At 35.0% G+C, this 72,089-nt stretch overlaps 1 long non-coding RNA gene across 1 annotated transcript; it reads left to right on the top strand.

The window, feature by feature from the left end:
• The first annotated feature begins 35,205 nt into the window (after positions 1-35,205).
• On the top strand, positions 35,206-39,690 carry LOC138697102 (uncharacterized). The gene is made up of 2 exons (XR_011331517.1): positions 35,206-35,336; positions 39,170-39,690. It is a non-coding gene; the product is annotated as an uncharacterized lncRNA (long non-coding RNA).
• The last annotated feature ends 32,399 nt before the right edge of the window (positions 39,691-72,089 follow it).

Genomic DNA, 72,089 nt, shown 5'->3' with positions numbered 1-72,089 from the left:
TACAAGATGCGGCAGATGAATCGGACGTTTTTTAAATGGAAATAACTCAGTAGTTATGTCTCTTAGAACAAATCTATTACTGCAAAAGAAGCTGGTCATGTATGTCATTTTGTTGACATACATTTGGATTGTCTTGAAAATTATGTCCTTCAAATGGTGTCCATCTCTCTCTATTCAATCTTCAAATTTTTCTCCTGAAGTTCTGTGTCGCTCTTTCCAAAATTTCGCCATCAATGTTGACAATTTCCTGGGCAATGACAATTTTCAGGTCATCAGTTATTTGGAGCCTGTTTACGTACATTTTGGATATCAGGTAACCCCACAGAAAGTAGTCGCAGGTCGGGCGAGCAGGGAGGCCAGAGAATGTCGCCACGCCGAGAAATGATGTGCCCTGGAAACATGCGGCGCAGAACTGTCATTAAATTTTCTGCCGTGTGAGTGGTGGTACCATCTTGCTGAAACCATGTAATTTGTAGACGCCTACGCATTTCTGGTTAAAGAAATGTCCTCAGCATTTCGACGTAGCGTTCAGAAGAAGGATGTGGCAGTGAAAGAGAATTAATATTGTGGATGGAACATTGACTACCATATAAATAGGTATCCACTATCACGAAATTAAGTAGACTGTCACGAAGAAACTACATGTCACATATTTTCATCTTAGTTTAATTATGTCTTCATTACATTCATTAATTTTGGAATCAGATTTTATTATAATAAAATAGTATGTATGTAATCAAACAAATTAAAACAGTAAGAACTCGTTGCTTGTCGGAACTGCAAGTGAGCAGAGATGAGGCTACAGGATCCGTGAAGCAATTAAGGCAACATCTTCGACTCCGTGAATTTAAAACCTGGTGTGCATAACCCCCAGAAAGGAAAAGGAGTTGTATTGTTTGAAGAAGTACCTGCAGCCAACTCGTGGATCATCAAGCATGAAGGATTATCAAGTTCTGAGTGGAGAGAAATCCTAAAAATGATTGCGATGGTGGCACCAGTACGTTCTCTCCCTGGTCGCTCTACAGGCACAACTCACTGTAGACACTGCAGTGAGTATGAAACTTTACCACATGTGCTTGGGAGTTGCCCACAGGGAGAAGTACTCAGAATGAAACGTCACAACATCATACGTTCTATGATCGCAGATGCACTTCGATCCAAAAATCTAGACGTTCACGAGGAAGTTCATTGTATTGCTGATGGCGGGAGCAATCGTAGGATCGATATCATAGCTATAAATAGGAATAAACAGACAGCCGAAATAATTGATCCTACGATCAGATTTGAAATCTCAGCCACTCAACCATCTGAAGTGAACGAAGAGAAAAAGAAAATCTACGAGCGCACGATTCAGTACCTATCAGCGAAATACAACAGAGGCACCATCCCGAAAGCCTTTGTAAAGTGGAGGGAAAACTACAAGCTGAAGAGAGATCTTCAAGATGCCATCGTCACCACCATAATAAAATTTTCTGTAGCGATATTTCGTCAGCATCTTTATGGCGTATATTCAATTTAAGTTATACTTGGTTCTATTTTTTTTTCTTATGTCTTAATCACTTCTGTCTGAAACCTGTTTGTACAATTTTTCATTTTAAATTTTATTGTGAGCTATTCTGTGTCGCAGGGAAAACCCAAAATATTGGGTCAGACCAATAAATTAAATTATTAACCATGCGTAATTTTATCCACAAAAAATCCTTGTTATCACGAAATTGGGTAGATTTACCCTAAATCTAACTTTTATCATTTCTCATTCGTTATTTGTTCTATTTTCCGTGTTTGCTTAATTTTCAGTACGATTTTTCTACTTGTGTATTCCTCTACATATCTTTCTTTTGCGTCTTTAATATCATTTATTTTCGTTTACTAATAACTTCTTATTCTTTTTATACCGCAGCTAACAACTGTTATGCATGTCTTATTTATAAAATATGTAAATATTTGCAGACTTTCGAGGTGTTATTAGAAAACGAATTTTGAAAATATAAACAAATTTCTTTATTCGAGAAAAATTGGACTAACGAAGCATTAGATAAACCGATGTTATGTTTATATCATCCTTCTTACTATTTTCTATGTCGTCGCTATTAAACATTACATATTCTTTCTTTATCTTGCATTATTTTCCTTAATTTTACTCTACGATTCCTTTTTAATTTAAATTTAATACCCATGTTGGATCCGATAATCTGTGTTGATTTATCAAATATTTTTCACAAAAGACTGTCATAAACTTATCTGATCTTGATATAATAGAACAATATTTCTATTTTATTTCATGATAAACGTTTTCGGTTTTTTTAAAAAACCGTCATCAGATCATCATTAACCCTTAAATTGAACAGTTGTTACATTATAAACATTGAAAGACAATGGGCAACATAAAAGCAAATCATGTAGAAAATGTAAAATCATACAAAGGAATGAATATCATAAAACATTAAATGCATATACAAATTTAAAATTGTTAAAATATTAAAATCAAGTAGTAGGTCCAATATGAAAATTATAAGCTCATGCTGCTTATTCCATATAATTTTCAAATTGGACCTATTGCTTGATTTTAATATTTTAACAATTTTAAACTAATATACACCTTTAATGTTTTATGATACTCATTCCTTTGTTTGATTTTACACTTTCAACATGATTTGCTTTTATGTAACCCATTGTCATTCAAAATTTATAATTTAACAACTGTTCAATTTAAGGGTTAATGATGATCTGATGATGATTTTTTAAAAAACGGACAAAGTTTATCATGAAAAAGTAAAAATATTGTGCTATTATATCAAAATCAGATAAATTTATGACGGTCTTTTGTGAAAAACATTTGACAAATTTACGATTCCTTCTTTCTTCCAGAATTTTCCGTTTATTTGATCATCCGTTACACACCGATACACAAAATGAATGTCTTCGTTATTTTGAAACACCCTGTAGCGATCCATAAAGTGAACGTCGCCGTGAAGATGATGCAATCTGCAAAGAAGCAAGGCTTCTTGTTCTTATCTCTACTGCTTCAATTATAAATTTATTGTTTATTTTACGATTATTGCGTCCGTGTCTTTATGCGCATAATTCAATAGCCATACAGAAGTACAGACTGACTGACTCGAATGCAAAGCAAGTCTTATCTTTATCAAGCAGTCGCTCTTACGGAAGAATGAGTTCAATAAACGAAAAAGAAAATCCAAATACAACAAAGTTGCAATGCTCAGGGGAAGATGGGGCACTTAGATACAAGTTGCCGTAACGGAAGATCAGATAAAATGTGTACTCTGGCGATAGGGGGTTTAATCATTTTATAACGTATACTCCAAATAATTATTTTATGTGAATCTAACTACTGTACTATTTGAACTTCAAAGAATTTTAAAGATAGTTATATGGCGGGAAGTTTATGAACTGGCGGAAAGAAAATAATTTAGAGGGAGTGGTTTATTAAGGTTTGCATATCTCGGAAAATTTAACTAAATTAAGAAATCCGCGGAAGAATCTTCTTAAGAATAGTTCCTCACGGCATAAGATTGTCTGGACTCAGAAATACGAGACTGGACTCTGATAAATGAAATATTCAGATATATAATTATGGAAGAAGGGGGAAACGCGAATAAATTCTTTGGCCGGGAGGAAAAAGGTCTGATGTAAAAATTTTATGCTTTTCAGGAGAGCAGTAGAACGATTGAAATTGGTGTCAATTATAGAGTTCTTATAATTAAGAGGTTTTTCCTGGATATTATTTGTTTATAAAAATAAGTATTGTTGCTCATTTAACAATATTCTTGATTATTTCCAAAAATAGCCGCACTTAAGCCCTTTTAAAACTACAACCCAAACTGAGAAGAAGGGCCTATTTAAAGATAAGATCTTTTTCATGTCAAAATAAATGGGAAATGTAAATTATTAGGAATGCAAAATAACAATATAGGATTGTTTACCTGCTGCTTAAAGTTTTGAAAGAAAAGGAAATCAGTATGTGATAAACTAGTTAAAATACAAGTTAGGCCTTTTTAATAGGGAAGCATGGAAAGTAAACATGTGATGTTTGTGAGGAATAAAGTATTAAATATTCTTAAATCCTTTATTCTGTGTGTGCTCGATTCAAAAAGTACTTAGGACGTTTGGTGACGCTCTATAAATCCAGTCTGGAGTCTTATTTGACTTTATCCGTTTTACCAGATTGTAGAGAATTGTTTCCGCTTTCAGAATATATAAAAATCTCATTTTCACAAAAAATTGACTTAAGACCTTTTTCCTCCCGGCCACAGAATTACGTATTTTGAGCCATGACAAAAAAATTAACAATGGCCGACTTCAGTTAACTGATTCTTAAAATTTTCCTGCGAGTTTTTAAGTAGTTCGTACACGTCGCTTAGTGATTTAATAGTTATAGCTCTTGCCATTTGATTCGTAGTACACAGATTCAAATTGGGCCATCGATTCTCAAGTGTGATAAAATCCTTGCATTATCTTCCTTTGACAAGAAGTTGAAAGTGACATTCCCGTTTCCCAAAGAAGAAAACATGAATATGATTAAAAGAAGGAGATGCAAGAGGAAAAAGAAAACAGAAGAAGAATGAAGAGAAATAAAAGATGTGGGGAAGATGAAGGTAATAAGTGAAACAGGAAAATATAGTAAAAGAAAGTGCATGAGAAGAGCAGGAGGAAGAAGAAATAAAGAAAAAAATTAGAAAAGAATGAGGAGAAAAAGAGAGAGATGTAATGGGAAGAGAAAGAGGAAAAGGAGAGAAAAACAGGAGATAAAGTAAAAATAGTAACAAGAAAAGAGAAAAAGAAGAAGTGACACAAATGCTCCTATAGAAATTGCGGGACAAAGAAGTGGAGAAACAAAAGGCTAAGAGATGAAAAGAACAAGACTAGAAGTACAAGCAGAAAGAGGAAATTTAAGAACAAGATGAAAAGAAGAGAACGCGGTGAAAAAGATATGGAACAAGTGGATAACAAGGAAAAGATGTTGAAAAATAAATAAGGGAAATAAAAGGAGAAAAACTGTGAAACAATTGAGAAAACAGGAGCATAAAAAGGAAAAAATGGAGGAGATAAAGGTCGTAAAGAAAGAACAGTCTTTAAAAACGAAGATAATGAAGGATGTGAAGAATAGGTATAACAGAAGAATAAAGGGGAGGAAATGGAGGAAGTAAAGGAAGTAAAGGAAGAAAAGAACAAAAAATGCAAAAAAAAAATAGGACCTAAGGAAAAAGAGGTAGACCATAAGGATAAAGAGGGGGAAATGGAGGAGATAAAGGTAAGTAAAGCAACAGAAGAATAAGAAGCAGAAGATAGAGAATATGAAAAGGGAGGAAATAGGTAAAATAAGTAAAATAAGAGAAAATATAGAATTTGAAAAGAAGAGAGGATGAACAGAAGTATACAAACGAGGAAATATTGGATGTGAAAGAAGTAAATAAACAGAGAAATAAAGAGTAGAAGATACAGGATGTAAAAATTGGAAAGAGCTGGAAAATGCAAAGGAGTAAATACTGTAGAAGTGAAGAAAATAAGAAGAAACGATATTTAACTGAAGTAAATTAAATACAGAGTGTCCTAGGTTCATGTATACACTCTTTGAAATACTATTTCACAGCAATGAAATGAGATAGAAATAGGATTTTTGCGGTTTATGATTCAGAAAGCAGTGGAAAGCATGGAATCATGTTCATCTGTTATAAACTAACATGGCGGTCCAATTATCGTTCGATGAACGGAAGTGGATACTGAAATGTTATTGGAAAGTGAAGACTGTTATTGAGGTTCAACGACGTTGCAGGGTTGAATTTGGAACATAACCTCCAACAAGGTTAACTATCACAAGAATTCGAGACAAGTTTGAAGTCGACGGAACGGTGCAAGATGTGTTGAAAGGGCGATGCGGAAGAAAGAGAAGTTCCACCGGTAACGAGAGTGTTGATGCAGTCATGCAGGCTTTTGCACAATCCTCAAAGAAATCAATGAGACAATGTTCTCGTGAGTTTGGTATAAGCAAATCCAGTGTTCATATAATTTTGCGAGTTCAAAAATGGAAGCCTTACATTCCGAGACTTGTCTACGCACTAAACGAGGACGACCCAGAGATGAATAGGACGAAGAGGAAGTGCTGCGGAGTTCCCGCCTCGATCTCCAAGTTTAACTCCTCCAAACTTCCACCTATGGGGAGCCTATAGGACACGTGTACGCCAAAAAACCACAAACACTGGACAAACTGAAATTTCATATTGAACATGCTTGTAATGATATTCCATTAGCAACAATCCAGTTGGTATGTCGCCTGTTGGATGTCGTTGTTGGTAGTGTACTGTGGTGGAAAGGGGCCATTTTGAACATGTACGGTCTTAAGGAATACGAAACAGCAAAAATCGTATTTCAGTCTCATCTTGTTGCTGAGAAATAGTGTTTCAAAATGTGTATACATCAATTTGGGACACTCTGTATATCAGAAGAGGGAGAGCAGGAGGATAAAGGAGAGAACATAGAGGTTAAAGGAATAAAACAGAGGAGATAGAGGCTGTGAAAAAGGAAAAATATAGGATAGGAAAGAATACAGATGATGAAAGAAGTAAAGAAATAGGGTAACAACAGGAGAAAATAGAGGACGTGTAAGAGAGGAATAACTGTAGGATAAAAGGGAGGAAAAAGAGGTGAAAGCAGTAAAGTAATATTAATAATAATAAAAATAATAATAATAATAATAATAATAATAATAATTTTATTTAACCTGGCAGAGTTAAGCCCGTAAGGCCTTCTCTTACACTCAACGAGGATTAAAACTTGTTTACGTAGTTGAACAACAACTGGATTGGAATTATGTAATTATACATACTGATACGATTTAGGTACATAATAAGGTCAAAAGAGATAGTTACATAAAAATTTACCTCGTAAAATGAAAATAAACATAGTGGAATACATATTAATGTTTTAGAATCAAATAAGAATCAAACAAAACCAGAAGCCGATAATTCAATAAAAAAAGTACACAATAAAAATAAAAATAAACACATTGGAATACATATTAGTATTAGATTACAAGTAAGTAGGATCCACATAATTAAACCAGAAACTGACAATTGTTTAAAAAGTACACAATAATATAAGAGACTAATAATAATAAAGGAAAACACAGTAGATACATGTTGGTGTTAAGTGATAAATAAACACAATTTACATGATTACATACTAAAAATAAGAAACAAAAAATAAAATTAAATACAGTGGAATACAGTACATTAAATATTTGAAAAGCGTTAGGTCTGGCAACTCATCATAAGATATTTTTCTAATTTACATTTAAAAGAAATTAAAGTTCGGCAGCCCTTAACTTCAGGCGGCAGAGAATTCCAGTGACGAGAAGCAGCAACAGTGAAAGATGAAGAATAAAGAGATGATGTGTGGAGTGGTATTTCTAGCGTGTTATATTGTGACCGAGTATTTAAGTTATGATAACGAGAAAGATTGTGGTATCGGACAAATAAGTAAGAGGGAGCAGAGGTGTGCAAAATTCGGTAAAAGAGAGAAAGGGAATGTAACTTTCTCCTCTCATTTAACCTGAGCCATGATAATTTATCGAAAGAAGGCGAAATGTGATCGCAGTAGCGGACATTACAAATGAAGCGAACACACGCATTATGAACACGTTGCAGGTTATGGGATAAATCTGCCCTGAGATCACTGAATAAAGCGTCACAATAATCGAAATGAGGCATAATAAGAGTCTGTACAAGTGTCTGCTTTAATTTAGCTGGATAGTGGTACAACCTTTTTAATGAGTGAAGAGTGGAAAATACGGACAATGGAAAGCAGAAGATAGATGATATAAAAGGGAAAGAAATATAGGATATGAAAGGACAGGATGAACAGGATGTTAAAGTAAAATAAGAATATTAAAAGGAAGAGAAGGGTCAGAAGCAGATAGAAAATAAGGAAGGAGGAGTGAGAAGAACGGGAGGGTGGTAACTGAGGAGAGTAGAGGGGAACAAAACAAAACAAGTGGAGAAACAAGGAAGACGAAGGAACACAGAAAAGATATAACAATACCAATGAGACTATGCAAAAAAACAGCATCAAAAGGGAAAATATAAACATGTAGGCCTAAGAGAGCAGAAGAGATCAGACGAGATAGTAGGAGGAAAAATTTGTGAAAGTAATCGAGGAGTTGGAAGAAAAAAATTAGAATGCAGGAGAAAATCAGGAGGAGAAAAGGGTACAGTGAAAGAAGTGGGAAAAGAATATGTAAATCAGTGGTCGTCAGCACTCGCTGAAATGGGTAGAGTGCATGGAGGGTAAAGAACTCTATTCAGTCGTGCACAAGGGATAGAGACAGCATACCCGTCAGCAGCGACGATTGCTCGCTAGGGCTGTATCTTGTCCGCGGGTAAGGGACGCTAGTCCGAGCGTGCAGAGTTTTGATGACCGCTGATGTAGATTAATGGTGGTACACAGGTGATTCCAGGAATCCTATCAACATCTATTTATGCAGAATAAACTCATTTGTGCTAGTTAGAATATGAAGCCTTCTGTGCGGTGCAAAAACGACACTGCTGTATTTATGATAACTGTAAATGAAATGTCATACAGAAAACAACTCAACTGTTTCTCAATATCCGAAAGAATTCAAAACTTGTAAAAAAGCAATTCATTTGAGTAAAAGTACAATTTTGCGAGCTTTATGTTCCGTAGGCGGCTTGGTAGGACGCATAATTTATCTGCAACCGATTACAAATCCTGCGACTACCACCCCAGAGAGAGTGTGTGTGTATGTGTGTATGTATGTGTTTGTGTGTAAGAAAGATTGAACGCAGCGATCGAGACAAGAGCAGGGCCATCTATTAGCTAATGAATATTTATTACATCTTGTACAGTAATCAATCCCAGCTTGTACCCTTCAGGGAAATTGTAGCAAGAAAGGAAAGTCAACGACCCTAGAAAAATCTCTCTTGCACATTTCCTCTATCTATAAGACATCACTCAAAGTCGGGAGAGACAAAGCTCTGGGGATGCATAACCAGATTGCCATTCCATCGTGTACAAACAACTGAGCCAAACGTTCTGCACGATCTTTAGCACAGTGACGTTAAAAGACAGGCCGATGCTACAGTTATGTGTAACTGAGAGGAAGAAATTATAGTAGAACCCCGATTATCCGTCACTCTATTAACCGATTGGTGGATTATCCGTCTATCTTGCTCTCGCGTTTTTCTGCAGAAATATATGAAGTATGTTACTGTACATTGTATTAGCACATTACTTTTTCTAGAGAGTGTTATTACAAGACTTTTTCCTTACACAGTATGGTCTACTGTTCGAGTTGTCGAACATAAAATGTCTTCTACAGGTGTCAAAAGAAATATTGTTGTTCTAAGTATCGAAAAAAAATCTAAATAATTGAGTGATTTGGAAAAAAAGAAACTGTGGCTCATCTCGTATCAGAATACGAGATTGGAGTGTATAAAGTATGTAAATCTATAACACGAGACATTCACCACTCATATATTTCCACAAACAGCCATTAGAAAAAGTTTCCTTGGCCCTTAAAAACTGGTTGTTGACAACCAGATTTAAATTAGTGATCTTCTGATTCACTACCTAGCATGTTCAATACAAGAGTATGGAGGAAATTACGAAAGTGTAAATATTATTCACTAAATTTAAGAAAATCTTTCATGGTGCGGGATTATTCGATTTTTTCGATTAACCGTTCAGCCTGCCCCCTTCATTACCACGGATAATAGAGCTTCTACTGTATTCAAATCAGAGTTCTGCTTTTCCTACTCATTCGTGAAGTGTTGTAATGTCGAATGTTCTGCGAAAAGTATTGGATAATAGTCAAAACGTAGGTTAGTATGTTTCTCTTTTCATGGGAAATATTAAGGCCCAGTTGTACAAACAATTATCCTCATATTGGGACATAAAATTGATCTTCTATAAAATTATACGTAACTGCTAAGTTTTGATTGAACGAACACTAATTTTAAGTTATCTCGTCTTGACTTTTAAGTTAAATTAACATAACTGATGAACCTTCTCAAATTAATACTATTAACTGAAGTTTACAGATAGGCTAATATTTTCTGAAGTAAAAGAAGAGAAAAGCTTCTCCTTATGAGTGAAATGGTGAGTGAAGTTTATTTTGTTTCTGTCTAGAGAGACTTTTGTTTGTTTTTAAGTTCCGATTGTGGTGAAATTTTGTTATACACACTTGTATTATTTTTTTTCTAAACTATAATGTATGTTCATTCATTCCAAGAGGCACATGCGGACATGGAGGCGTAGTTTCATGTATACTTTGACTTCGGCACTAAAATGAGGTGGTTTGGTCGGCACCACGCTCCGAACATCTTTTTAACTACAAAAAAAACCGTCACTGAATTTTTGAGGAGGCTAAAGCCTGGTCCAAAATAAATCGTTCTCGTTCTAGTTTTCGTTCCTGGTTTATTCAGAACCAGCATTAAGTGAAACTCGGTGACGTTCTGGAAGTTTGGTCACGAGAAAATCTTCCCCTCCCGGGATAATATTTTTTCTAGGTTAAGGTAAATAAAACGTAATGTATTTATTTCTAAATTTTTAATTATTCTGATATATTACCTGATAATCATGCAGCGCATATTAGTTCTTAAACGTACAGCGGATCGAGTAGTTTCTTCTGGTAGCTACATCTATTACGTCACGTGGATGCATAAGCAAGATCGAATTGGAAGCAGGTACTCTCGGGGTCATAAAATAATAATGATGTAATGTAATGTATTATAAATATGCCCCTGTAACGTCATATGACGTAGGAAGAACATTCTCTTAGTTTAAACAAATTTTATGTTATATTCGTAAAAGATTTGCATTTCATGACGTTACCAGACATAAATTCCAGTATTATAATGTCCATACGTCAAAATGGGCATGGAATAATGTCCACGTTGAAAATGTCTATGTTAAATCGTCCAGAGTCAAAATGTCCATAGTTCTATAATGTCCACTTCACTCTAATGTTTAGATTCAAAATGTCCATAGTAGTATAATGTCCACTTCACTCTGATGTCCAGAGTCATAATGTCCATAGCTCTATAATGTACACTATATCCACTGTTCATGATAGTTATAGTAACCTATGTAAAAATTTTCATATGCTAAACTAATCAGAACTGAGTTTTTTAAAGACGGAACGAAATCCTCAGTTAGTGCCATCACAGAAGGTAAGCCACTTTTTCTTTTCGTGCATACCTGTACCAACATCATGACTTTAATAGAGATTGGACAAAAATATATTGGCGATACAGGAACATGAACCTTCCAAGCCTGAAAGGCATGCAGCACACAAACAACGCGGTAGAAGGCTCACAATCTTCTTCAACGCGTGATGACTGTACATCCATCCACTTGGCGATTTATATGGTGCCTAAAGCGCGAAGAAAATTGAATTTGGACACAAATATTGCAAGCAAGAGTGAGGCATACACAAATTCAAGAGCCGGGAATGAAACGTATTTGACGAATCAAAGACAAATTCTCCAGATTGTGAGAAACTACAACAGGTACAAAGAAAAAGGAGAAATTCTCTTAAATCTTAAAAGAATTAGTTACCAACTTAAAAGTGGGGCTCCGGTTCTCGATGATTAATAACTTATTTGTACGAGTTATGGAATAAAATTTATTGTGTTCTATTGAAGCAGAATTTTGCTTTGAACTTGGACATTATGGACGTTTGACACTATGGGCATTTTGACCTAACGGACGTTTTATCATATGGCCTTTCTGTTGTATGGACATTTAGTACATGGACATTTTCACCGTACGGACATTTTGACAATATGGACATTTTGGCCATGGACGTTCTGTAGTATGGACTATATACGGTGGAAGCTTTCATAACCTCAGAATATACGTTTTGGTTCATTGAAACGGGATAGGTTCTGATAAACGAATTATTTTATACCGGTATATTGTGTAAAATGTAAATATTGATAATTTGTATAATGATCTTTGTTATTATTATTTTGTCCCTGTAACGTCGTGTGACGTAGGAAAAACGTTTTCTCAGCTTAAATTTGTCCTGGCAGCTGTAGTAAAAGATATGAATTTCATAATCTCAATATATATTTTTGTTCACCGAAACAGAGTTGATTTCGTTAAAGGAATTAATTGTATATATTACATATAGAGTATTTACAGTTAATGTATATCATGTTTACTATTATGTTCTATAATAATGTATATTGTATATACTAGTTCAGTATTATTATCGATCTAATTATATTTCCTGTCATATGTAGCACTAATATTTTGTACAGAGCTAGTTTCGCAATGTTAGTGTGTTTATATGGTCAAAAAATAACTGGACAGACCATTTCAATTTAGTAGCAATCCCATTTACAGTTGTCATGCTCTATTATTATTATTATTATTATTATTATTATTATTATTATTTACCAAAGCTAGGCTATACCTTTTGTAGCGTCCTGACGTGAGCATCTAGGGTCAGAGTTTGAACTCTATAACTCCAGGATGCACTAACCGATAACTATCCTAACTTGTTTGGGAACGAAAATGCGCTACCTGCTGACAATATTGAATTTCGCCGTGCTCCTCGTGTTTTTCACGAGCGAGGAAATTCATTCATTGAACTCCATGAGAAATAATTACAATCAGGTTTCGGTCACCCAAATTTGTAGTGAAAGAACTTTAACAAAGGCTACGTTCTCTGTTTACAGCCACAAAACAAAATGAAATCATGCTCTGAATCCAATATTCATGATCCCCCACACACCTATTGAGACGCATATTCAAGGGGAAGTGATGATTATGTTTTCCCCCGCATTCACGAAACAGTTCAAATCACTATTATAGGCTATATAATTTTATTTAAAGGATTCCGTATATAGTAATCTATTGTTCTGGACTGATGTGCACAAAATATAATTATTTCCAGTACCGTATTTATAGCGTAAAGGAAAAATGGTTTTATGAACAAAATGGAGAGAAAATACTAAAAAAATATCGCGCAAAGATGAAACAACAAAGATAACAGACTGATAAGTAACTTCGGATTTTAGGTAAAAACATATTTTAATCCTTAAAAGATAAGTTCATAAAAACTTACAAGTACACGTTTCATACAAAACTATGCCTAAAATTGCTATTTTAATAGCACCTAAAATTTCCTATTGTTACGACAGAGCCTATTTTGATCTATTAAGTATGTTTTATCTTTAAAAAAGGTCTGCACACTTCAACACCAAATTACCTTTCGTCTCGTTTCTCTTATCTATACTCTAACCACGACGTAAATACCAGATCACTTATCTGTGGCGCGTTAAGTATACCTCTTCATAGAACATCTCGTTATTCATCATCTTTTACAGTATCCACCTCGCGACAATGGAATTCCCTGTCACAAAGTATTAGGGGCTGCAAGACAATAAACACTTTTAAAAACAGCTTAAAAGATAACCTTCTTAGCATTTCACTCCAATCATACTGACTTAAACTATCACTGACTACATTGTTACTCCTTCCTTTAGACATGCATCCTGATAGTGCTATATTTTCAAAATTGTCTCATAATAATCTCTTTCTATTATCTAACATTATTTGAAATATTTAACATACTATGTATTTTAGCTTAATTCTACTACATAGTTTGTATTTCAGTGTTTAATTAACAGTTCATAATATTTTGTTGTTTAATTCGTAAATAACTCTTGTATACATGTAGCTCTTATCTAAATCAAATTGTTGAATTCTTTGTAAGTTCATACATATGTATATATACTTTTTGCTGGTTGAGTGGAAGAGAAGGCCTTACGGCCTTAAATCTGCCAGCTAAAATAAATCATTATTATTATTATTATTATTATTATTATTATTATTATTATTATTATTATTATTATAAAACACCCATTCGTATTTCGAAAATTTACATTTTAAGTTCGAAATGTGTTTCTGGTTCTGTTGGAAATAAAATACGGGATAAACTACAGCAAGTTCTGCAGAGAAATGTAGGGCTGAAGGACCTGCGTACTGCTTCAGATATTTTAGCAGGGAAGAAGACGGATTTACAATGTAACATTCCTGTCCAACTAGTGTCAAAATTGAAATACGCTCCTGTTACTTCAGTGGGTGTGGAGCGTTCATTTTCAGCATACAAATTTGTGTTGAGTGACAGACGGCATTACTTTTTAGTTGAAAATTAAGAAAAAAATATCAGTAAACTATTGTGAAGCTAATTATAGACATAAACGGACAAGGCCTGGTAAAAATTGATATTTGACTTGTTTGTGTACTGAATTTATGTCTAAAACATGTTTTTCCCATTTAATTGTTTAGTTTGTAGTATAAAGGTTGGTAATATTGTGATAATATTATGGTAGTTCTTTGTGAGAATTTTTACAATTTTACTGAGCGAGAGGAAGATCCTTTTTATGCGTCAACGTATTAAGGGAATGTTCGGGGCTCATCAAGCTACTCGCATACGGAAGGGATCTGGCTCTATCAGGGGCTGGGGCAGGATGGCCCACCAGTCAGCGTCGGATTCAAGAATACCATCCATGCCACCCGTCGGATTTGAATAATCGTCGCATATAAGGGCTCACAATGGGCCTAACTGTACTGACTGGTCCCGAGTTCAGTCCACGTAAAAGCCAAGCCAAGAATACATTCTATCCCATAGTGAGGTAATGCTGCAGGACTGTTGACGCACGTTAAATACAAAATGGAGGAAAACGGACCACGAGAAAAACAACGTGGCACGTAGATCATCTGACACTTCTATTTCCATGTTTCTCTTGTAGCTCGAGGAAGAATGTTTCGCGTGAAGAATGGTTGGAGTAGACTTATTTCAGCGCCATTTTCTGCTTTCAATTTATAAGAAAGACATCACCCACCGCTGTGGAATAACGATTAGAACATCTGACCGTGAAACGAGCGGGCAGAAGCTCAAATCCTGGTAGGGACAAGTTACCTGATGAGGTTTTCACCGGGGTTTTCCCTCAACCAAATAAGAGGAAATTCAGGGTAACTTTCGGCGTTGGACCCCGGACTGATTTCGCTGACTGACCTTCATCTCATTCGGACGTTATATAACCATAATTAAAAAAGCGTCGTAAAATGACTAATTAAAAAAAATAATAAAGACATTAGTCTTTACTAGAATAGAAGGATTCAGAACCATAGTGGGTCAAGTGCCATTTACTAAAACCGTAGAAAACAAGTGTTAAAATGAAGTTATCTGTAGTAATCTCAGACCTCGAGTGACATTTATTAGGACTATTTCGTGAATAAAATAAAAATGTAAATAATATATCCCTAAAATTCGATCACAAAATGTTAATAATTGTATATTAACGAATACTTAACCTATTCAGACATTGTGAAGTTGAAATACTCGTAGATGAATATCGATTACTGCAATAAAAAAATTAGATGTTATTATTCAGTAATGCCAATTGCGAAAAGCGAAATACAGGTTTAACAATGTTAATTACATGTACTGCACTTTTCTCTTCTTCTTATTATAACAAATACATTTTCATTATCTGCTAAAAATCATAATTTAATTTAACAGTAACAGTGGAGACAGCTATATACCAATGCTTATGTATTCACAGCGAGACATGTTGCTACACAGTGAAGGCATCTCTGTATAGATAGGCCTAATTAAAACACGAATTTTATTACGCCATACGGAAGGCAGTGTGATCAAAGACCTTATTATTACTATGCAAGGTCTTTGGGTTTGATATGCGATGATGTTACATAAATTTGAACATCTGACTTTCTATTAATTGTTTAACTTACAAAATACAAATGTCATAGGCTACAATTATAGGTTAAGTTACCCATACCTGTGGGAGCAGAACCAATATCAGCTGTGCCTTATTTCGACAGTTACTTACAATCAGTGCTACACGAAAGCATTTTTTATAGCTCGAAAAGGCATTCTCGCTGTAGTATGTAACGGACCTAAAGCTGGATCTACATAGTTCAATATTCCAATCGCGTATGCGTGCAATCTGGGAAGAATATTGAAAGAATCAAGTTTAAAAGGTACGTTCAATTGAGATGCATGAAGATTTTGTGTCTACATGGTGCGTCGTTTTGAACGTCGTCTTCACTGCGTAAATATATTAATTAATATTAAATATCAATCTTGCATTCATTGCTTTAAAGTTGAAAGAAAAGTTTTGCCGTGTAGTTGTATCTTAATGTATTCATGATCATCAATTTATGGGGAAACAGTTGGCGACGACGACTAAACAAAAGAACGACCATGCGATAAATTGATAGCGATAAATCTAGCTGCAAAAATTATCGTAAAGTGTAACTGTGATTAGTTGGAATTCAAAATTTTATTACACTTTATTGGACTAAAATGGAATGACGTCATATAAACGAAATACTCACCATAATTCAATGGAAACATATAGCAAGTATTATAAAGTATACACATTGAAACTAAATTATATGTCAATTTTCATTAAACTATGGTATCCATTTAACTTTAAATGGCGCTTGGCCCACTATGGCTCTGAACCCTTCAATTGTAATACGTCATATGCATAATTCTAAAAAAAAAAAAAAAGAAAGAAAAAAATGAACTGTTCGAAAAAACAACTTTAAAACTATATAGGAACGAATGTACAAAAAGACAGAAAGACAGCATGTGAAAAACTACAATATGCGACAAAACAAACAAAACTGAAATTATCGCTCATCTGCTGTCCGTTTTCCCAGCAACCAAGCTTTTATTTTATTTTATTTTATATGGTAGTTTAACATATTAAACAATTCAGTGTTTGGGTTAGTGCTGCAAATATGGTTCTCACAACAGAGGAGAATGTGTTTATCGTCGAGCATCATTCCCTGTCATACGGAGCGGGGCATCAGAATGGGCCAAGCTTGCGCCACATTAAAGAGCAGTACCAGGAGCGGTTTAACAATGCGACACCAAATAACACAACAATGTTAGCTGTCGTCGAGAAGTTCCGTCGTACAGAATCAATTTTATGTTACCTTGCCTGTTATAATGGGGTCATTCCATGCAAAAAATATGTTTTTGAATCATTATGTCTCAAAAGTAAAAAATATTGTAGTAGGTTATTTTGTATGTTCTAAATATGATTTTCAAGCTATACTATATTTATAGCTTTTATAGTTTGGCAGCAGTCAGAATTAAAAATACTGGTTTAACATAGAACACGGTTTCATTCATTGAAGTTTTCTTACTATGCAAAGGAAGATGGAAAAGTGATTTTAATGCAATTTGAAAAAGGAGAGCCTTGTTTATAAATGCCCCTAAAATGATATATATATATATAATTTTTAATTAGTTACCCATCGTAAAATAATTTTAAAAAATATAGAACACAAAATGCAATTTAATTTTTACAGACGAAAAAACATCTATTTAATTCTTTAGGGAATATTGATTCCACTGTGAAAATTTCAGAAAGTTTTCTTAAATATCATGTCAGTTTTTAAGGGAACGAACAGGTAAAATTACTAAATCTTACAGTTTTCATTTTTTTTTCTCAAAGACCAAGGACACCAGAATAAAATTATGTGACACGTTTCCTTATTAAGATGAAATAAAAGGCAGGAATTTTTTTCAACGTGATTTTCTTTAATTTTCGACGTATGGAACCATTTATATATTAATTTAATTAATTAATATATAAATGGTTCCACACGTCGAAAATTAAAGAAAATCACGTTGAAAAAAATTCTTGCCATTTATTTTATCTTAATAAGGAAACGTGTCACATAATATTATTCTAGTGTCCTTGGTCTTTGAGAAAAAAAATGAAAACTGCAAGATTTAGTAATTTCACCTGTTCGTTCCCTTAATAAAAATAACTCACCGGAACAAAGGAGCTCAGCAGGTAGGCTCTCCCGTCGTACAGAAAGTTGCGCGATCAAGGTCAGGGAGACGGACGTTTGAGATTACTCAACGTTATGAAGTCTCGCGAACGATGCGACCGCCACACATAGCAAGCGATTTTCGGAACAAAAATTAATAATTTTATTAATTTAATTATTCACAGATTTTTTGAGACAAAGTCATAAAACTTGGGAGGTGGATTAGGAATATGATTTTCTTTAATACGAATGAAATTCGCATGAATTTAATTTGTTGCATTCTAATACAAAACTATTTCTTTTTTTCAATGAGGTGTTTTATGAGCATGCCTTAATATTATTCGAATTAGTCTTTAAGATATTAAATATGGTTATTCAGGTTTACACAATGACGTCTGTTTAGTTACGATGACACTTCATATAGGGTGTCTAGAATATTTTTAATTGTGGATAACATGTAACTGCCACCCATTTTTCAGTCATCCGTATAACTAAAATATTAATGATATGGCGGTCATAGTTGGCAGTTTAATTTATTTTCATAATAACATTATTACATTAAAAACCCAAAAAAATTCATGATATCGCTGGCATATTCTTAAAATTTTGTATGGAATGACCCAATGACTTAATTTTCAGAGTAATCTTATATTTGTAATTTCAGTATTGCTTGCTTTTCCGCATATTGTACGTTTTCCTTATCAACAAAGCGGCTAGAGCGCTGGACTTATAGTCCTGTGGATCCGAGTTCGATCCCCGGTGTATCCTCGATTTATAAATTGTGTTGGGCAAGCCCGTGGTCCAGGTAACACAGGGGTTTTGTCTACGAACCTCCTGTTCCCCTGTGGCATCCCAATAAATCTCCATAACCATCTCATCGCGGGTGTAGCGTAGACCAGCCTCCTATGGCGCACCCTGGGCAACGACTCTACCGATAAATTGGTCTACATAACTGGCTTCATATGGGTGAATGACGTAAGTCAAGTACCCGCCATTAGTTAAAAAAATGCTAAAAACATTTATATCTGCGAAAATATCTATATATGCACTTTTTGCAGTATTGTAACATTTCTTCTAATCAGATATTAAAAAAAAAAACTGTGAGTACTGTTCAGTTGAACTCACTTTACTTCCTAGGATCACATAGTTTTGAAGTTGCCCTAAATAAGAGGACGATTTTGTTATTCATGACCATGAAATACATCCCACGCTTGCCTCTCCCTGCGGGAATACAGTTCCACCCACCTTCTGCGGCGTATAAGGTAGTTAATAATGAATCAAGACTTCATGGAAGTTTCGGAAGGTCTGTTATCATTTATTTAGTGGCACGACAGCCTTGAAGGTCGCGAATGAGATATGAAGTAGTGACTCTAGAGTGCAATATATATGCACGACCCTATTTCTTATAAAAGTATCACTGTTCATTCTCCAGGTCTGTGGAAATTATGAAGTATTCGGGGGTGCATTTACATTGGGTATCCCAGACTCATATTTACATCTGGAAAGATTGTGTAACCGGTACGCATTTGGGCAAAATTACTGACCGCTGTGAGGCAAGTGTGGATAGAAATCAGTACAAATGAAGCGATTAGGTTTTATTATGTGAAAAGTGTTAATGTACTTATCCTAATGGATGCGTTTTAAGATTTGAAACTTCTTAGTGCTAAAGTTATGATGTTTCTCCAAGTTATAAAATAAAAATATGATACAAATCATAAAACGTAAAGAGAAGTACCGAAACCAGTGGAAATATGTTGACAGGTGATAGTTACAAACTAGTGCTGTTGATCGATCAAAATATTTAATCGATTAACTATTTGAATTTAATTTGATCGATTTGAAAAAATTGTTTTAATATACTGTAATACACAATCATTGTTAAATTTAACTTGTGTTTGGTGATAAGCATAAGTATAAAATGTAATTTGTATATATTGTATATTACTTTGTGACCTGGTAGAGTGTAAGAGAAGGCCCTATGGCCTTAATTCTGCCAGTATAAATAATAATAATAATAATAATAATAATAATAATAATAATAATAATAATTATTATTATTATTATTGTTATTATTATTATTATTTTATCGTTATAATAGAAAATAACCATTTTAATTATTGACTAACATATTTATTATGAGGCTTATAATTTATTGTGTCAATTTCTCCGATAATTTTTTAGACAAACGTAAATAACAAAAAGTATGAAGACTCACCTAGTTAATACTGCTTCATCCATGATTTTAAACATGTGAGTGCATTCTCATGCTCCGAATTAAGTGCCGCTCTACTTTTAGTTACAATGTTTCCTGCATCACTAAACATGAAAAAAACTTTTTTTTCTGTCAAGCACTTCTCCACGATCGTTCAATTTAAATGCAAACGTTTCACCGAATTTACCTCTCAAATTCTCATATGATATGATATGATATGATATGATATATGATGATATAATATGAGATATGATATATGATATGATATATGATATATGATATGATATATGATATATGATATGATATATGATATGATATATGATATATGATATGATATGATTTATTTCTACAACTCTTATTTGGTAATGGGTCACCACCACATCTCTGTATTCGTGCTCCCCATTACCTTCTAATTACAATAGCACATACAAACTTTCATTGACGTGTGCAGCCATCTAATTTTACCTTTGTTACCTCTATTACTATAATACATACTCTCATTTACTTTCTAACCTCTCACCTTAAAATTTTCTCTTCTTTTTAATGAACAACTCACCACTTTTATTGTTTACTTATATTGAAGTACTTCCTATCGTCTAAAATTTCCCTAATTTTGAACTAACTTTTATTAACACTATTTAATCATACTCATTCACTTTCTCATATGACATAATGCAGTTTACACTTTTCACAGACCACAGAAAACTGATTTTTTTCTTTATCAAACTAAACACACAACCGTCATATACAAACTCAGTACACAAACTGCAACTGCAAAAGTACAGCGGTTGAAACAGAGGAGTGGCCCCTATTGTAACTTAATCGAATTACCAGATTTTAGAAGAAGAAAATTAGATTAATCGATTAAATCCCATAACACTGTTAAAAACAGTGCTAACTTAATTTTGAACAGCAACTACGGGTATTTCCTTACTCTCACAGTTTGTCCACTATTTATCAGTTTATATCGAGATTTCATATTTTCCTACAGGATGAAACATGTAAGGGGCTGCAAGATCAGGCTGCACGCAGAAAGGGGTAATGCTGAAGACCTTCAAGGAATCAGGCGTTCTCATTTCTTTTCTCTACATGGCCCTTTTCATTTGTGTTGGAAAAAAAAATCTCATATGCTACGACATCTTACGATATTTTCAAATTAATAATCAAACTTTCTTAAAAGAACTGAATAAATGTCATTTCTTTTTAATGAAATCGTTTTCAGTACCATATCTGGTTTCTACTTATTCACCATGTATTTATTGTTTGCCATGTTTGTCTGAAAGTTGACGAAAAATGACGCTAATGCAAATTTTTGTCTACCAAGTAGATCCTATATGTAATTATTTACTTCTGTACTTAACAAAGAACAATTACCAGCATAACAAAGGACTGGACGAGCTTGAGTTTTGTCCCGCCCCTATTCTCCGATGAGGATTTCAATCCCACTTAAGCCAATTATCTGATTTGGGGTTTTCCGAGATTTCTCTCCTCAACTGTAAGGCGAATTTCTGGTAATGACGAACCTTCAGTCACTAAACAAATTATCATCATCATCATCATCATCATCATCATCATTAAAGTTTGGGCCATTGAATTCGTAATATTGAACATTTAAGCTAGACAGTGATGTCAAAGCAAGCACAATTTTCTGACCTTGACGTTGTGCGAGTGGCATCAAGCGCTAGGTGTGGAAGGAGCAAAGATTATGTATATGAATAAGGAGCTTGGTGGATTAAGAAAACAGTGGTGCACAAACTCCAAACAGAACGTGAAATTTTATGTTGTTATTTTATATGGCGATTTGCTGTGTGATATTATCTATATTGTCTGTAAAACAAAGTACTAACACCAGTTTCTTAATATTGCAGTTAATAACATAAGAGTTAAGAAGGAATATTCATATAATTTTCATATTAGTAAAACTATACTAGTATATTAAGTGAATGAAAGATCATTCATAAAGAAATTGATATCCCAAAGAAAGAGATTAAGTATGACATGGTAAGTTGGAATTGATATTGATGGTATCTTTAGCTTTATAAAAGTAATCAATAAACTAATCGAAACAATAATATAGTACAAAGCTAAGTTACCTAGGTATATGTTTCAACTTTAACTAATATTACATAACAAAATCCTTATCGCATTATGCTTTTAAGGTGATATTGGTGCGCAAATTCCTATCATCAGAATATTAAATTATTTTCTCGAAAACTGCTGAAGCTATAGAGCTGACGTTTTCACAACATATGGGCATATATCTTTGTTTATGATGTAACAGTAGTTCCTTTGTTAATTCATTTTCTTACAAACATTGTCTATGCAAACATTTTCATAAATTTGTATACGTATCTTCAATAATACATGTTTACGATATATTAGATTTACGAAAACATTGTTTCGGTACCTGTAAGGCTAATAAATATACATAGGCCTATCTGAAATTTCATCCTTCTGTAAAAAGTTGAGAAAATATTGCTTTTGAATAAAAAGGAAACTCGCGAAAAATGAGCATTAACATTGAAACTTGAATTCTTATAATGCACTTATACTTCTCAGACAAATCTAAAAATTAACATGGATACAGTTTTAATAAGTTCTCTTCCCTTTATCCATTGAATCACTGCTGGCCATCCCTGTATATACAGTAGCTCGACCAAGCGGCATATGCTACCTCACTCGTCTGTCTCTTTCCTTTCCGCTGTAAAGAGCTCAGGCTCTCCTGGGGTCTAAAGCACGCGATTGCCCATATGGGTATCAGTTGACATGACTGTTTTAAGACAACGCCTTCTTCAATGTTGGGACCAGGTTGATCAAAGACAGATATCCAGTACTATTGGACAATGGAGAAGACGCCTACAAATGGTAGTGCGGGAAAATGGCGGTCACATAGAGCATCATCTTTAATTTTGATTTTAAAGATAAAAAATTATTATTAATTTGACCACCATTCAGTTTCTGCATTTTGAAGTAATAAATTGTCTTCAAAACCAAATGTTTGGAATCATTGTGTATTGACCTCCATAAGATATTGAGTCTCAAAGAACATAATAAAAAGTCCTGCTCATATTTAAAGTTTACTCTTTCCAACACTGTATCATTATAAATTAATGTTATATATACATCTTGATTACACAACTTTTAACACTGTATCACTTCGAAATATGTATGATAATAACTTTCTTGTGTTAAATATTATTAACGTACCTTGTTAACATGTTTCGACCTATTTTCGGTCATCTTCGGAACTGGTCGTTGTTGGTCTTAGCGCCTCTTGTTTCCTATGTGGGTGCGTTCGTAGTGTAGAGTCAAAGAGTGTATGTGTTTTGAAATTGAGTTGTGTGTTGAGAATATCGTTGAGGTGTGTTTTCGTGTGTCTGTGTATTTCATATTGTTCTAGTGTGTTGAGTTTCTGGCTTTTTGGTTGGATGTGCAGTATTTCCATGTCTGTGTTGATGTCTTTGTAGGTGTGGTTGGCATTTGTGATGTGTTCTGCATATGTGGAGGTGTTTTGTAATTTTGTTATGGCTATGACGTGTTCTTTGTAACGTGTTTGAAATGATCTGCCTGTCTGTCCTATGTAGAAGTCGTTGCAGGTGTTAAATTTGAGTTGGTATACGCCTGTGTGGTTGTATTTGTTTGTTTATTATTGTTATATATTTTCGAAAATAGAGTATTTCTAATTTTGTGCCTTTTAGTGGCCCACTATGTATATGATGAGTTCCATCAGCTACTGGAAATATGTGACACAAAAAGTTAACTACATGAATGGAAGGTATGATATCTCCCTACTTTCAAACTTACATTTCTCAGAACATTTCTCATGCTATTTATATAACTCTGGTTCTAATGGCCTCAATTCTGAGAGTTCAGTGAATTTTACACAGCTTCTGTGTTCATATTACGTTTGTGTGTAATTGTTATTACGAATGTACACAAGTAAGACCACAATGCGAGCAATATTACATCCAAGACTTTAAATAAAAGCATTTCATTCATGGAAATTCTCCGGATTCTGACAAGTCCTCGTCTTAGTTGAAGACTTATTCATGCAGCAATCCCTAAGGACTCAGTTCGTCGTTACATTAATAAAAATCGGTAAGCCTTTGTAATACGATTTAAACTGAAGTTACGATCCACCTCCCGGTTGACTCCGAGCCAATGTAACGTGCCCTCCACCCCCAACAACCACCCTGGAAGTTCATTCAAGAGAGTGATTTCCACAGACTCTAAGTCTGAAAGATCACGCCCCTTCCGCACCCTCTAATGCTCTGACTCCCTATGCTGTTATAAAAATGGGACATAGGCAATTAAACATGGTCGTAAAGCTTGTAGCGAGCACGGCAATAAAGAGTACAGGACTACCAATCTAAACGGATAAACCATAATGTACCACAAAATGGAAACTGTTATTTCGGTTATAAAATGCAATCCCCGTTCCACTCTTATCTCTTGTAAAATATGGTCAGGTTGTGAAGACCTTGCAATATTTTATTCGAGGTAGGAAGGTCAGTAAAAGAAGCAGGAGATACAGGTACAACAAACCAATTAAAAACTTTAGTGTTTCAATGGAAGAGTGGGCTATCTCCAAAAATTCGCGTTACTGAGTAAGTCAGATATTTAAAATTGCATTATGCAAAATGAGCCGTCATGTCTCTTTTAAAAAGTATATTTATAATAATTTAAAGTGAAAGTTAGTCTTCGAATTTTTTATCGGTTTTAAAAAGATTTTGGAAGTAAATCCCGAAAAGACAAAGTATATGATTATGTCTCGTGATGAGAATATTGTACGTAATGGAAATATAAAAATTGGAAAATTATCTTTTGAAGAGGTGGAGAAGTTCAAATATCTTGGAGCAGCAGTAACAAATATAAATGATACTCGGGAGCAAATTAAACACAGAATAAATATTGTAAATGCGTGTTATTATTCGGTTGAGAAGCTTTTATCATCCAGTCTGCTGTCAAAAAATCTGAAAGTTAGAATTTATAAAACAGTTATATTACCGGTTGTTCTTTATGGTTATGAAACTTGGACTCTCACTTTGAGAGAGGAACATAGGTTAATAGTGTTTGAGAATAAGGTGCTTAGGAAAATATTTGGGACTAAGAGGGATGAAGTTACAGGAGAATGGAGAAAGTTACACAACACAGAACGCATTGTATTCTTCGCCTGACATAATTAGGAACATTAAATCCAGACGCTTGAGTTGGGCAGGGCATGTGGCACATATGGGCGAATTCAGAAATGCATATAGAATGTTAGTTGCGATGCCGGAAGGAAAAATACCTTTAGGGAGGCCGAGACGTAGATGGGAAGATAATATTAAAATGGATTTGAGGGAGGTGGGATATGATGATAGAGAATGGATTAATCTTGCTCAGGATAGGGACCGATGGAGAGCTTATGTGAGGGCGGCAATGAACCTCCGAGTTCCTTAAAAGCTAGTAAGTAAGTAAGTAATTAAGTAAGTAAGGTTTTTTACGACATTTTATAAACATTTTAAGTTATTTAGCGTCTGACTGAGATGAAAATGATAATACCTGTGAAATGAGTCCGGCGTCCAACACCGAAAGTTACACAGCATTTGCTCATATTGGATTGAGGGAAAAGCCCGGTAGAAACCTCAACCAGATAACTTGCCCAGACCGGGAATAGAACCCGGGCCACCTAGTTTCGAGGCCAGTCGTGTAAGTATTACTCCACAGGTGTGGACAGTTTTGAAAAGATGGTGACTCAAGAAAGAAATAATAATATATTTATTATGCGAGCAATTTTCTAAATTTTACAGGATAGGATATAATTATTTCTTTTAAATTGTGTGAAAATTTAATACTTGTATTCATTCATTCATTCATTCATTCATACATTCAGTGTTCGGCCCAAGGGCAGGTCTTTCACTGCAAGCCCAGCTTTCTCCAGTCTTTCCCATTTTCTGCCTTCCTCTTTGTTTCCTCATATGATCCACATATCTTAATGTCGTCTATCACATGATATCTTCTTCTACCTCGAACTCTTAACCCGTTCACCATTCCTTCCAGTGCATCCTTCAGAAGGCAGTTTCTTCTCAGCTAGTTATCCAACCAATTTCCTTTTCCTCTTCCTGATCAGTTTCAGCATCATTCTTTCTTCACTCACTCTTTCCAAAATAGCTTAATTTCTTATTGTGTCTGTCCACTTTACACGTTCCATTCTTCTCTATATCCACATTTCAAATGCTTCTATTCGCTTCTCTTCACTTCCTCGTAATGTCAATGTTTCTGCCCCATACAATGTCACACTCTATACAAAGCACTTCACAAGTCTCTTCCTTAGTTCTTTTTCGAGAGGTCCACAGAAGATGCTCGTTTTTCTATTAAAAGTTTCCTTGACCATTGCTATCCTCCTTTTGACATCCTGGCAGCAGCTCATGTTACTGCTTATAGTGGATCCCAAGTATTTCTCTGTCTCATTTAGAGTTCGCAAGTTTATCTTCTCTATTTTTTTTCCTATGACCATGCTCTTCGTCTTATTTGTATTTATCTTCATCCCATACTACTTACTGCTGTCATTTAGTTCCAGTAGCATAAATCTTAGTATCATTTCGTCCCTCCTCTGGCAAACTAGCGAAAGTGACAAATTAGCGACCCTTCACTAAGGTCTATATTGCACTATTAAATAGTGCAATATTGACCTTAAGTGCAGTGTCGCTTATTTTTCACTTTCGCTTGTTTGCCAGAGGAGGGAGAAGAAGTTTTCTTCTTCTGATAACACCATATCATCAGCAAATCTTATACACATTATTCATCCTCCTACTATCACTCTTCCCATGTTCTAAAAACAGTTGTTCATTAAACCCTCCAAGTAGATGTTGAACAGGGAAAGTGATAAAAGACATCCTTGACGTACTCCTCTCCCAAACTTTATAATTAAAAAGTAAAATTAACTATCTCTATCTTCAGACTTCCCGCATTTGTTTATCACCCCATTTGTAAAGAATATAATAGGTTTTTTTTTAAATTACATTAAAATCAAGTTTAATGTTTTGTTAAGCTTTCACACATTAAAAAATGTTTCACATCAATCTCTTCCAAGTCCATCTGATACCGAAATCACAGATCTAAAGTAAATGTTTTTAAGATGCCCTCCTTTTTTATCAAGATATAAATCGCTCAAGTAAAAAGCGTCAAAATGAATTATTTATTTATTAAATAACATGTCATCGTTATTGTTACAAATACCTATATGAAGAAACGACATTCCAAATGACTGGATGATTTCTGTAGGAAACGCTACGGTCAAATAACCTCTTAAATACAAAAAAATAATTAGGTTGAATCCACAAACATAATAAGTATAGACTGCGCATTCCATTTTATCAATGTTATAGCAGAAGCATAACCTGGGCCGTGAATGAAAAAAATTAAATTCATTAACTAACAAATGCATTGCGAATCACGTCGACACGAGGGACAATGCTGTAGCGTTTGTTACAACAGTTCTCGAGTGGCACGCATAAAATATTTCCAAAATGAAAAGAAAGGGAAAAACATTATTAAATATAAGGAGATGACTATGGGGGGCAGTAAAGGAAAATTAGAAAGAGGACGATTAGGGACAAAATGACAGGAGGAATAAGACAGAAGACAAAGGATTAGAAACAAATGTGGAATTAGGAAAAATACTCCTATAAAGTAACGGCATTTAATAATTAATACATTCTGAAAAATGTTTAGGTGGAAGAAATATAGAAACAGGAAGATAAGGAAAAAGCATAGCAATACGAAGGCGAGAAAGAAAGGATAAGTAAGTGGAAGTCCAGGAAAAAATTGTAGCATGAAAAATGCGTGGATATATATAGCGTGATTCACGAGGATTTACCGTCACTTACGGATCTCATTTCCGAAAACATTTTGAGCAAAAAATGCCACATAAACATTTGCTCTAATCTAAATATTTCCAAAGCTACACTAATTTGCAGTTGTTTGTAAATCATTCTTGTTTTAAGGGTAAAAGAATATTACAGATAAAGAATTAACTATTCAGGAGTACTATTTCTTTAATTAGCTAGTATTCTGAAGTTAAACATATGTTGTGAATTCCATAGTTACTTAGAATACAATTTTTCCCCCCATTTTTAACTACAAAATTATTGTACATTTTCTTACGCATTTGTCACAATAATTGTTACAAATCACACCGCTCTTTTAAATTCTTCAAGACTGTATATTATAATGCATATTATTTCACTTCATTTCATTTATTTAATACTATACACTTGAGCTACATTAGGCATTGCAGGCCGAAAGAGCAGAAGCTCGTGCTCGGGCGCAGTTCAGATCAGTTATACAAAATATATCACAAAATTAAGAGAGTTCATTGAGCACAATAACATTAATAAGTGATAAAATACATACATACAGCATTTAATAATAGGGTCTATATACAAATAGAAAATACAAAAGTACATGAATATTAGAGTATCAATTTTTAACTCAATTAGCTTAAACAATTAAATAATTAATCTGATTTGTTTCTTAAATCTATGTGTATTAAGTGTACTTAGCTCAGGGTACGCTCTAATTAATGTATTATATATTTTGGGTCCAAAATTCATGCTGTGTTTCAATCCAGCAGTTGTGTGGCATTTGGGAGAATTTAGAAAGAACTGTAGTTTTGTCTCGTATGGTATTCATGAGGATCAAATTTAAATTTATTGTGGTTTTTATGGAAGTAAATCAGCAATGTCTGTTTATAAAGTTGTCCTAGATTTGATACACCAAATTCCTGAAAAATTAATTTTGTAAGGTATTCAATAGGTTTATATAGACAAATTTTGATAATTCTTTTTTGGAGCAAATTTAAAGGGTGGAGAGTCGATTTTGCCATTCCTCCCCAACCTAATATACCATACTGAATTATTGATTGAAACAGAGCTAAGTACACAGTACGCAGAACATAAACAGGTAAATAAGAGCGTAGAATGGAAAATTTGTGGATTGTTTTACGCAATCTGTTACACAGAAAGGAGATATGCTTGTCCCATTTTAAATGTTGGTCAATAATAATACCTAAATATTGAACTTGTGAGATATACTCAAAGCGTTACATGAGCAAGTAGGTAGATTACAATCATGTATTGTTATACTTCTATTAATTCTTAATACTTCTATTAATTATTAATTAAACTGTAAAGAATGAAGTTCCTAAAATCGTATGATAAGTGCGTAAGAATTATGTAATTTTTACTTTAAAATTTAAAAACAAAATCTATACAAAGCAATTAACAACATAATTTTAGCTTCAGAATACTAGCCAATTGAAGAAATGATACTTCTGAATAGTTCATTCTCTATTTATAATATTTTTTACTCTTAAAACTGAAGAAGAAAGGTATTTTACTAACAACTTCAAATTAATGTAACTCTGAAAACATTGTGATTAGGACAAGTGTTTATATGAAATTTTTTGCTCAGAATGTCTTCGGAAATAAGCTCAGTAAGTGGAGGTAAATCCTCGTGAATCACCCTGTATACAGCAGGAGGAAGACGGAGAAGAATAAATTTAGAAGTATGAGAAAGAAGAATTATATCACCAAGAACTGCAAGAGGAAAGCGAGGAAAATTAAGTGCAGCAGAAAGAAGGCGATAAAAATGTGTATTTTATTGTATTTATTAACATTCCATGGTATTCATACATTGCTTTACAGCTAAAATATGGAACAAGTCAAAACACTTAATACTATTATAAAGTCTTAATTTATAGTCACAGTCTAGATGGAATATATACAGACGAGATTTACAATATAGTCTACTACTACAACACATAGTTTTAGTATCAATTTCATGAAGCGTTATTGAATGTCATGAATTCAAATACAGAATAGAAGGCGTACTTCTTTAATTTGGCCCTAAATAATCTTATGTTTTGAGTTTCATTTTTATATCGATAGAGAGGCTATTAAAAATATATTTACTACCATATTACGCACTCCTTTTTGATAACACGATAGACTTGCCGATGGAGTATTTTAGTCATTTTTGACGTGTACTTATGCTATGAACTGTTGAATTAGTTACAAAGTTTTCACGATTACATACGAGGAAGATTATTAATGAAAAGATACGCTGACAAGCCATGGGCATTATTTGTAGTTTTTTTAAAATAGTCCTACATGATTCCCTAGAGTTGGCACCTACCATTATTCTAATTACTCTTTTTTGTAATAGAAATATACTGTTACTATCTGTGGAATTTTCGCAGAATATTATTCTAAAACTTATTATCGAGTGGAAGTATGCAAAGTATATTGTTTTTAAGGTATTGATATTTAGCTACTATCTTTTGCATAGATCTAATAGCAAAACAAGCTGAATTTAGTTTGGGGGTAATTTCTTTAATATGATTTTTCCAATTTAACACATTATCGGTTTTTAAGCCAAGAAATTTCGTTGTTGTTGTTTCTAATAGGGATGTATTGTTAATTATTGCGCTAGAAATTTTCGAGGTTGGATTTCCACAGGATTTAAATTGAATTATGTTTTGTTATAATTTAATATGAATTCATTTACTGAGAATATGTAGCAGTAGGAAGATAACAAAGAGTAAAAACTTTAGATACATAAGTAGCAGGAGAAAGAAAGAAAGAAAGAAAGAAAGAAAGAAAGAAAGAAAGAAAGAAAGAAAGAAAGGTAGTGTGAAAAGGCGATAAAATGTGTAGCAGTAATAACAAAACAAAGAGTAGAAGAAAATAATCAGACAAGTAAGCAGCAGGAAAAAGATAAGGAAGAAAAGTATTGTGAAAATGACAAAAAGAAGAGATACATGAGGAAGAAAGTATGGAAGAATAGCATACAAAAGCAAGAAAAAATTTTAACAGGAAGAAGACAAGAATTAGAATGATAACGAAGCATTTATGAGCTTGAGGAAAAGAAAAAGTTTAGCTGAATGAAGATAATACATAAGTAATACGTAGAAGATACGAAAGATGAAAATGTAGCAGGAGCTAGATATGAAAGTAGAAAACTGAGGAAAGGATAAAGATAAGGAAAGAGAAGATGTGAAAGTACTTTCCATTCATATTAAGTAATAAATTTTCTAGCTATATTTTCCTTTACTCTTCTACATCTGTGTTCAACGGGTCTATATCCCCGTAACATATCGTACATCGTACTGCTCCATATGATCAATTCGTAAAACTAGTTCGTGCCACTTTCTTTTACTCTCTTCAATCTCCTCCTCAAAGAAGAGGATTTCAGATATCCTCCGAGTTTGATATTTCTTATCTCATCTCTCAAAATATATTCAGCAATATTTCTTCAAACTTCATACAAGGAGTTTCAGTCTTTCGTTTAACATGCCTATAGAGTGTCCAATGTTCATTGTCATACATCAGCAATGAAACAGACTTGGATTCATAAAGTTGCGATTTTTTCAATTTCCTCAAGCATTCAACGACAATGATATTTAAAGGAATGTGAAACGATATCTCTAACTAGGCAATTTAGTTGTCAAATATTATTCATAATTTTAAGACATAACCAGAAAGATGACAAAGAACGTAGCACGAGGAAGATAAAAATATTGACAGGGGATTTATAAAAATTCCAAAGCAATGAAATAGAATATGTACTCTCTTTAATGGAGATGGATCCATGTCGTAAAGTAAATTAACAATAATAGATGGCAAGACTAATATACAAAGTATATGATATCTCGCGACCAGAATATTGCATGAAATGGAAATATAAAAATTGGAAATTTATCCTTTGAAGAGGTGGAAAAATTCAAATATCTTGAAGCAACTTACTTACTTACTGGCTTTTAAGAAACCCGGAGGTTCATTTCTGCCCTCCCATAAGCCCATCATCGGTCCCTATTCTAAGCAAGATTAATCCAGTCTCTATCATCATATCCCACCTCTATCAAATCCGTTTTAATATAATGTTCTCATCTACGTCTCGACCTCCCCAAAAGTCTCTTTCCTTTCGGCCTCCCAACTAACACACTATATTCATTTCTGGATTCGCCCATACGTGCTACATGCCCTGCCGATCTCAAACGTCTGGATTTAATGTTTCTAATTATGTCAGTTGAAGAATGGAATGCGTACAGCTCCGTGTTGTGTAACTTTCTCTATTCTTCTGTAACTTCATCCCTCTTAGGCAAAAATATTTTCCTATGCACCTTATTCTCAAACACACTTAACCTATGTTCCTCTCTCAAAGTGAGAGTCCAAGTTTCACAACCATAAAGAACAACCGGCACTAGAACTGTTTTACAAATTCTAACTTTCAGATTTTTTGACAGCAGACTGGATGATAAAAGCTTCGCAACCGAATAACAACAGGCATTTCCCATATTTATTCCGTATCTAATTTCCTCCCGAGTGTCATTTATATTTGTTACTGTTGCTCCCAGGTATTTGAATTTTTCCACCTCTTCAAAGGATAAATCTCCAGTTTTTATATTTCCATTTCGTACAATATTCTCGTCACGAAACATAATCATATACTTTGTATTTACGGGATTTACTTCCAAACCTATCTCTTTACTTGCTTCAAGTAAGTTTCCCGTATTTTCCCTAATCGTTTGTGGATTTTCTCCTAACATATTCACGTCATCCGCATAGACAAGCAGCTGATGTAACCCGTTCAATTCCAAACCCTCTCTGTAATCCTAAACTTTCCTAATGGCATATTCTAGAGCGAAGTTAAAAAGTAAAGGCGATAGTGCATCTCCTTGCTTTAGCCCGCAGTGAATTGAAAACGCATCTGACAGAAACTGATTTATACGGACTCTGCTGTACGTTTTACTGAGACATATTTTAATTAATCGAACTAATTTCTTGGGAATACCAAATTCAATAAAAATATCATATAAAACTTCTCTCTTAACTAAGTCATATGCCTTTTTGAAATCTATGAATAACTGATGCACTGTACCCTCATGCTCCCATTTCTTCTCCATTATCTGTCGAATACAAAATATCTGATCAATAGTTGATCTATTACGCCTAAAACCACATGATGATCTCCAATAATTTCATATACACATGGAGTTAATCTTCTCAAAACAATATTGGACAAAATTTTGTACGACGTCAACAAAAGTGATATCTTGAAGCAATAGTAAGAAATAATGTGGCACCAAGCTGGAATGTTCTGGTCGGGTCAGGGAGTTGCGCGCGCATCTAGCGAGAAGGAAGGCGCGGGGAAACGGAAACTCGAGCTTCGGTAGGAGCTGTAGCTCGGCACGGAGGAAGGGGAGGAGAACTACGGAGACGGCGCGGAGCGGAGAGAGCAAGGGAAGCATCGAGAAGCGTATTCCTCTCGCAGATTCTGAATCGAAGACTTAATAATTATTATCAATTATAGTTAACACGGTGAGTGCCGACAGAAGGGCCAGTCTTCGGAAATCAGTCTACAAGTGAGTCTTCGAGCGAGCAAGGAAGCCAGTCTTCGAGAGCATCTTGAAGTTGCTCGGGCACAGGGACTCGAACCCGGGTTTTCAGAGACAATTTTTCTCCGCTTCACTCATCCTTCATCATATGGTAATGCAGAATCCCTGCACGGAAATATCATAATGTAAATAATCACTTAGTGATTTAAGACGGCGCTCATTCTGTCGGATCTCGGCCACTTAGTCACTCGTAATGAGTGCACCTCTGCACATAGTATGTTGGACGTTGTGCCATTGTCACAAATCTGTGACACAGTGCATGAGGGTTGGCCACTAAAGGGAAACTAAGAGGTGGAACTTAAACTGAGAGGATTCAATCCGGCATCGAAACTGAAATCTGGTGTTGCTCAGTGGATAAAGCGTCAGCATGTAGAACTGAAAACCCAGGTTAGAGAATTTTTCTCTGCTCCACCCATCCATCAACGTACTTCGGTACATCACAATAACATGATATGCGTAAATAATCACTTAGTATTTAAGACGGCGCTCATTCCGTCGGATCCCGGCCACTTAATCACTCGTAATGAGTGCACCCCTGCACATAGTGTGTTGGACATTGTGCCACTGTCACACATCTGTGACACAGTGCATGAGGGTTGCCACTAAAGGGAAAACGAGAGGTGGAACTTACACTAGAGGATTCAATCCGGCATCAGAACTGGAATCCGGTGTGGCTTAGTGGATAAAATGTCAGCATATAGAGCTGAAAACCCGGGTTCCAGTCCCGGTGCTGGAGAGAATTTTTCTCCGCTCCACTCATCCTTCATAATATGAATTTTCCAGGTTCTAGTTGTAACATACTGCGCATACTCAATGCTAGGTGGCCCAAATTTGGTTTCTGAATCTGTACATATTTCTTTATGAATGTCTGCATACTAGGAATCAAGTCCCAACCAAATACCTTACTATAATAATATCGGACAGCTAGCAGTTTTGCGTGCGAACGACGCTGGTGCTGCTACCTAGGCGGTCGGTGTGGTGATACTCGCGAAACAAGCTGTAATCAACTGCATTGACGTTGCTGGACTAGTTAATAGTTTTATTAATTAGTGCTGTGTTAAAATGTCAGGGTGTATGTGTGCTGTTTATAATTGTTACAATTACAGCATTACAAATTGCTCCAGATCTTACTTTCGATTTCACACAGTTCATAAAACGTGAGTCAACAATATTCGTTATTAGGCCTAATGACATTGTCTTTGTGTTGATAGAACAATAAAAATTAGCTTTTTTATTTAAGCCTAATACATGAATAGAAGTTAAAATAAATTGGAAATTTTAAGGTTTTAGCAAATTAAGTTTTATTGTTGTCCACATGCCTTTACTAATTATTACAAGCATTACGCCGGGTCCTACGTGGGCGACCGCAGCGACGCGACATGAGCGACGAAATTACAAACCAATGGCAATGCATGGGAGCGTTCAATGTGGCCGAACATAGCGACGCGACATGAGCGGGCGATGCGAGCGTATTTTGAAAATTCAAATCAGTTTGTCTTTGGTCGCTTCGTCCGCTCGAGTCGCGTCGCTCCTGTCGTTCGTGTCGCCCGTGTCGCCCACGTAGTACGGTGATGCGCCAGCGATGCTGACGGCGCCACCGATGTCAGCTGTTGGCCGGTAGATGGGACTTGAGAAAACAGTGTAATACAGTTCCGGTTTGTGTGACTTCATGAGTAATCATTATGTCTGTTGAAGAAATTATTTCAATGGTGCAAAAGTACCCATCATTGTGGAATATGCGTCATATGCATTACCATAATAAGTTGATGAATGAACGATTGTGGAATAAAGTAGCAGAAGAAGTTCATGAATCCAGTAAGTAACCTTTAATTATTGTCTTACAAAAGTAAGGTTAAGTTAGTACAAGTTTATGTTTACTTTGGTTGTCGTAGTATAACAGTCATACTCATACAGTACAATTTTACCGGAAACTTAATAAATACTGCAAATATGGTTAATCTTATATGGTTTTATTTACAACAATTCTGCATTACAATATTTGAAACTAGGGTCTTTACTCACATTGCGCACACAACAGTCACTGAATGTTTAATGTTTACCCAACAGTCATCCACTAGTGTAATTCTCACGCTGGCTGTTGATGAGGGAGGAGATTTTTGATGAAGTATGAGGAAAACAGCTCTCGAATTTCCTTAGCACGTTTCTTCATGCTATTGTGTTTTCTTGAAGTTGCCATAGCAGTTTGTGGATCACGTTCAACATTAACCCTTCAGTACTCGCGTGGATTACAATAGTAATCCACTGATATTTAATCCTCTATTACGTCACTGCCTGCAGCACTGCGTAGTTGAGCGTCAATGCAATTTCTCGTCACAGTCTAAGTGAGGCATTACTGGTGTTTAGACGTATTTGTCGCAACCCTTTGGAAAGTTATACGAAGTTTTATAAAGTGATGCACAATTTTTCCGAGTGGATTACCATTGTAATCCACGCGAGTACTGACGTCAGTTTTTTGTTCAGGTAAGTGAAATAGTTTTTAATATGGTTATAAGTGATGCAATGCAGTAAGTTTATGAAAAAATGTGTGACATCGTTCCATCCTCTTCGCAGTTTGCTCCAATGGGTACGGAAACTACAAACAACATTTGCAAATGGCTGGATGAAGATATGGATGATGGCATTGGAAATGACAGTGATGATGAAAGCAACAGGGGAGATCTTTAGAATTAAGTTCACGATTCTAATTCAGAACAAGACAATGATGATGATGATGGTGATGATGATGATGATGATGATGATCATGGTGGTGGTGATGATGAAAGACTAATGTCTATAAATGATGGAAACTGCTATACGGATAGAAAAAAGACTACAATTTCGCAGGAAGAACCAGTAGCTCAACGAGGGAGAAGACGAGCACAAAATATAGTGATTCATTTATCGAGCCCTAAAAGGGCTGCAAGAATTGCGCGGACCCACACAGAGAGTTTTGACTGCTTTATTGATCAGATAATAATCAATGTAATTGTAAGGGTACTAATATTTGTATTGAAAAAGTGAAGCGTAATTACGGACGTGACAGAGATTGCAAATTAACAAATGACGTAGAAATTGAGGCACTCTTGGGTATTTTGTATTTTGCTGACGCCTTGAAATCGGGAAGACTGAACGTAAGAGAACTATGGGATAAAAATAGCACAGGAATAGAGTCAATTTACCTGACAATGACCTACAATAGATTCTAATTTTTGTTACGATGTCTACTCTTTGATAACATTTATGACAAAAGGAAAGGAAAGAAATTTATGAATTGGCTGCTATACGTGAAGTATTAGAGTTATTTGTTCAGAACTCACAAAAGTGCTGTAGTCCAAGCGAATATGTAACTATAGACGAGCAGTTGGTTGCATTCAGAGGACGATGTCCCATGAAGAGTATATACCTACTAAACCAACAAAATGTTGGATCAAAATTTTTGCTAAGATGGATGTGAAAACATATTACACTCATAACTTGGAAATTTATGCTGGTATTCAACCAGACTGTCCATTTCACCGAAGTAACAGTGCACATGCAGTGGTGAAGAGGCTGGTTCATCCCATCAAAGGAACAGGAAGAAATGTGACCACCGATAACTGTTTCATGAGCATACCTCTGTGTTTAGATCTTCTAGAAAATGACAAAATTACACTTGTAGGAACATAGACAGAAAACAAAAGAGAAATCCCTCCTCATTTCACAACTACTAAGACAGGCAAGTTAACAGTACATTGTTTGGATTCAATGAACGCTGCACAATTATTTCGTATGTACCAAAGAAAAAAAACACTGTTAGCAATATCAACCATGCATTATGATAAGGCAATGGATGAGGAAACGGGAGGCAGCTAGAAACATGAAATAATATCATTTTATAATAGAACTAAATGTGCTGTGAATGTCCTGGAACAGTTATGCTCAGCCTATGATGTAAGCAGAAATTCACGACGCTGGCCTCTATTTTCTTTGACTTACTAAACATGTAATTTGTTTGAACTGTATGGAAGAAATGCGTAGGCCTACTTAGATAATTGAATCAGATGTAGATTAGGCTATCATGTGCGTTAAATCTGAACTGCAAAAACATCTGTAAAATATTATATGTTAAGTGTGAATGATTGTTACATCCCTGAATTTTTTCATTGCTACACCCCTGAGTGAGGTATTTAGTTATCAAATATGACGTAACAAAGGTCAGCAGTAGTGAACTTGCGTTTCCTGTGGGAGAGTTTACATCAAGAGATCGGGTGACCTTCAAACAGCGAATGAGCAACAATTCTAGATAACCTACATAATTATGATGATAGTGAACTAACTCATAACTATGGTGCAACAATAAATTATGACTCATAGACACGTCCAGTGTGGAAACATTATGTAAACATGTCACTTGAATGCAATTTGTGTACTATAATACGTTTCATTATTAATATTTATATTTAATACGTTCCGTTATGCGCAACATATCCATTCTCATTACTGTAATAACTGAAAACAATATATTTCTTAACATTTAAATCTAATTGCAATGTTTAAACCATGTCTGCAAACAAAAACAAATGTGGATTACCATTGTAATCCAGGTGAGTACTGGCGTTACGAAATTTAATGCGAGTAACGAAGGGTTAATGAATGTAGAAATTTCTTCATCCGTAAACCCATCTCGGTCTCTGATAATGTTGTGAAGAAGGGTCATGGCTTGGACTATATGTATAGTGTTGTGAATGTCGGTTGCAATAGGGAATGATAATATATTGAATTTTGATAGGAGACTTCCATAAGAACACTCAACAACCATCGAGCCCTGGCCAATCGATAATTGAAAACATCTTTCTCACCACCCTCTACTAATTGGTTTCTTGGGAAAGGTCGTAAGAGATATGGTCGTAGAGGAAAGCCTTCGTCTGCAATTATAACAAATGGTGCTTCAATTTCTGAGTTTGGCAGTTTTTGTGGGCGCGGCAGATTTAATGTTTTTGATTCAAGTTGTTCACTTAAGGCCGAGGCAGCAAACATTCCACCATCGCTGTCTTTGCCATAGCCACCAATATCAACTACAACAAACTTGTAATTTGCATCAGTCACAGTTAACATGTTTGTTGAATAAAAACCTTTGTAGTTCCTATACATGTTTTGCGAATTATTGGGCCGTTTGATTCGAATATGTTTTCCATCGAGAGCACCCACACAGTTTGGAAAACCCCATTTCTTACCAAATTCTTCACCATTTTTCTTCAAAGTCTTCTGAGTCGGTACTGGCATATAAATTGGATGCAAGTTTAACCAGATGGACTTGCAAATATCAACGATCATGGTGCTAACTGCTGTTTTTGATATCCGGAAAGAATATGCCAACTGCTTGAATTGCATTCCTGTGACCAGATACCTGGAAATAACCATTATATCATTATAACAAAGGAGGCCGATTATAAATGTAATTTTTATGCACAAAAATTTTGTTACTGTAATTTTAGTAACTATCAGTTTTACAATTTAAATAATGTTACAAACTGCCTTATCACACTAACTTTAGCACATATCTTTGAGAATGTCTTAAGTAATTTTGTACGATTTCACAGTTCTGTAATTCGTTTTTAACAACTTAAACTTCTGAAAATGGCAAATAAAAGAAAACTTTCTTTTTTCAGCTGCAGCCGCCGTGAAGAAAAAATGGAAAAATTTGAGAGATACATTTAACAGGGAGTACAAGAAAGTACCCATTCCAAAGTCTGGGGATTCAGCTGATTCGGCTCCTGTCTACAACGGAAAATGGCCCTATTTCCAGTCGATGCTTTTTTTGAAAGATATGGCTCAGCCTCGATCAACTAGCTCCAATTTGCAAACTGTGGAAGACTCGACCTCCTCTCTTGACGATACTCTACTGGATGAGGGACATGAGGAAACGGAAGATAATGTCATCTCTGAATCAGTGCTTGCCAACATTACATCCGACATTCTAGCACCACCTACTCCAAAACAGCGTAAAAGTGATACTACTGTACATGTCGCACCACAAACAGTCCGCCCTCAAAAAAACAAGCAGAAACAAAGTTCACTCTCTACTTTTGAATGTGAATTATTGAAGAAAGAGGACTTGAAACTTGAACTACTCAAAGACCCAGACGATGATGATCTTAATTTTTTTAAGTCACTTCTTCCTTACTTTAAAACTATGAACCCCATAAAAAAACTGAAACTTCGAAGCAAGATCCAAGATTTGGTTATACAGGAATTAGATAGTGCTACACCTTCACCAATGCCTTCACCAGGACAGTCTTCAGCTTCACATTCATCTTCAAGCAGTTACGTACCTTCATGTTTCAATCAATACAACTACGAGTATGAAGTCAACGTCGAACAGGATCAGTAATCACTGACTGTGACCGACGTACTAGTTAATCCGTTTAATTAACAAACTTGGCATTAAAAAGCCCATTAAGCGAGTAACAACACCCTGTTATTTGTAACTTTTACAACCTTTTGTGTAAATACAGTAAGCGTGCAAAGATGTAAAAATCCGAGAGCACATAAAATTTGTACACTAAATTTTAACCAAGATTGAACTATTTATGTACCTTCCACCATCTTTGATGTTATACAATTTCTATTTACTCAATAATAATTGTATTTTCTTTACATAAGTAAAAAAATCATGTTTGATGACTGAAAAATAATAAATTTAATGATGCTTACCTCAGAGTAACAATAAGCCGTTCCTCCAATGATATTGGCCTTTGAAAGTTGGTTGTCCTCAAAGTAAAACCATTTTTTAGAACACTGACAATGTAATCGAATGTTTCTATTGTCATTCTCGTGTAATTACGAAACAATTCCGGATACTGCCGCAATCTTCTATAAAGGTGATGAAACTCGCCATAAATTGGACGTTCTTTATAAATAATGTTTGTTTGACGTCGTTCACTCTTCCTTTTTAAATATGCATACGTTAGCACCGAACTGTCTAAAAGTATTAAGTTACGTCTTTTCTCCTTGGAGATCATGGTGAAATAGTTTTGAATATGATCGCCGGTGTCGCCCGCATCGTCAGTCCACGTAGAACACAATAACCTACATAAATAATTGCGACACAAGCGTATCGCTGGGTCGCTCCGTCCGCTTGTGTCGCGTCGCTGCTGTCGCCCACGTAGGAACCGGCGTTAGAATACTACCATTTTTATCTTTGCAGTTGTCAGCAATGCGTATATAGAGCATTATTGTAATTTCATTCCTAATGTCAGAACTGATTTTGTCTCACTAAAGCAAAGAAAAAATAATATATAACAATATTAATTACGGAAAGTAATATGAAGTATGCAATATTCTCATAACATGCAGCTCTGATATAAGGTAATAATTTTCCATTAAATACTATTCAACATTTCTTAAGTGTTTCACATATTATTCCACATTAGTAACTCATGTTTTACACAATAGTCCGAATCTCGCTATGTTAATATTTGTATTTGTGGACAAAATTCCACGCCGCTCCGCTAGATGTCAGGTCCGCGATATTTCGCACTCAGTCAATGCGGCTAGTGTACAGCTGTCCGGTATTATTCTACAGGGACATCATTTTATTTTTACTTGCATTTTTATTGTACCTGCATTTCTGAATGTACTTCACTCTCACCCCTTCACTAATGTCCTTGCTCCCGTCAGACACACAAACTTACGGCCGCTGTTGCGTTCGAAGTCTTCAAGCAATGAAGTAAACACTGCAGTGTATAGTGTGTTTCATAAATATGATTGCTTTTTCTATAGAAGAAAGAACCTATATTAATACTATCGTACTAAAAAAATATATTCAAGAAACGATAAATTCAATTTCAGAGAATATGTTTCAAAATGTTTTTAATAATATGCGTACTGAATTGAAGCCTGCATTGTAATGAACGGCAACCATTTTCAGCAACTTGTTTAAAAATTCAGATTAGCTTTTTTTGAATTGAGGTGGCTAGAAGCAAAGGAATGCTAGTGACATTTGTAATAACATGAGTTAAGTGCTTCCAGTGTAAGCAAAAGTATCTAAAATTTTAGTAGCAAAGGGATATTTTAATCGCATCACACATTAAAATTTAAATAACAAATTTCACCGATTTTACGAAAGCTTAAATATTTAAACCCCATTTTCTCAAAAGTAACTTAAGAGCACTTACAGCCCTTTACTTATGACCCCCTCAATTTAAATGCACTCTTTTTATTGTATGATAACATCAATAATTAATATGCTAAATAAAGTAGACATTACATAACGAACATAGCCGCCTGAAAAGTTGAGTTTTTGAAAAAAATGTTACTACTCCACTGTATTTTGATAAATTCCGTAAAGTGATGATCAAACTGAAAATCGTAATATCGTAATTCCCTACAACATAAATGGATACACTACTTTTCTCTCCTCCTATACCTAGTAAAATGATTTGTTTACATATTGCACTAGTAGCACCAAACTCCTGTAATGGAAGGGGGCAACAGTGTTTCCGAGTATAGCCAGGTTAATGTTAAAAATGTTAGTAAAAATAAAGTGATGTGCCCGTAGTAAGGTATCTGTCTCAACTGCTCTTGTAACACACAATTACTTTATTACTTAATTACACTCGATTTGAATGACTATCACAAGTAGGCCTATTGTATAATTCATAAAAAAATTTTCACAACAATTTTAAGTGTGTATAATTTATAGACTTTCTGTATATACATTCATGAACACGGGAGTAATATTCATTGTTAGCACCAAACACAATGTTAACCAGAAAGCACAGATGAGTGCATAATTACCGCATAGAGAGGGCTCTGTGCTTGTGCAAAGCCCTATTGTGATCTCCGTGATCCTTAATGTACTCTTATCCTCCATTAGGATGCATCCATTGTCCCCTTTCCCTTTATGCGGAGCTGGCCACACGAAAACCGAACGGATTTGAACGTGTTTTACGCGATGGCCCCTTAATGAATCTCCATACCGAGTGAATTTCATAATTACTGCTCTAGTTTCGAGACCTAACTTCAGCACACATTCATTGAGAATGCTTATTTCAGTTGAAGGAAGATTAATCAGTGCAATGAAGGGTAGAGTGTGGAGATTTGAGAATGTTTCTCCGAATATTACATTCCCTGGGGCCATTTATAGAAAAAAGCACGATTGCATGGTAATATTTATTGAAACAGATACAGCAATTGATGCGCTATTTGTCACATATACTGTGACAATGACACCAGCAAAGGGAACAGAGAGGTAGACCTTAAACTGAGAAGAATTCAGTCCGGCATAGAAATTCGAATCCAATGTGACTTAGTGAATAAAGCGTGAGCACGTAGAGCTGAAAACCCGGATTCGAATCCTGGTGCCGGAGAGAATTTTTCTCCGTTCTACCCATTCTTCACCACATGGAAACACAGAATTCCAGTACGGAAACTTCATATCGTCGTTGTTCCTGCAGTAACTCCTATGTGTAAAATATGAAATGTTTCAATAGGAAGAGAAAACACATTAATTCTTCTATTGCAGTAGTGCATAGGAGATTGTGAATTCTTACATTTTCGAAAGGAAAAAAATATAATTACATATCATTATTTTATTTAATAGAGCAAAAATCTGAAAATCGATAAATATGTCACATAGGAGTTATTGCCAGAACAACGACGATATATACTTCGATATATCATAATACTCTACCAGCGCGTATGACCGCGAAATCAGGTGGCCCGAGTTCGATTCCCGATCGGGGCAAGTTACCTCGTTGAGGTTTTTTCCGGGTTCCTCAACCCAATATGCGCAAATGCTGGGTACTTTCGGTGCTGGACCCCGGACTCATCTCACAGGCATTATCACCATCTCATTCAGACGCTAAATAACCTAAGATGTTGATAAAGCGTCGTAAAATAACATATTATAAATAATAATCTACCAGATAATGTGATAAACTGGGAATCCAACCCACGCACGACTGAGCGCAGCTCCTGATCTCCATGTAAACGCGCCTGTCAACTGAACTACGCTGGTGACTAAACGATAATATTATTCGTAACATGGTAGAATAGCTAAACTCTTTGAATGTGTCAGATTTTTATGAAGTACCTGTCAATTTCATTACACCAATTTTTGTGATTCAATGGAATCAAAATGAAATGGTGGAAAATCTTGCTCTTTATTCGCAGTAATTGAAGTTGTACAGAGCTGTCGGCATACAGATGGACACTTCGACAGCCCTGCACACACATGGTCTCACCTTAGATATTTCTCGCAAACAAAACACAGACGGCGCGGCGCGGCGAGGCGCTCCATGGCTGCGGTTGCTATATGAACGTTAGTGTGCGAGGCCGGCGAGTGGAGCGTGGTGTTCGGGTTTTGAGACTTTTGACGTGCGTAATTAAATCCCTCAACGTTGGGAGTTATCGGAAAGCTGTCGATGTGCATTACACGGAGCCGTCAAAAACCGACACTTTACATGAAGGACACGATATCCGATCGGGCCCGACCTCACCGTTTGAAACTTTTATATCCTACAAGCCTCTATGGACACATTCCGCGGCTCAGTTACCTGACGGCTTTCCACTAAATGAATCGGACTTTCATTTGCGGCAGCTATTGTGACAGTTTCCTAGTCTACCGTTACTGACACATTGTTACGATTATTACTATCCGGGAATATTATCCCGACCATGCCGAAATATAGTAATTATACACCTGGTAGCAGCCCTTTAATGAACCTCATTAAAGTACACCCATTCATTAAAGTTCAGGTGTTCCACCAATCAGAAAATACCATTGTAGCAATATGAAAGCGCAAGTATCGATTATTCTCGGATATGCATATAGAGTGTTAGTTGGGAGACCGGAAGGAAAAAGACCTTTAGGGAGGCCGAGACGTAGATGGGAGGATAATATTAAAATGGATTTGAGGGAGGTGGGGTATGATGATAGAGACTGGATTAATCTTGCACAGGATAGGGACCGCTGGCGGGCTTATGTGAGGGCGGCAATGAACCTTCGGGTTCCTTAAAAGCCATTTGTAAGTAAGTAAGTATGCAATCGAAAGACAACTAGCGCGAGATTAGACAATATTAAACTCAGTCGAAAAAAACAACACACAAACAATGAACATCAATTCACCGTCATCTTCCAGCCTTTCACAAAGCACATTCCGGCAAATTCATTTCACCAATTACCAGAAAAAATTAATGTGGTCGAACATAAAAAGTCATATGGAACTTGACTACAATGGTAATTAAGACGCTCGTATGAAAATTATGAAACTCGCTTGCGCTCGTTTCATAAACATACTCGCGTCTTAATTACTACCATTATAGGCTCGTTTCATAATGTACTATTTATTAACTGCCTCCTATTGGAAACTTACAGAATCCGTATAGGCCAATTTCTATTTTATGCTTTTCCAATTCACTGCGGACTAAAGAAAGGAGATGTACTATCACCTTTACTTTCTAATGACGTCCTAGAATATGCCATTAGGAAAGTTCAAGATTACAGACAGGGTTTGGAATTAAACGGGTTAAATCATCTTCTTGTCTATGCGGATGGCGTGAATATGTTAGGAGAAAATCAACACACGATTAGAGAACACGCTGGAATTTTACTTCAAGCAAGTAAAGCGATAGGTTTGGAAGTAAATCCAGAAAAGACAAAGTATATGATTATGTTTCGTGACCAGAATATTGTAAAACATGAAAGTATAAAAATTGGAGATTTATTCTTCGAAGAGGTGGATGGTTAGTAGGTTATTTTACGACGCTTTATCAACAGCTTAGGTTAGTAGTAGTAGTATTTATTTATTTAACCTGGTAGAGATAAGGCCGTCAGGCCTTCTCTGCCCCTCTACCAGGAGATTCCAACTACAATATCAACAATAAAATTACAATTAGTATTAAATTTACAATTACAATTACAAATAATATTACAGTTAGTATTAAATTTACAATTTCAATAAAATCAAAGTACGAAAAGATTACCTGAATAATTAAAGCTAGATAATTTATCATAGAGAAACAAATAATATTTTATATTTACTGAATTACAAATTAAATCTAGAATAACAAAATTGTATAGTGATGAAATTACTGAATATTGAAATATTTTGTCATAGATTAAAGAAACTATTTACAAGTAATCAATTACTGATCAAGTGCCTAGTAAGTTTTCGTTTGAATTCAATTTTATTTCGACAGTCCCTGATGCTAGCAGGTAGCGAATTCCAGAGTCTTGGCAGGGCTATTGTGAAAGAAGATGAGTATGAGGAGGTGCGATGGGATGGTATTGTTAGTATTGTTTCATGAAGAGAGCGTGTGTTCAGATTATTGTGGGAAGAAAGGTAAGTGAAGCGAGACGACAGGTACGAAGGAATAGAAGAGTTCAAGATTTCGAAGAGAAAGAGAAGTGAATGTAAATTTCTTTTCTTATCTAGTTTAAGCCAACCTATTGCTTCCAGGAATGGGGTAATATGATCATATTTACGAACATTGCTTACAAAACGTACACACAAATTATGAGCACGTTGAAGTTTCATTTTGTTGTCGCTGGAGAGGTCAGTCAGTAAAATGTCCGCATAGTCGAAATAGGGAAATGCAAGTGTCTGCACAAGGGACTTTTTTAAGCAAGAGGGGAGATGAACATTTATCCTTTTTAGCACATGGATAATAGAATATACTTTTCTGCAGGTTTCTGTGATTTGCATGTCCCAGTTGAGATTATTATCCATGTGAATGCCAAGATTTTTTACTGAAGAACTGAAAGGGATATGCACTGTACTTACTTTAACAGGGGAAATGTCGAGGTGTTTTACAGCGTCGGTTTGCCGTTTGTGTCCTAATATAATTGCTTGTGTCTTTCCAGGATTGATTTTAAGACGGAGTTACTTAGCGTCTGAAAGAGATGAAGGTGATAATGCCGGTGAAATGAGTCCGGGGTCCAAAACCGAAAGTTACCCATCATTTGCTCATATTTGGTTGAAGGAAAACCCCGGGAAAAACCTCGACCAGGTAAATTGCCCCGACCGGGAATCGAGCCTGGGCCACCTGGTTTCGCTGCCAGACGCGCTAGCCGTTACTCCACATCGAAGAGGTGGAAAAATTAAATTAAAATATCTTGGAGCAACATAACAAATATAAATGACACTCGGGAGGAAATTAAACGCAGAATAAATATGAGAAATGCCTGTTATTATTCAGTTGAAAAGTTTTTGTCATCTACTCTGCTATCAAAAGATCTGAAAGTTAGAATTTATAAAACAGTTGTATTACAGGTTGTTCTGTATGGTTGTGAAACTTGGACTCTCACTTTGAGAGAGAGAGAGACATAGCTTAAGGGTGTTTGAGAATAAGGTGCTTAGGAAAATATTTGGGGCTAAGAGGGATGAATTTACAGGAGAATGGAGAAAGTTGCACAACGCAGAACTGCACGTATTGTATTCTTCACCTGACATAATTAGGAACATTAAATCCAGACATTTGAAATGAACAGGGCATGTAGCACGTATGGGCGAATCCAGAAATGCATATAGAGTGTTAGTTGGGAGGCCGGAGGGAAAAAGACCGTTGGGGAGACAGAGACGTAGATGGGAGGATGATATTAAAATGGATTTGAAGGAGGTGGGATATGATGGTAGGGACTGGATAAATTTTTCTCAGGATAGGGACCGATGGCGGGCTTATGTGAGGGCGGCAATGAACCTGCGGGTTCCTTAAAAGACATTTGTACGTAAGTAAGTAAGTGAAGCAAAGTGTTAAAGAGTGTAATTAAGCTGAATAATGTAGCATATTAACTGTGTTAGCAGCCATTATTATTGTTATTATTTTGCATAATGTTACCTAAAGTTTAATTTAGACCACTGACTGGCTGAACGGCAGCGCAAATAGGCTGCTCTGGGCGTGGGTTCGAATCCCGTTTGGGCTCCTAGCTTCTTCTGCTTTTTATCCAGCACTCTTCCAAACTGTAAAGCAAACGTCAGCTAATCCCATGTCAATTTTTAGTAGGTTATTTTACGACGCTTTATCAACTGCTCAGGTTATTTAGCGTCTGAATGAGATGATGGGGATAATGCCGGTGAAATGAGTCCGGGTTTCAGCACCGAAAGTTACCCAGCATTTGCTCATATTGGGTTGAGGGAAAACCCCGGAAAAAAACTCAACCAGGTAACTTGCCCCGACCAGGAATCGAACCCGGGTCACCTGGTTTCGCGGCTAGACGCGCTAACCGTTACTCCACAGGTGTGGACTCCCATGTCAATCTTCGCATTCATCTCGCTCTTGCCAATTACATCGAACATAGGTAACAACAATATTGAGAGTGTGTCGTTGAAGAAGCGATTAACAGAAATTTTCCAAATTTATCGTTCATCGCGCAGAGCTGTCTGGTAGACCTACTTACCGAAAAGATTTGGGGTACACGATAGCATCGCGGTTAAGATGTTGCGCAGCGAGCCGGAAATTTAGTGGGTTCTATTCCCGATGAAGCCATAGATTTTTTGAATTAATCTTGTCTTCCCGACAGAAATTTGGCCCATCATGTTCAGTCGTTTGCTACCCGTTGTTCATAGGCCCTTTTCCATTTCCATTGCATGTATCTCGACTTTTAGACTCGCTTAATGGGAACATACAGGGTGATTCACGACTAATGATCCGTGCTTCAGGAATCAGTTCTATAGTCCATTTTGACAATAAAATATTATATGAGCATGGGTCCGATTATCATTAGTTTGAAAGTTATTAAAAAAATCCAACGTCGTCCTGTGAATCAGGCTCTGGAGTTGCTTGCAACGTAATACAAATATTTGAACGTAAACTTAACGGAGGGTTGCACTGTGACGTGAAGTACGGGGGTAGGGGAAGATAGGTTTATCCGTATTGTGAACGATGCTGCACCCATCAGGGACAGTGCCGAGATACGGACGCGTCATTCATATCCGTGCGGCCAAGTGCATTAAAGTTGCATTGTCTTGCATCATTAATATCGTACGTTAAATTTTACCTAATGACATAATATGTATATAATACAGCTTACATTTCATTTCTAATGTAATCCAACGAATGCTTTTTTCAGGTACAATTGAATTTGAATATTTGAAAGTGAAGAAAATATTAGTCATTTACGCCAACTCACATCATTTAATATTTATTAATCTAATATTATCTAATTTACATTCAGTTCTTTTCCACTACAATTAATTAGTTTTTAGTTTTTTATATTTTGTATTGCAGTTGAAAAAGTCATAATTTTCTAGTTCTAGTATATTTTTTATGTACTTTGGTTCTTTATTTCATTTGTATCATATTCTTCAACTACAAGATTTGTTTCATACCATATATTTTACATGTTAACCTAGCATACATGTCAAAATATGCATATTTAATAAGTATTTTTATTCATAACGCTGTCATTCATACAATCAGTTGATTTTATTCCTGTTCACTTTTTCAACAATCAATAGTAATATTACGTATTATTTTTCATACACAGTTTTATTTAAATATGAATAATTATATGTGCACCACATGTAATGATGGAATTTATACTGTTTTTAAACTTAGATCATTTTCCACTATCTTATCCTCGGACATGTCTTCATATTTGTCAATATTTAATATGTATTGCTTATTTTTCACATAGATATCGAATTTTATGTCTGAAGATGCCCACAATTGGGCGAAAACGTTAACACCAATAATGTAAATGTAAAATAGCTATTTTAGTATTTTATTAATATAAGTCAAAAGACTGAACATTTGCATGGTTATTCATTTGAAAGTTCAAGGATGGACGTTTTAAAATCTGCTTCCAAACTGAGATGTGTTTACTTTATGATCAATACAGTATTTTGAATTAATATTTCTTTGTGCGTGTATTTTAAGTGAATAATTCTTAGTTCTGCTCAAACCCACTGCTACGCTCGTAGAATTCAATCAGCTGTAATTCCTTAACAATTGACAATCGGACCCATGTTCATATGACAGTTTATATTCAAAGTAACCTGTGGAACTGATTCCTAAAGCGTGGGTCATTAGTTGTGAATCAGCCTGTATATTCGAAAACTTAAACTTTATCTTTCTTGATAAAAACTTAAATAAGTGCTGTAAATTAAAACAAATGCAATAGTTACAGTATACCACTTCAGTCGAAAATATTATGTCAATTGCATCTGTGAAATTTTGGACTATAATCTTACGGTTTTTTTTTTTTTGTTGTTGTTGTAATTTCTCTACAGAACACTGTACTTTAACCCTCATTAACGACATTTAAGTCCGATTGCAGTGGACGTTCAGGGGGATTTAAATTGGAAGTCACTGGGTTCGAAACCTCAGAATAATTAAGCTTGAATTTAAACTCTGCTCTCCAGTGCTTAACGCCATCGATTCAGCTGCGTTGCTGTGAGTGAATCGATTTAGTTTTAATTGTATTAAAGCTTCTAATATTTTAACATAAAATGTGGATGGTTTTGGACCTCTACATTCTCCTAATACATATCGTAGGAGAGACTCGGCTAATTCCGCAATATTAAGAAGTAAATCTATCATAATTTTATCAAAATGTTTATTGATAAATATTATCAAGGCATGTAGACATGGACGAAATCTTTTATTACCAATTGAGGTAAAGAGATCTATTAAAGTGCAAATATATTTGGTTGTACATACATTACAGTTGAAAAAGAACTCGGGTAATTCCGCAACAGTCCGAATAAATCCGCAATAGGATTTGGTTAATTCCGCAGTAGTAAATAATTATGAAAGTAACACAAAAGGAACAATTTATATATAACAATGCTCACTTTCTTCACAGCTGTGTAGCAAAACACGAAATAGAGTCAACTTTCGATGTCTCACTGTATTGCCGACAGAGGTGTCGACCAATATCCTTGATTTTTCTATAGCACTGCAGAGGACATGCCTCCTGTTGACAGCCTCTCAAAACTTACGTTCACGCTATTGTAAAGCCGCAGTAAAATCATATGTGCACTGCTGCGGAATTACCCGTATTGCGGAATTAGCCGAGTTTCCGCTACTTCAGAAACCTTAGCGACGGAAGATGCTGAAATGTTTACGTTTGCTAAAATTCTAATTAATCATTTATCAGTGTACCACTCGTAATTTTAAATATAAACAGAACGAGCCATTATGGATAGGCCTATACAAAGTAAATTAAATAAATTATCCCTAAGACCGTTTATTTAAATACATCATCATCTTCGACATAGCATTAAACAGAATAATATTGGAAGTTTGTATAGAAACACCCTAAAACAATATATAGTTTTAGTGCTGTAAGAGCCATACCCGGTAGGTCTCAGACAACCACTGCAGGCGATACATCAGTGAGATAGAAATCCTTGGACATGTCCTGGGAGCCTGCCCTTATTGCGTATATATAGGTACCACGCAATTAGAAATAAATTGGCCTATGCCCTTGGAAAACTAAAATACACCGTCTATGAAGAAGTCCACGGAACTGCCGACAATGGCAGTAACAGACGAATTGACTGTTGCTTTTTTAACCTTATTAGAGCGTAAAGTTCTTGGTGACATAATCGCCATTAGCGAATCCCTTTCTCAGGGTATGATAATCGACCCACCGTAAGGTTTGAAACGTATAAAGGACAACCTGAAGATGTACATGAGGAGAAACGGGCAATCTACGTTCCAACCATCCCGTTTTATAAATATAAATATCAACTTCAGGATATCAGTGTTACGGGATTGATGTTTGGAGCAAGAGGAATGATACCTAACTTCTCTTCTCAATACTGTAAGACCCCAGGAATGCACAAATCTTTTCTGTCATGAACTGGCCCTCTTCATAATTGGAGAGTCAGTTAAAATTTTTACGGAACCACCTGTATGGACTCTAATTCAGTGTACTGAAAAAACTGACGCACCATTATCATTTTTCTTTCTCTTATTAGCTTTCATTGCTTCTTTACTTGTAACTTTTTTTATTCTGTAAACTGCCATTGTTTGTTTGTTTGTGTACTTATTTACCTTTTTTTCTTACTCTGTTATCTTTCATCATCTATTTGTTCTTATATTGTTTTATATGCTTTGTCTAATGGCAGCCTCTAATTTGAGGAAGCTCTAGTAAATAAATAAAAAAAATACAGCATACATATAGATGACATCTAGAGTATCATAGACAATAATTGCTGTGAAAGTAAAAAAGTAGATAAATGTACGTATTGTTAAAAATTCCACCCGGTGAAAATTCATATACATGACGTTTTTAAACAACATTTACATTTCCATATCAAGCTGCACTATGAAACAAGAAAAAATTTTATTTGTTGATTAAAATTTCAAACAGTAGTTTAACGTTGATACATATAGGCATGTATCGTTATACTTCAAACGTGTAGCACGTTATCATTGAAATATGAAACAAAAGAATGCAAATTTGTTTCAGACGATTGTGATTACAATATGTTAATACTAATTAGGGATTTTGAAAAGAATTGAAAATAGAGGAGATTCTGCAACGTGAACAGTATGAAGCACATTCGTAATTAAATGCAAGATACAATTTTTAAAATGTTACGAAATATAGATATTCAGTACAATTAGTACAACTATAGTCTATAAAGTGGAGTCAAACACATTTGATCAGTGGCGCCTCCCGCATATTTCTTAAGAGGAGGAAAGAAGTTAACAGCACAAAATGACACCTTCTTGAATGAAACATGCTACAAATTAGTCTACATGCATACATGTAAGACCAGGTAGTGTTACGGTTGGCCTTCCCTTTTTTATAGCAATAATCTGTTTTTGTAAACTGAGTTTCCTAAATTGTCCAAAATATAATATGTTTTCACTTCCATTCATTGTTGAATAATTGCACAAATTAACAATTATAAGGAAATTCATAACCTCGCAGCACTTTTTAACGCACACTACAGCATCACACGTGTTGGAAGAGACCAGCTACTAACATGTAACCGGAACCGTTTTACGGAAATGGGAATGAGAAATAATCTGTTAGGAAAGCGAGAACACTGCACCCACCCACGTGGTCTGTGTTGCCACATGTACATTTTACAAGTTCAGTATCACATGCTTTTGAAGAATGTCAGTGTCAGTTCTTGCAAAGTCATACTACCATTATTGTTCAAAACTGCTTGTGGCCGATTAATTTTTTATGTTAAAAATAATGTATGCAGTATTTTCAAATAAATTTGTACAAAACTGACAACTTGGCTGTTGTCCTGTGTAGTAGGCAATAAATGGAAGTGAATTTCAGGGGCCAAAAAGATCTGCGATACTAACTTAGATCTACTTCCTCTTTGTTTTTTATAAATCCAACTTCAAATTTCAGATATCCTCGAAAGTTTCAAACCATGAATAGTAGCTTATATAAATTGCAATAAATAATATATTTTGATTTATAATTAAAAAAAATTGTATATGATGTCTTTCATAGCTTTGCGTTAAACTGTTTTTATTGTGTCCCCTCTAGAGGATTTATAATCTGGTTGAATGCAGCATCGTTAGATGGCAGCGGTAGCGAGCTTGCTGCAAGATGAGTCGGTTTCGATTTCCCGCCCATGCGCTGATTCGGAGGAGGATCTTCTCCCTATCCGTTCATTTACTTGCTTTAAAACTCTGCTTCTTTCTCTGGCCGCTAGCGCGTTGTTGTCTGTGTGTGTTAACTGCAGTAAAGGTGGAATGGATTGACTTTCCTCCACACAAAAAATCTCGCATTCTTCTCACAGTTTTCTAGCAGCACATGAGTGCGCGTCGTTTAAAACTCATCAAACGAGGTTTTCTTATAGCTGTAAACTTAAAAGTTATCGAATCTTCCTCGAATTTCAAAGCATATATTTCATTTTGTATTTACTTTCAAAAGAAGAAAAATGTGAGGAGCACGTTCCTCCCTTCCCTCCCCCGAGGAACCGCCACTGCATTAGATGCCTAATCCTCGCAGAGGTCTAGGAAAATTTAAGGCTCGCACCTTCACAATGACAGCAGGGATGTTAATCCTACAAACTAATACTCATTGCCATGGAGAGAAACTCAGTGCCCGATTGGAGAGAGGCAAATTGTTTCAGGTTAACTGTTTTCTAGGGTCCCTCTACTGTATACAATAGAAGGCGGTGCCTCAGTTGTTCGCTGTTTACTTGCTTTGTGTTGCTGCCGACGAGTAACTTTTTTAATTTGTTATTTTTGACGCTTTATCAACTGCGACGAGTAAGTTACATCATGGACTAGAGACCACAGAATTTCATATTAATTTCGAAAATAAACATTGTGATAATATTATTATATTTCGCGTTTTACCGCTAATTAGTTGCAATAATCATTCTGCAATTATTTGTGTCACAGAAAACCCGCGTTCGAGTCCCGGTGCCAGAGATAATTTTTCTCCGCTCCACCCATCCTTCACCATAATATAATGCAGAATTCCCGCAAGGAAATACCATACGTACTTCGATACATCACAATAATATGCGTAAATAATCACTTAATGATTTAAGACGGCGGCGCTCAGTCAGTCATTCCGGCCACTTAGTTACTCGTAATGAGTGCATCTCTGTACATAGTGTGTTGGACATCGTGCCATTGTCACACATCTGTGACACAGTGCATGAGGTTTGGCCACTAAAGGGAAACTAAGAGGTGGAACTTAAGCTGAGAGGATTCAATCCGGCATCGGAACTGGAATCCTGTGTGGTTTAGTGGATAAAGGGGAGGAGGACGTCCCTATACTGGCAATGTTAATTTGATAAACTTTAGGAACATATATCTCAAAAACTACTCATATTAGTGTCACAGTTTTTTGCACACTGCTTCAATAAGTTAGATACTAGTAAAACCACCAATAAAATCTTGCGAAATAGGTGCCACTTAACTATAAAAAAATCAAAAGCTATCAAATGGAAATAAAATTAAGAGTAAATCTAAAAAAAAAAAATCTTACACATAAATAAATGGTTGTAAACCTAATTTCTATGTTGGTTTGTTTTGACAAAGGTTCATATATATATTGTGTAAAAATTTCAACATTATAAGTGAAATGGATTTAGAGATATATGTTCCTGAAGTTTATGAAATTAACATTGCCAGTATAGGAACGTCCTCCTCCCCTAAAGCGTCAGCACGTAGAGCTGAAATGCCGGGTTCGAGTCCTGGCGCCGGACAGAATTTTTCTCCGCTCCACCCATCCTTAATCATATGGTAATGCAGAATTCCTTCACGGAAATATCATTATGTAGGCCTACTTCGGTACATCACAATAATATAAATAATAATAATAATAATAATAATAATAAAATAATAATAATAAAATAATAATAATAATAATAATAATAATAATAATAATAATAATAATGTAAAAAAGTGTTATACCAAATTGTAGTATGCGGAACGGAATATGCCAAACGACACATATTATTATTATTATTATTATTATTATTATTATTATTATTATTATTATTATTATCCCTCTTTGCTATGTGAGCATGAGACAAAACAAAGAAGACTGGCGAGACTCCATTTACACGATGTAATTTGGGGTACTTAATGTCTCGACTCTGTCGTAAAGATAGGATGTGAAATAGCTTCCGGCACACCCAGTAGATATTTCCAATTTCCGCTGCTCCTTGTGCCAGGATATTGCTTCTTGTAGGTGTGCACAGCCTTCTCCTTCGTCACTTAGCTCTCTCCTGTACTCATGTTTCACTGAAACCGAATATCCGGCCCAGCAATTGATTTGGACTTTGATGTTCGTACGTACTACAAAAGCAAGAATTCCTCATTCATTCACTCACCCACTCACTCTCAGAGAAAGAATTTTCAATACATATGGAATACGGAGAACTGCCTTATGGACCTGGACATATTTAATTATCCATATGCACGGTCTATTATTTTTTATTCTTACTGTATTTCGTGTAGTATAATTCCTAATGACATGAGAAAAAATTGTTTTGGAGAATTCAAGTTTCCAAGATTCTCACTAAAGATAAGGATTTGAGTACTAGGACCTACTAAGTTTATATTCATTTACAACTGTCCTAAAATATTGAGTTGATTTCTGTACATATAAGTATCTACGAGTAAATTTATATATTGAATATGCAAGTGATATATAAACATTACAGTACTTACTTACAAATGGCTTTTAAGGAACCCGCAGATTCATTGCCGCCCTCACATAAGCTCGCCAACGGTCCTTATCCTGCGCAAGATTAATCTAGTCTCTATCATCATATCCCACCTCCCTCAAATCCATTTTAAGATTATCCTCCCATCTACGTCTCGGCCTCCCCAGAGGTATTTTTCCTTCCGGTCTCCCAACTAATACTCTATATGTATTTTTGGGTTCGCCCATACGTACTACATGCCCTGCCCATCTCAAACGTCTGGATTTAATGTTCCTAATTACGTCAGGTGAAGTATGCAATGCATGCAGTTCTGCGTTGTGTAAGTTTCTCCATTCTCGTGTAACTTCATCCCTCTTAGCCCCAAATATTTCCTAAGAACCTTATTCTCAACCACCCTTTATCTCTGTTCCTCTCTCAAAGTCAGAGTCTAAGTTTCACAACCATGCCGAACAACCGGTAATAAAACTGTTTCATAAATTCCAGCTTTCAGATTTTTTTAACAGCAGACTAGATGACAAAAGCTTCTCAACCGAATACTAACAGGCATTTCCCATATTTATTCTACGTTTAATTTCCTCCCGAGTGTAATTTGCATTTGTTATTGTTGCTCTAAGATACTTGAATTTTACACTTTAGTACATGAATAAAAAATATCAGATTATTGAAAACCCTTACGCCAAAATTTCCCAATATAATCTACCTTGAATATGTTGTTAATGACGTTTTCTTACACAAGAATTTGTACTGAATGAACACTGGCGAACCTAGGTCTTAAGAGAGTTAATTACTAAGAGGGAACTATATGACTCAAATTCCAGATTACATTCAATGAAATCTCCAGGTCTTAACAATTATATAAATCAATTTTAATTTAACTATAGATATTGCTAGTGTGTTAGAATAGTAGAGGGTATTTCCATTACAATTATTATTACCATTATTATTATTATTATTATTATTATTATTATTATTATTATTACGTTACTTTTTGGAGTTTAGAAAATAATATTGTGTATATAGATGTCGTCTTAAGGGACATTTCCCTCTTTGTAATATAACTAAAATAAGTTATTAACGTATTTTCTAACGCATAAAAATATGGTAGCATAAGTAAATCTATTCTATTTATACAGTTATTCGAAATACAATTAAACTAATGTACAGATCTAAGACTATTTATAAGCAGTATAAAGCGTTTGTGTATTTGAGACAATACTAAGTTACAGTAGGCTTTTTAGACTTACTTCTGTTATTTTATATACGTTAGAAAATACGTAAATAACGTTCTAGTTACATTACAAAAAGAGGAGATACCTACTAAGAAGACGCCTATAGAGAGTGATTCAGAAAAACCGTGTAGAAATTTCACATGAAGTATGGAGTGCTATGCTGAACATTTCGAGATAGGCAACTTGAGATCTACAAAGCCAGCTTAAAGAGAATGGACTTAAGTATATTTGTCGCTAACGCTTGCTGTACATACTTACATTTATTATTTATATTTATAAATATACTTATTATTTACATTTCGAAATATTTTCATATAATTTACAAAACTGAGTTACTTTTTTTAAGGCACTAAGACACGGGAGGAATGAAGAAACTAAAGTTGACCACGTTGGTCGAGTAACCAAAAGCCACAAAATTAACGCATGCAAAAATGATTAAATTTAGTTTATTATTGTTTGAATGACCGTATCGTTATTACGATATCTGAATGCCCATCACAAAACACATACAAATATTGTCGAAGTTCAGGTTAAAAGCCTACTCTAGAGATTTCAAAGACTGAAGTATGAATATTGATTTTAAGTCACCCTGCTTCGCATTTTAGCGTGGAGAAAGTGAAATTCTTGTTATTATTCACCAAGATACGGCTGAATAATTACGAAGCATAAGATTAATGCATTTGAAATAGCCACATCTTACAGCGGTGGTTGTATAACTGACGAACACTGGTGCGTTCTGGTACGTTCGGTTTTAATTAAAAATGCCGGCGGTGTTTGGGCATAAGGGGGTGTAATTTGTCATTTAGATGGATGAAGTACGAGACAAGGGTAAGACCATCAACAGATATAGCATGGAACCACCCTCATACTTCATTTCTGTTGTCCTTATTCCAAACCACTTCAGAAAAAAAAAGGAAAAAAAAAAAAAAGAAAAAAATGCCTGCCAGTTAGAATTACAGTTATTATTTCATGAAATGACATTTGGTACATTCTGAAGAGCTTAATACAGAACTTAAAGCTTTCGCTACAATATTAGTAAGTTACGTCCATAATGGAAGTTGTGTATGCAGAGTACAGAAACGTGTGTAAGTGGCGTAAAACTCGAAACTCACCAAGATGCAGAATTAGAAAAATTTATTTCCAAAAGGAAGTTAGGAGAGACTCAATATCTCAAACGTTTCGAAAAAAAAATAACTTAAAGTTAAGTATAATAATGGGTTGCAAGGTTTCTGGACATTCTAGATCAGGATTTTTCAACCTTCTTTAACACGTGACACACTAAAGTTGTAATTGGACGGGTTACGCAATAATAGACCAAGCGCCAAAAACCTGTTGCGAGATATTGGCCATTGAAATAAATCTGTTTTTATTACACATTTTATGCAAGAAGTCTTAAAACATTCATACTATTACAAAAATAGCACAAACAATACCAAAAAAGGCTAATCGATTTTTGATGAGACCAGCAGTTGAATTAAGATTTCAAAGGAAAATAAATGAATGAATTTTATGCAATAATTTCTGCTTGTAAATAGCAGCAAAATTCAGATATCGCATTCTTGATTCTTTCCGAGTTAAATTAGCCTGCCATCAACAGATTTGTGCAAATATCTATTTTTTTTTAAATTGTCAGTTGGTCTATTATTGCGTAACTCCGTCCAGTTAAAAATCCTTCACTACACTCACACAATCTATGTATGTGTATGTATTTATTCACACTGCAATGGGTATATACCCGGTGGCAGTGGTAACTAAATACATTCAAAACAGTAGTTTCTAACTAGGAAGATTTTTTTTTCATAAATGCATGTAGGCCTAAAGTACTATATATTTTTAAGATTGATCCATAATGATAACTTGTGGATTTTTCTCGGGGTTCTCCCGGTTCCCCATATTAGACATCTACATTATTCCGTCAATATTTCTCATTCCATAGCACAGAGGAGGTTGCGCTGTGGATGAGTGAGATTTTCCAGCAGCGAACCGAGTGTAGTCAGCAGGTATGTCTTAGAAATGTGCCTATCTTTGGAATCAGCGCAATATATCTAATCAGGTCGTAGTGCTCTTTCCCTTTAAATTCAAATTCAATTCAATTTAAGGTTAGTACGGTATTATAACTTTGTTGACCTGGCAACCCTGGCTGCGCGTCAGTTACTCTCTTCTCTGCCGATCGCTGTGTTTACTTAAAGTTGGCTTTTGCCGCGTTCGCTGAAAGTTGACTCTTGTGGATTTACTTTTTTCTTTTACTAATATTTTCACTTTTATTTTTTAAAATTTTGCTGCGACAACCTTTACTATTTTCACTGATCATTCGCGGTAAAGCACACCGGTGCACCGGTTGAAAATGACTGTTCTAGATGTAGACATTTGAGATGAACAAAACTAACTGCCGGTCTTGCTCGCTGTGTTCGTTGCACTTGTTTTTCGAGTCTCGTCTCGCAACTCTCGTGCACTTCGAGTCTTGCTCATCATTCTCGAAATAGCATTTGGTCGGCGTAGAAAGATTTCGTAACTTTGAATAACATACATCAACGGTGTCGAAAATGTAATCGTGCGCCCAGCCACTGTGTAACCTGCAATGTGCATATCACCTATGGAGGGAGGCGGACACCCGAAGGGGAAGTAAAGCAACTGAGTTATTAACGGATTTTCATTTTCCTTACGCCAAGCACTTACATATAATTTTATACAGTACAAGGCCAGAAACTAATGTTTAGTACGTGTAACGAAGAAAGAAATGAACAATTAATGAACAATATCACAACCTAAAATTAACTCTCTTCAGAATGTCTCTGCGACAAAGTTTCAAAATCAGGAATTATGTCACTTACTGCCAGTCGTATTTAATCACGAAGGTATTTGTCTGTCAGTCGTGATCTAAATTTGGTTTTTACTATTTTAATTGTTGAATATAATTTTTCACAAGCGTAAGTTGTAGCTAACATGGCTTCAACAGAGCAAGAGAAAGAACGAAGCTTCGGATATTTATTTTTTGGCCAAGATTTGAAAGTTCAACATTTATCAAGTCCTTACATCTAATTTTCATTTGACATCACATAGTAAATCAGTGAGTTCAAATTGAAGAGCTAACCGCATTATTCGTACATCTGCTGAAAAAGAGTCGACGTATAGAGATGATGATGATAACAATAACACTTAACCTTTTAATATTTCATCAGTAACAGGTAGTATAATGACGTTTTATGTTATAGACTACAACCGTTTTCCTCGTAATACTTGTGAACAAATCATACATTTAATATTCTCATCATATTGGCAGCAAAAAATGCGTCCTCCTATCCTACTTGGAACTTTCGTACATGGTTTCGAGAGAGACATATGCCACTCGCAGGTCAGAGACAAATACAAATGGAACGGAGCTTGACTCCAGTGATTGAGAGGGTGGGAGTTGGCGTAGGTTAGAAGCATGCGAATCACTGAGAGCCACAATGTCTCGCGAGTCACGTTCTCGCCACGGCTGACATACATAATTGAAATAAATAACATTAGAAATGTTTAATTGAGACAAAAAGACAAAACAAAAGAGTATCGTAGTTATCAAAATGTTCTGGTTCTATTATCAGATGTTACTTAAGATTGCATAAATAGAAAAATAAAACAATTTTTAAATAAATTTGCATTTCTAAGAAACATAAAACATAACGCTAAATAAAGCGTTAATGTTTGTTTTTTGATTTTTTTTTACTTGAGCTTGTGCACTTCATCTCAAACAGACGAAAAGAAAAATCCTAGTCAAATGTAGCCTAAATAATATAACTTATCCCTTAATTCGCTCACAAAATGTTAATAATTTTATTGTGTATTTATGAATACTTAACCTATTCAGACAATGAGAAACTGAAATAGATGAATAACGATTACTGCAATAAATAAATTAAATGTTATTCAGTAATGCCAATTTAGAAAACGAAATACAGGTTTAAAAATGTTCATTATATGTACTGTGCATTTCTCTTGTTATTATAACAGAAATACATTTTTATTATCTGCTCAAATCATATTTAATTTAAACATCGTATAGTATAATTACAATTAGCATGATTAATACATTAATTAAATGAACAATTGTTATGAAGGAGTGTCATTTCTTTAGATTAAATGGACATGGAATTAGAAGACGAAGATGTAGATGTGGAAGTAGGATTTCGTACTCCATTTAGTACATTGGATTCATGCTCATCGATTTACGTGGGAACAGTTGGCGACACTGACTAAACAAAAGAACGACCATGCGATAAATTGATAGTGATCAATCGAGCTGCAGAAATTATCGCGATGTATAACTATGATTGGTTGGAATTCAAAATTTCATTACACTTCACTGACCGAAATTAGAATGACGTCATGTAAACGAAATGGTCATAGTAAATACTATATCACCGGGGATGACGAGAGAGCCATTAATGTTACAGTAACGATTGTTAGTGTATGAGCTTTGTATGATAACTGAAGAATTAGAGGCATGAACAAGTACACCCTGTTCATAAAATAATTAATAAAGGTATACAGCAATAACTCTGAAATCCATGCATATGAATTCTGTTTGCTTTGCATGGTTAACATGCAGTATGTTGGGAGTTTGATTACATAGTTACGTAGTTTCTACATGTGCGCATCTGGTTGCTATGATGATGTCTAATCGATAATCAATAATCAATAGTCCAAGTTTTTTAAGCATACCTTGTATGATTGATAATATATCATCCCTAATTATACTGAACAACATGAAATTTGTCAAGAGATAAAACATTGCGATTCTTATGTCCTCATATACAATGATTACGAAACTGTATTTTCTTTTGTGCGAGATCGTGCGTATTTGCTTGGTTTCCGCACAAAACCATTCTGCGGTAAATCTAAAATTTCACATTGAGTATTCCCAACCGAACACACATAACAATTTCCCTCTTCTTACCGCTTAAGTGACATATTGATTTTACTGCTTTAGGCTTTTAACATATTATTTTTAGAGACGTTTAACATAGTAATAATTATAAATTGGAAACTTACCACTGCAATTTCACCAAAATTGCACTTTTAATTATTGTTTTAGATATTTGCAAAAATTAGGTAAAGTCTACTACTCCACAAAACATATTGCATTCCTGATGCAAGTAACATTAAGGAAGCCGTGAAAAAATCAACAAGATTCCAGATGACGATGTTATTACTGCAATATGTTATATAAATAATATTGCTAAAATATTAAAATGAAAAATAAATCATTACATAAACTTACCGTTTAAGTTCGCATTTATAGACTGGGGGGAAAAAAAGACAGACGTATATCACAGCCTGCTGGAGTATAGTAAACACAGAAAACATTTTATAGCAACAATGTTGAAGATAGATATTTTGGTATTCCAAAGTTGCCATCATTAAACAGAAACCAAGATGGAGATTTCATTGCAACTGATTAGAAATTCCTCTTTCAGATATGTAATAAACGATCTTCTCACAAAATAGTGTACGATACACGAGCGATATGTTTGTTTTCATGTTCTAGGAAATTAAAAAAGCTCAACTACGTTTCGCTTTTTCAAACTTTTCCTCGAACATGAAAACGTCAAGATACCGCTCTTGTAACGCATATTACTATTTCCCGTATGACCTGAGGCCTCGCGCGACCTTGAATCCCCCACCTCCGCGCGCGTAGTCGGCCGGCCGTGAAACCTGTTCTGCTCTATACTGTTCACACATACAACGTAATCTCTCTTTGCAATAAAATGTGCAGAGGAAGTCGGGCCCGCAGGTAGGGTTGATCAAAATATTATATTAAAGACGTAGATCAGTGATGTCAAAGCAAGAGCATTTTTCTGACCTTGACGTTGTGCGCGGGCATTAAGTGCTAAGTATGGAAAGAGAAATAAGCAGCCTGCTGAATTAAGAAAACAGTGGTGCACAAACTTAAAACGGAACGTGAAATTTTATGTCGTTATTTTTATATGGCTTCTTTCTGTTTGTTATTTTCTATATTGTCTGTAAAACAAAAGTACTAACACCTATTTCTTAGCCTAATATTTCAGTTGTGTCTTAAACGTTAATAACATAATAAAGGGTAAAGAAGGAATATTCACACAAATTCCATAATAACTATAACTATACTGTACTAAGTGAATTAAACACATCATTCATAAAGAAAGTGTTATCCCAAAGAAAGACACTGAATATGACATGATAAGTTGAAATTGATATGGATGGTATCTTTAGCCTTATAAAAGTAATCAAAAAAATATTTTAGTACAAGGCAAAGTTGTCTAGGTATAGGTTTTAACTGTAACTAATATTACATAATAAAACTCTTATCACATTATGCTTTTAGGTGATATTGGTGCGCAACTTTCTGTTATCAGAATATTAAATTATCTTGAAATCTGCTGAAGCAATAGAGCTGACGTTTTACCAAGACATAGGCACATATCTTTTGTTTGTGATGTAACAGTATTTGCTTTGTTAATTCATTTCCTTACAAACATTTCCCATGCGAATATTTTCAAAAATTTTAATACACTATCTTCAGTAATACGTATTTACGATACATTAGATTTACGAAAATATTGTTTTAGTGCCTGTAAGGCTACTAAACAAACATATCTGAAAATTTCACTTTTCTGTAAAAAAGAGTTGACAAAATATCCCTTTTGAATAAAAAAGCAAACTTGTGAAAAATGAACATTAAAATTCAAACTTACATTCTCATAATGCACTTATACAACTCAGACAAATCTAAAAATTAACATGGATGCAGTTTTAATAGGTTATCTTCCCTTTATCCATTGAATCAGTGCTGGCCATCCCTGTATATAGCTCGACCAAGCGGCATATACAACCTCTTTCGTCTGTCTCTTTCCTTTCCGCTGTAAAGCGCTCAGGCTGTCCTGGGCTCTAAAGCGCGCGCTTGCTCCTATGGCATCAGTTGACATCACTGACGTAGATCAAAGTTTATGGAAGTGATTAGTAGGATGGGTTTGAGGTTTATTTTGTATGATAAATGTTGTTATTGACCCTCTACTGCTAAAAGGCCTAAGTTCTTATGAGAACTCAGTCAGCATAATACTCATCTTTGTGTTGTGTGGAACAAATTCAATAAATTCTAATTCAAATTTATTCACAATTTACATTTGAAATGATACATATGAATATATACCCGAAATGAGCATATGTTCGTGCTCGGGTACAGTCCAGTAGTCTACGTAAATTTTACAGAGATCAATAATAATGTTTTATGTTAGAAATAATTATAACAATAATAATAATAATAATAGTAATAATAATAATAATAGTAATAATAATAATAATACTAATAATAATAATAAAAGGATATCCATCACGGAGATGATACAAAGATAGTAATACAAATTAATTCATTAATAATAATAATAATAATACAAAAATATTTACAATAATAAAATAAATACTAACATGGATAAAATAAAATATAAAACCACTAGAGAGAGTTAACACAACTTAAATAAGCATATAATAACCAGAAAAAAAAATGAAAAATGAAAAGTTCGATGTATCGCAGACGACAGCAACCGCCGTATTGACAATGTGCTATGCATTATTGGTAGTGTGGGGGGGGGCGAAGGTCTACGTAACTGCCGTTCTCTTCGAAATCTCGTACAATCATGGGAAGTTAATGCTGAAAAACAAAATGTCTACGAGTCAAACTGTTCATTATTGCCAGGATAAATACAAATAATACTGAAATATATTAATCAAGTTTCAGTCCTTTTGTGCAAGAGGTATCATATCAAAATATTTTATGAATGGCGGGGAAAATATAAATTTCAATAACTCTCTAGTGAGAGAGATAGTGACAAGTATAATCAAGTGTATCTGTGGCGATGCTAAGGAATCATTTATTGGAGATATACACTGCTATTAATTAAGAAAATGATCTAATTATATTTATTACAATGTTTTTTTTAATCTTAATAGGTTACATGCATCAGATCAATACAAACAGTTTTGCGATTTCTAATAACCTGTGTCGAAGTTAACAGTTTTAAATTAGGTGTGAATGATAGTGTTTTAATAATTAAAATGTACATTATACCAAGTTTGTGTGCATAACACCGCACTAACGAATGACAGTTCACAACGCAATGTCGCGTAAGTTTGTTAAATGTCCGAAATTGTTTTGCTGATTTTGCGAGTGGGTCTCTAGGGACAGAGTAAACTATTACAGCATGAGGGAGTAGCCTTTGAGACAAAGATTGGTACCTAGTGAAAAAAGTGTGGTGTCACCACTCCATATAAAGTTAGACTTAATGAAAAACTTTGTTAAAGCAATTGACAAAAAATGGGGATGGTTGTAACTTTTTGAGGACTAAATTTCCTAAATTGAGTGAAGATAAAATAAAAGAGGGCATTTTCACTGGTCCTCAAATTAGCTCAGTCATGGAAGATCCTTTGCTCGAGGAGAAACTCCCTGAAATTGAAAAGGTAGCATGGTTCAAGGCAGAATCTCCAAAATTCCTAGGTAATTCTAGAGCCAGTAACTATACTGATGTGGTACAAACTATGTTAAATGCATACGAGGAAATAGAGTACAATATGTCTCTTAAAATCCACGTTTTCCACTCCCATTTTGATTTCTTTCCGCCCAAACTTGGAGCGGTAAGCGACGAACACGGAGAAGATTTCAACACCAAATCTCTGGAATGGAAATGTAATATTTAGCAAAATGGTCCCCCAACATTCTTGCCGACTACTGTTGTTTACTGTGAGAGACAGTTGTGAAAGGAAGTCTTGCAGAAAATTTTTCTAGAAAGTAAGTATTATTGTCTTTTATTATTAAATGTAAGTGATAGTAAAAAAAAGTATGGTTTATTTAACGACGCTCGGAACTGCCAAGGTTAAATCAGCTTCGCCGGTGTGCCGGAATTTTGTCCCGCAGGAGTTTTTTAATATTCCAGTAAATATACAGACATTAGCCAGTCGCATTTAAACACACACATGGTAGTAATATATGCTAATTGTTAAAATTGTATAATGTTAAATTGCTATAAATTATATTTTTCTAAATTATAGACATCAGCGTATTTGAGTGACCACAAGGGTCCTGAATACAATAAACATGTACAATATAATGTGATGTGATAAATTAAAGAAAAAAAGAAAATTAATTGTTGAAGGCAAATATAAGTGGATTAATTGAAATAGAGATGATGATGTAATATTTGAAGAGAATCCTTGATAATATTTATAAGAATAGACATTACATAATCAAAAGGAATGTGAAGTTCCTTAAGATAATTCCATGTGAATTTTGTAATTGAACCTTTACTGCCAAACAACAAACCAATGACAGTCCATTGCTTAAGAGGGACGTTGTACTTTTGAGAAAGATATGGCAGACAAGGTTCATATATGGACTTCTTCTCATATCAACTTCGGTGGCCTGATTTAGGTTTCTTTCGAAACGGATAGTAGGGTCAAGAACAAGAGCCCGTTTTAAGCGTCCGTTGATAGCAATAATGTCTACCCGTCTAAAAGAACCATCTGATGATACACAATGTACTTACTCATGAATCTCCCAATTTAAAGTTCTTAACGATGTCGCCAAAGCATGTCGTACACGATGATGTCTAGCATTGATCAGCAGCTCGCCTTTAGGGCATTGTCCAAGCACGTGTCCAAGTGTTTCTAGCTCGCTACAGTCTGGATGACGGCAGCTGGTTGTGCTTAGAGTTCTGCCCGGTATTGCGCGAACAGCCGAAATATTGCTTGACATTTTTAAAGCATTGGTCCATTCTCAGGAAGATTGGCCCTTTCGATTGCTTACCCATAAGTTAGCATTGGGGAGATCACTATAAACAATAACCCCTTTACCACGCAAGATATGGTTTTTGTACATCCTTTTAAAATACATATGCTAGTTACAATTAAACCTTTTAAATGCCGTGTTTAGTTAAATTTTTTATGAGAGGGAATTTACAAGAATACAGCACTATTACACGAAAACAAAATTAAATGTGATTTACAGAGGAAATAGTACGTGACAGGGAATTTTGGATTTCAGATTCGAATTCAGCGCTAACGAATTAGTAAAAGTCACCTATTTTTATTTCTTGGCAAAACAAAAGGCAACAATTGTTGATCAGTGATATTTCACTTAAGGGGACAGTCACTAAAAATGACAACTTTTCTCCTAATCATTTTTCATCAACCAAATTTTCAGAGCATGTTCACTATGTAAAGGACTAACAAAATCCAAATTTTGAACTCCCGAACATTTTTGGCTTTTGATTTGTTATTTTTTATATTCTTTTTATAAATATTTTCAAACCCAAGTTTTTAGTAGGAGATATCAATTTTTAAAGTTTTTTACAACATTCACAAGACATAAAGAAACATTTTTATGCATTCGCTTTATCAAATGTTCAATTTATTCACTTTGAATTTTTTTATTTGAAAAATTTTATTTTTCCTATAATTCGTGAAAAAAAATAATAAAAAAACTAGCAGCATTTCTCACAAAATATATGTATATGAACAAACAGCTATCTCATAAATTCTGGTACATGCAGTAACAATTTCATCCAGACTGATTAATTTTGGCATAAGGAACTTGGTATTGAAAAAAAATAAACTTACGGAAAAATGGATTTGAAAGTAAAGTTAATATTTATGTAAATTAAAATTATCCTCCGCTACATTCATCTACTAACTTCAGGGAGCCAAATTTAGAACGAATAGTTACAAAATATGTAATCAGAAATTTGTAAAGAGAATGCTTTGACGAAAAAATAATTTTGACAGCTCTTTAAATGTCACGTCCCCTTACTGCCTTAAGTAAAAAATAAAATAAAAACATATTTCTAATCAGAATTGAACTAAATCCATTTCGGGTATGAAAATATACATTCTAAAGAAGTTAAATAGCCAATATCTTTTTTTTTCGGAATATGTATGATAAGAACTTTGTGTTAAATATTAACGTACCTTGTTGTTAACATGTTTCGACCTATTTTCGGTCATCTTCGGAACTCTTTTTTTCTTTTTGTGAAATTTTCATGATTTTCAGTGGAGTCGCCCATTAAGAACCGAAAATGTTTCACGGGACCTTATTCCTCACATAATCCCACATAAAAAAATTTAGCGGATTTAAATGTTTTGACCAAGGGGGTCAAAAGATCGGAATCTTTGCAAGAAATTGTTGTCTGGATATATTATATTAAATTAGACACAGAATATATTAATTCTTTTTCACTTGTTTCTTGCTTTTAATGCCTACAGAATTTCAAATTTATATGGATAGAACATAAAACGCTTCCCATGCACTTTTCGGATGGTTTATTGTGGAATTTTCAACTCCAGTGACGCACGGAGAATTTTATTGATGTTATGGTACTGTGTTGGTAAGCTTCCCATATTGCTGCAACTTGAGCTTCAAGTATACATTGTGTCCTCCTGGGCGTGACGCATTTCCTACACTACAGTATGCGTAACATCATAAACCTATCAAACCATAGTTCAATATCACGTCTAGTGGGTGTATGTCACATATTGTAGACTCTCCTAAAGTTTCGTTGTACCTGTATTATGGAACAGCAATATGTCTGAATTGCTATTTTATGCAACGATCCTTCTGTTGGATACTCATTAAAAATAAACTGAAAACGACGAGTATACTTGACAAAAATTTCTGATTATTGCCAATCCATAAAATCTGCCAACTTTTGTTATCATTTTACAGGAAAGAGGATAATTATTTAGATTAATAATAATAATAATAATAATAATAATAATAATTATTATTATTATTATTATTATTATTATTATTATTTATACTGACAGAGTTAAGGCCGTACGACCTTCTCTTACACTCTACCAGGTCACAAAGTATACAAGCAGATAAAATTTAACAAAACGTTAAAGAACAATACTGACATATTACAAAAAAATAATGATAGCATTATAAAATCGACACTAAACAACATGAAAATATTACCATAATAGAAAAAAAGAAAGTAAAACACATTGGCATATAGTGAAAGCAACTTATTTAGTACAAATAGTTAATATGGAAAACGTAAAGAAGAGACTGGAATGCTTTATCTGCAGACTTACTAAAGGCTTTACCAATAACCAAAAATGTATTTAAAATAGGCTTAAGGACTTTACTAGTAGACGGTAGTATATTATACACACTATTTAAAGGGTGTAATTGATATCTTGTTATTTGAAATGTTCTATCAGTGAGGAAGTGTGTTACGTCAGTGAAGTGTGTTTGTGTCAGGGAAGTGGCTGTGCAAGATATTTGAACAGTGAAACAGTTTTGAAGTGTTAGTGAAATCAGGATAGAATCAGTGCAGTGAGTGATTTGACAGCGAAATAAGTGTAGTGCCGAAAGGCACTTGTGCAGGTATAAACCTGTCACACTCGTGGGTCTTAGTTCGGACTTAGGATTAAGATACAGTCAGAATCAGTGGGAGAATACCTCACATACAAACAGATGGAAGAACTAGAGCGGGTGAAAGCTAGGTATTTGAAGAGAGCTTTAAGACTACCACAGAACGCATGATCGAGACTAGTGTACGAACTAACCAGAGAGACCTTTTTGATAGAGGACCTAAGGTGCGAAATAATGCTCCCAGCGAACGACGCCTACAAACGGCTCCTACAAGATCTGCACGAGAAGAAAACCAGCATACCGGAAGAATTCTACGCAACGTGTGCGATGAAAGATAGGACATTGACGGAAGCTAATCATGAAATGAGGCACGTGACGACAAGATTGGCAACTCATGGCTTCCACTATAAGGTGTGCGGCAACAAGACTTACCACGAACCAAATGATAAGTGTGCGTGTGTGTGTGTGTGTGTGTGTGTGTGTGTGTGTGTTTTATGCTCAGAACTATGTGACAGATATCATATTATCAAGTGTAAGAAGAGACAGAAATCCATCGCAGCTTATAGTAAAGACAAGTAATGTTTCTTACCCCATGCACGGTGTGTGCGCATTTCAACTTATATTAAGATACAAATTAGATTTACTTTAAATGTTATTTTAAGTGATCATGCTTCATTTAATTTAGGATGCTCCTTGTTATTATTATTGTTATTATTATTTATCATTATTATTAAATATTGTTTTTATTACTTATATTTATTATTAATTGTCATTATTGAGTGTAATTGGTTAACACTGCCACCAGGTATATAACCATTTACAGTGTGAATAAATACATAATACATAACAAAACGATATGTAATAAAATAATAAAAAAGAAAAGTAATACGGAAATTAAATAAAATATACAATAAAAAAGCTATGATAATAAATTCATCGGCCGATAAAGAGAACAAAAAGGGGAAAGGAAGGAAAAGAAATACTACTGGGTTCAAAAAGTTCCCGGAATTTTACTACCATTTTTCGTATTAATATATAACAAGGGATATTATACATTTGTTTTGTTGCTAATATTCATGATGTCATTTCCTTAAAGTTTGTTGATAATGGTGCTTGTTCATTTTGAGTTGTAGGCAATTGTTTATCATAGTGTTTTGTTTGTTCGTCGCATTTTGTAATTATGTCCACAGAGCAACGTACAAACATCAAGTTCTGTGTTTTGTTACACAAAACTCCTGCAGAGATATTAAGATTGTTGGAAGAAGCATATGGCGAAGCAGCAATGAAAAAAACTCAAGTATATGCCTGGCACAAACGCTTTTCTGGTGGCCGCGATAGCATCAAAGACGACGTACGCAGCGGCCGACCAACAACTGCAACAAATGAAGCAATCGCTCAGCGTGTGCGTAATGTTGTGAGGGACGACCGACGTAAAACCATAAAAGAGATAGCAGCAGAGGTCGGAATATCGGTCGGAAGTGTACACAATGTTCTTCACAAGCATCTCAACATGCATTACGTGTCTCAGAAGTTAGTTCCGAAAATGTTGTCGGCAGAACAGAAAGAAACAAGAATGACTCTTGCAGGGACATGATCAGTATGGCTGATGAAGATGGTGATTTCTTAAACAAAATTATTGCTGGTGATGAAACTTGGTGCTACTTGTACGACCCAGTCCCTAAACGACAGTCATCTGAGTGGAAATCGAAAACATCTCCTCGGAAGCAAAAGTTTCCTAGGGAAACTTCCAAAGGCAAGTTATGTTGGAAGTTTTCTTCGACTCTCAGGGTCTCATCCACCATGAGTTCATTCCAGAAGGTCATACTGTAACGAAAGAATTGTACGTAGAAATCCTCCGTCGCCTCCGGGACGCAGTGAGAAGGAAACGTCCAGAAAAGTGGGTAGAAAACAACTGGTTCCTTATGCATGACAATGCACCTGCTCATCGCGCAATTATTGTAAAGAATTTTCTTGCCAGGCACAACATAACTGCTTTGGATCACCCACCATACTCTCCTGATCTCTCACCACCTGATTACTTTCTGTTTCCCCGTCTGAAAAGTCATCTGAAAGGACGGAGATTCAATGCTGAAGAGGTTATCGCAAACGCGACGAGAGCACTAAGACGGGTTTCACAAAATGGCTTCTAGGCCTGCTTCCAGGAACTCTACACGCGTTGGCAAAAGTGTGTTGTTGCGGAAGGCAACTATTTTGAAGGGAATGCTGTAGAATAGTGTTTAAGGTACGTTGTTTCTATGATACTAGCAAATTCCGGGAACTTTTTGAACCTAGTATGTATAATATATATTACAGGCTATATTATAGCCTATATTTTTACAAAACTATGGCAGAGAAAATGACTTATAACTGAAAGGAATCTGAATTGAAAAAGTGAAATTTTAATTTATTTTTGAAACTAGACAATGTCCGACAGTCTCTGACATGTTGTGGTAGAGAGTTCCAGAGATGTGCTGGAGAGACGGTGAAAGATGAAGAGTAGAAGAATCTTCTGTGTTTAGGGATGTATGAAATAATTATAGTACATGTTCTCTAAAATAGTTGCTTTTTGGACTGTTAACAGTCCGAAAAATTGAACTTTAGCAGCCTAGGGCAACCTTTAGCGCGTCATCAAACCCAACGCAGTGCCGTCTAAATTCGTATTTGAAGGGTTCAGAACCATAGTGGGCCAAGCGCCATTTACTAAAACCGTAGAAATCAAAGGTTAAAGTGAAGTTATTATCATAATTCAATGGAAACATAAAGCAAGTAATATAAAGTATACACATTAAAACTAAATAATATGTCAATCTTCATTAAACTATGGTATTCACTTAACTTTAATCCTTGCTTTCTCCGT

The sequence above is a fragment of the Periplaneta americana genome, chromosome 3 (assembly GCF_040183065.1).
Source record: "Periplaneta americana isolate PAMFEO1 chromosome 3, P.americana_PAMFEO1_priV1, whole genome shotgun sequence".
Classification (NCBI taxonomy): domain Eukaryota; kingdom Metazoa; phylum Arthropoda; class Insecta; order Blattodea; family Blattidae; genus Periplaneta; species Periplaneta americana.
The sequence above is the reverse complement of the archived record's forward strand: the minus strand, read 5'-3'. Positions and strand labels throughout refer to the sequence as shown.